We start from the raw sequence: 72,089 nt of genomic DNA on the forward strand, positions 1-72,089 counted from the left end.
TACCACCCACTAGCAGACCTTCAGACCATGGAGGCGTGAAATGTAATCCCAATATATCACCTGGATAGGCATACAATTATGGATCTATGTCGTCAGTTGTAGGCAGATCTGATGTCTGCCATTTGCAATTCGAATAGCATACCTCCCATCGTTCAAGTCATGTCAGTGCTGCACTTCCTGGCCACTGGGTCCTTTCAGAATACAGTGGCCCTAATTGCAGGAATGCCTCAGCCCATGTTTAATTTGGTTTTGAAGGGTGTAATGTCTGCATTGTTAAAACACTTGGACAGCTACATCAGATAACCCCAACCTGAGGATTTGGCCCATGTGAAGACAGATTTCTATGCTTTGGGACACATTCCACATGTGGTTGGAACCATAGATGGCACCCATGTAGCCTTGGTTTCCACAAGTGCTAATGAACAGGTATATAGAAACAGGAAAAACTTCAACTCCATAAACGCCCAAGTGGTCTGTTTGGCTGACCTATACTTTTCCCAAGTTTGTACAAGGTATCCAGGATCAGTCCAAGATTCCTTCATCATGCGGAACAGCAAAATCCCACTACTGATGACATGACTATGCACAGAGAGGGCCTGGCTGGTTGGTAAGTCATATATGCCATGTGTGTCTGTAACTTTGTATCTGCTACCATATCTGTGGATGTCCAAGATTAAAGTTTGGATTGGTGTAACTATACCTTACAGGTGACTCTGGCTACCCACACCGTCCTTGGCTATTGACACCAGTGAGGTACCCAACCATACACGGGGAAGTCCACTTCAATGATGCCCACGGGAGGAAAAGGTGTGTTGTGGAGCGGACCTTTGGGCTCCTGAAGGCAAGATTTCGCAGCATAGACAAATTTGGAGGAGCCCTCCTCTACTCACCCTAAAAGGTATGTCAAATAATTGTTGCCTGCTGCATGGTCCACAACCTTGCCCTAAGACATCAGAGACCATTCATACCAGATGAAGGGGAGGCAGCAGATCCTGTCGGTGGAAATGCAGACTCACCAAGTGAGGATGAGCATGATGAGGATGAAGCTGGAGACATCAGGGCAGATGTCATCAATCAGTACTTCAACTAACTCAAGGTATATGATGTGATGTAACAATAGATATTCCATGGGCTATTGTTGAGGTTATGTCTGCCATGTAATGTTCATTTTACCACCATCAGTGGGGTCTTAAGTGGCTCCAAAGCCCATGTCTCAGATATGCATGCAAAGTGTTACTTGGAGTTGTGTACAGGGCTGGTATGTACATAGTCTATTGTTTAGAAAATGCACAATCAATGTCAGATTTGTAGTTATGTGTAAACAATGTGATGTGTGTGTTCCACTCTGGCCTATACCTTATCTTTGTCAATCACAGACTTGCAGATTGGCTGTTTGGCTCATCCTCATTTGACAATCTCAGACAGTGTCATAGGCAGTTGGGATTTGCAGACTGGCATGAGAAGTGGACATGGATTAAACCAGATACTGTTTAGCATGAGCATTGTGGTGTGTGAGTTTTATGCCAAGACTGTCACAAGAGTGATTTGGAAGTGTCCTTTTGCACAAAAAAGACCTGTTTGGTATTGGAGGTGGCTCGAATGGTGCCATGTGTTTGTCCATATGTGTCTAACACATGTCATAATGTGGTATCCAGAGCCTCTACCTTCATTATGGTTCATGTTGTATGTGACCTAACTTGTGCATAGTTGTCAGTGTGTTTCCTCATTGCACATAAATGCGCATGTGTCTGAAGACAGACATAGGTGAGTGGCATGCCTACAGATACCCGATTGTGGTTAGTGGAAGGTTTTCATGACTGTCTGTTTCATGGGGTATTGTCATTTGGAAGGATAAGGTATGGGTATGGGGTATGTGATAAGGCTTTAGCTTATAATACATTGAACCACTTTGTCTGCCTCCTGGGATGGTGATAAACTGATATGTCCCTAACTTCTGTATTCTGTGGGTTGGTAGTGAATGACACTGAAACTGAAACACTAAAGTCCACAGCATGACTTCACAGTGTGCTGATTGCCATTCTCCAAATAAATATGTGGAGATGTACAATACAGCTGACTTGTGTCTTGTCTATGTTACAATCCCAGTGCAATATGTATCCTGGCTGTCCAGTACATGTGTGATGACCATATAAAAAGGTATAAAATTGTAGAGGAACATTTTAGTATAATAGTTGTCATACATGACAGTTGTATATGGCTGATACATCACACTTACACAGTATCTGTGGTTAAGTGGTATTTACTGGGGAGTGCACAACAAAATGAGTGGTTTGAAACAGAAGTGACAAAACGTTAACAGTGAAGGGTTCAGTCATGGTGGATGAAATCATCAGGGTATCTGCTACATCATTTGGAAACACAAGTCCAGTGTCCTTGCACCATAGGAAAATGGAGTTAGGTATCAGAACAGTCAACAAAGAATATCAGTGACACACAAGGGGAGCCAATTAGGAGAGGCTCACTTCCTGGCAGTGGGTTTAGTCTTGGCATCTGCTCCTCCTGGATGTCTGGGTGAACGTCCACTTTTGTGGGGGGTTCTTCTGCTACAGAGGGTGGGGTGTCTGAGGCATTCCCTTCCCCTGGCAGGGTCTCAATTCTACTAACAGCCACAGATGTTGAGGGGCCTGATGACTCATTACTAGTGGAAGAGGCCTAATGTTGGGTTTCCAAACCTACTCAGGGTAGTGTTCATGTCCCTCAGCACCCATTAATTGAAGCCAGGATGGGATTTTGGGCCTGCCACTGCTGCCTGGCTTGCTGGTGGTTTTTCCTCTGCAGCTGTCTGATCTCCCCCATCATGGTCCGTATCTGGCCCATGATGGTTTGGGAATTTTGGTAGTCTCTCAAGACTTGGGAGATGGTCTCCTGGTCAGTTTTGTCCCTTGAAGCCCCCATCCTCTGGGCCACACCATCCCTCCCACACACCCTGCCCCCACGTACCTATGCCCCTGGCACATTGTGCCCGCTCCCAATGGGGGAAGGACCATCATTGTCAGGGGTAACATTAGGAGACACAGTTACCTGTACTGGGGGCACACGATGAAAGAAACTGCCCTCTGGGACAGACGTTTGGGGGCAAATGGTTGCCTGTGATGTAGTTGCAAAAGGGTTGGGAGGAGTCGTTGTGGGCATCATGAGGCTGACAGTTGTTGACTGACCAGGTGTCCCTGATGGGCCAGCTTTGTCTTCAGTGTCCAGACATCCAGGGGTGTTTTCCTCACTGGGGCCTTCATTCAGAGGGGTAGTGTCAATTTTGGGTGTCCTCTCCATGATGGGAATGGAAAGGTTTCCTGAGAAGAACTGGAATACACAGTTGGTTTAAGTGATGTAACAAGTGATGTATAAATTATGGTATGTGAGATGCACACACAGCCTTTACATGATCCCCTGAAATGACAACGACAGCTGCTACTTAATCTGGGTTAGTGTAATCAGGGACAGAGAGATTTGCAATTTCATACAGCATGCTCTTGGAGTATGTTGGTGTTTAAATGGCTGCTAATACCCTCATATCTTGTCGGAGTGGCATGGCAATGTACATTTCTCTCCTAGTAAAGTGTATGGCATCATTGAGTAAACTAGAAGCTGAACAATGCACAATGGGGTCAGAGCTGGCACATCAATATAGGTGTTACAATTTGACCTGGGCCACTGTCTAGATGTACTGAACATGCGTGTAGTTTACCATTTAGGTGGACCCCCCAGGCGAGTATATGACATTATTAGGGAGCTTTTCTCAAAGTCAAGATTTGCTTGTAATGATAATGGTAGTGGGCCATTGCATAGTTGTCATTGCCATGAAATATTAAATGGTGGATTATTCAGGATGGATCACTTTGTTATTTTCACATGCAAGGCATTTCCAATTTAGTGCACTGTTCTGGTTTTGTTAACGGTAGTTCTGGAATTTGTAGTGCTGTCAGTTCCTAGGACTTCACTTGCCCTTCACTATGGCCCAAGGTGGGTTTACGTGACATTTACTTGACATGTGGTATGATAGTGAGGGGTATTTGGAGATCCAGACAGAGGGGTGGGTGGGACAGATGGTGGGTGGTTTGGTCATTAGGGTAAGGAAAGGTGATGAGTGGGCATCCAAGAGAAAACAGTTTATTGACATTAATGTTGTTGTGACTTTCCCAACCCCACTCCCTCAGGTATTCCTGTCAGGCCCTCAGGATGCACGATGTCCAAGACCTTCTCCCATGATCTGAACTGTGGGGGAAAGGAGGTGGGGGTCCATGACCAGTCTTGAGGACCAACTGCTGTAGCCTGGATGCGTGGAACTTACCTTCACTCTAAAGTCATTCTGCCTACTGCATTCACCCTGTCAACTATCCATGACCACAACTCAATTTACCTGGCTATTGATGTTTGCTGGACCTGTGCTCCGAATAGATATGGCTCGACCCTGACAATTTCGTCCACCATGACCCTCAACTCATCATCAGTGAAACGTGGATGTTTTTGTGGGGACATGGTAGTGGTGATAAAGATGGTGAGGTAGTGAAAAAGGGATGAAAAATGTTTGTGATGAGGTGTGGGTGCTGTGATGTGAGAGGGTGACGGTTGTGTATTGGGTGTTTTTGAAAATTGTGTGTTGTGTATGTTGAGCAAGTGTGAGATGTGTGCTGAGTTTAATGTGTAGGGGTGCCTATGGTTAAGCTAGATATAAATTTATTTGCTAGTGTCTGGCTGTGCGTGGCGTTCTGGTTGCAAGGGATTGTGGGTTGTGTAGGTGTGGGTTTTATAGTGTAGTGTGTAGGTGTGTCAGGTGTGTGAATGCATGTCAGGTGTGGGGTATTCGAACTATCCAATGTGGTGTTGTTCTGGCTGATGTGAGTTCAGACTGCCGCGGTTCACACCCCCAGTGGTTTTCCGCCATGGAAAAACTGCTCTCATAATTTGTTGATCTTAATTTGATTGGTTGATTTTTGTCAGGCTGGTGGTGCTAGTGGTGAAACCACCTTTTTTCTGTCTGCCAGTGTCCTGTCGGTTTCGGGTAATTGCCTGTTTTTAGGTGGTCTTTGTGCCTCTTAATATGGGGGTCAGATGACAACCAACAGCGGCCGCCAACAGGCCATCAAACTCGTAATGAGGCCTTCAGTGTAGGTGGCTGCGTATTCTCTTCTGGAGCGTTTTCGCCAGTTTTTGCATTGCTGTAGGTTCCAGCAAGGGAGGACCACATACCAAAACCCCCTTAGTAGTAGTTTCCATGTCATCTTCCCTCCCTTTGTGCAAATATTGACTGATATCCTTAAGATCTGTAGTTAGATATTTTATTGTATTGTATTGTAGTGTATTCACATCTACATAGCACTTTTTCAAATCTCTGAGAATGTAGCTAGAAACTACTTCCTTCACATTGAATTGTGTTTACAAGGGGGCAAAAACCTTAATTCTTTTAAATACAGCTTGTAATCTAGGTACTTTTGACTTGCCCTACTCAAATCAATTCTACAGCTCAGATTTACTAAGCCTTTGTGTCGCCTTTGTGCTGTGCAAGGCAATGAAGGGCAATGTGAAGGCTTATTTGGGAATCCTCAAAGCCATGTAAGGTCTGATTTGCATGATCCTAATTGGTTTTGTAAAGAAATGTAACACAACACAGATACTTGTGCTGTATTGCATTACAATTCCTAGTGGTAGATGTTCCATTGGTGCTGCATGGTTATTCCAGTGCATCCACCCATGGAGTTCCTGAAATTGTAAATTTAATAAGGTTGTCTGAAAGCCTGCCACAGCGCAGTGTAACAAGGGGGAATATATTTATTTTTCTTCTTGTTAAATCCTATTTCTATGCAGGATGAATGCTGCATCACACTCACAAAAAGGAATATGCCTCTAAAGATTGTTTTTGTGCAGAAAGGTATTCCTTCCTGCACAATAACAATCCTGTCCAAACATGAATGCACCTTTGAAGCATGGCTCAAGCGTGCCTGCGTTGGAGCTAGGCAGCAGACAGTGCACAAGTGCACAAATGCTAGGAGGCACACAAATATTGTGATGCAGTAATATCGTAGACAAGAATATACTTTTTTGAGGTAAGTTATAGAGTTTTAAATAATATTGACATTTTAATAACATTTTCACTAATATAGTGGTAAAAATATTGTTTATTAATTATTTTCATATATTTTAGTTGATATATTAATTTTATGTGTTACTAATGTTTATATATGTTATTAATTATTTTAAAACATAGCTTATAAATTTAAGAGATTTAGAATTTTTTATTACATTTTAATTGTAATTTATAGTGTCATAGTGGGTTGTTGGGTTTGCATTGGAATAGGGTTGGATGCTAATTAGGTAATAATTATTAAGAATTATTGAATACATTTTATTTAATTATATGATTGACATTTATTATGTAATTTATGTAAAACTGATTTATTTTGATATGTTATTTGCGTCTGTTAGGTTTGTAGAGCTATAGTGTGGGAAGTTAAGTAATAATTAACACCTCATCATTAATTGTTAATAATTATTACATAGATTTTTGATTATGCAAAATATTGAATACTAATTTATTTTACTTTTTCTTCAGTTGGCATACTAAAGTTGTAAGGGTATAGGTCAGGAATTAAATTAATTCATTAAATAATAATTATTTATAAAGCAATTATTTATTTGAATTTTAAATATGTAAATTGTGGAATACTCATTTACTTGTATTTTGTTTTAGTTGCGGTATGCTAGGTTTGTAGGGGTCTAGAGTGGTGACTTAATTGAATATAAATGAAAAAAAATATTAATTATTAACCCCTTCACTGCCAGGTCTTTTCCCCCTCAGGTGCCAAGCCTTTGTTTGGCTGTTTGCGGCAGTTCGTGTTTAGGCTCTCATAACTAAGCTATTCATGCCAAATTTGTGTCCTTTTTTCCAACATTCTAGGGATTCTAGAGGTACCCAGACTTTGTGGGTTCCCCTGAAGGAGTACAATAAATTAGCCAAAATACAGCAAAAATTTCGTTTTTTTTCAAAAAAATTGGAAAAAAGGGCTACAGAAGTCTTGTCGTTTTTTTCTCTGAAAATGGCATCAACAAAGGGTTTGCCGTGCTAAAATCACCATCTTCCCAGCTTTCAGGAACAGGCCGACTTGAATCAGAAAGCCACATTTTTCAACACAATTTTGGCATTTTACTGGGACATACCCCATTTTTACTATTTTTTGTGCTTTCAGCCTCCTTCCAGTTAGTGACAGAAAGGGGTGTGAAACCAATGCTGGATCCCAGACAGCTAAACATTTCTGAAAAGTAGACAAAATTCTGAATTCAGCAAGGGGTAATTTGTGTAGATCATACAAGGTTTTCCAACAGAAAATAACAGCTGAAATAACAAAATATTGAAATTGAGGTTAAAAATACAGCCAGTTTTCTCAATGTTTTACTCTGTAACATTTTCTTGCAATGTCATATTTTTGAAAGCAATACACTGTTACGTCTGCTGGACTCTTTTGGTTGCAGGGATCAATAGGGCTTGTAGGTTCATCAAGAACCTTAGGTACCCAGAGCCAATAAATGAGCTGCACCTTGCAATGGGTTTTCATTCTATACCGGGTACACAGCAATTCATGTGCTGAAATATAAAGAGTGAAAAATAAGTATCAAGAAAACCTTTGTATTCCCAAAATGGGCACAAGATAAGGTGTTGAGAAGCAGTAGTTATTTGCACATCTCTGAATTCCAGGGTGCCCATACTAGCATATGAATTACAGGGCATTTCTCAAATAGATGTCTTTTTTACACACTGGGGGTTATTCTAACTTTGGAGGAGGTGTTAATCCGTCCCAAAAGTGACGGATTTACCACCAGCCGTATTACGAGTCCATTATATCCTATGGAACTCGTAATACGGCTGGTGGTATATCCGTCACTTTACCGTCACTTTTGGGACGGATTAACACTCCTCCAAAGTTAGAATAACCCCCACTGTCTTGCATTTGGAAGAAAAAATTTAGAGAAAGACAAGGGGCAGTAACACTTGTTTTGCTATTCTGTGTTCCCCCAAGTCTCCCGATAAAAATGGTACCTCACTTGCGTTGGTAGGCCTTATGCTCGCAACAGGAAATACAACACGGACTCATCACATTTTTACATTGAAATCTGACATGTTTTTTTGCAAAGTACCTAGCTGTAGATTTTGGCCTCTAACTCAGCCGGCACCTAGGGAAACCTACCAAACCTACACATTTTCAAAACCTAGACACCTAGGGGAATCCAAGGTGTGGTGACTTGTGGGGCTCGCACCAGGTTCTGTTACCCAGAATCCTTTGCAATCCTCAAAATTTGGCCAAAAAAACACTTTTACTCACATTTCGGTGACAGAAAGTTCTGGAATCTGAGAGGAGGCACAAATTTCCTTCCACCCAGCATTCCTCCAAGTCTCCCGATAAAAATGGTACCTCACTTGTGTGGGTAGGCCTAGCGCCCACGACAGGAAATGCCCCAAAACACAGCATGGACACATCACATTTTCCCAAAGAAAACAGAGCTGTTTTTTGCAAAGTGCCTAGCTGTGGATTTTGGCCTCTAGCTCAGCCGGCACCTAGGTAAACCTACCAAACCTATTCATTTTTTAAAATTAGACACCAGGGGAAATCCAAGATGGGGTGACTTGTTGGCCTCTCACCAGGTTCTGTTACCCAGAATCCTTTGCAAACCTCAAAATCTGCCCAAAAAAGCACTTTTTCCTAACATTTCGGTGACAAAAAGTTCTGGAATCTGAGAGGAGCCACACATTTCCTTCCACCCAGTGTTCCCCCAAGTCTCTCGATAAAAGTGGTACCTCACTTGTGTGGGTAGGCCTAGCGCTTGCCACAGGAAATGCCCCAAAACACTATCTGGACACATCAAAACTATCAAATACAAAACCAACTGTTTTTGCGGGGTGGGCACCTGCGTTTTTGGTTCTGGGCTCAGCAGCCATCTAGGGAAACCTACCAAACCCAGACATTTCTGAAAACTAGACACCTGAGGGAGTCCAGGGAGGTGTGCCTTGCGTGGATCCCCCAATGTTTTCCTACCCAGAATCCTCAACAAACCTCAAATTTAGCTAAAAAAATCAGATTTTTCCTACATTTCTGTGTGGGATCACCACACCGGGACAAATTTCCTACCACCCAACGTTCCCCTCTGTCTCCCGGTAAAAATGATACCTCACTTGTGTAGGTGGGCCAAGTGCCTGTGACAAGGAAGAGCCAAAAACACGTCGAAATTGAGGTGGAACCAAAGCGGGTCCAAAAGGACAGTTTGAAAAAAAAACATTTGTAGGCTGACAAGTACAGCAGAATTGTTATTGGTATAGATGTGACTGTGTTGGGTGGTAGGAATCTTGTGGATTCCTGCAGATTCCAGAAGGTTCCATCACAAAAATGTGGGAAAAATGTGTGATTTCCAGCAAAGTTGGAGGTTTGCAGGGCATTGTGGGTAAGAAAATGGTGCAGGGTGCATGTGAAGCACACCACCCTCGAATCAACCAGATGTTTAGTTTTCAGATGTGTCTAGGTCTTGTGGATTTTTCTACATGGCAGCTTCCCAAAGTCAGCCCTCACCATTCCAAGTGGGACGATTTTCAGAGTTAGCCAAGCTCTCATTGCCCAAATGTAAAACCAAAGCTCAAAATAATCAAATGTCCTCCTGCTTGCCATGGGATAAGATGTTTTAGTGTGAGGGGGAAGGGCTGAAAGACTGTTACCCCCTTCAGTTTGGGTGGAGGCATAACCAGGCCCATACTGGTTGGTAGCAACGACCCCACTATTTTTTATTTTTTTTACTTTCCTGGCATCTAGTAGACTTTCTGCCCCCGCGGGGTGTGGATCGGGGGTAATTGCCCAATCTGCCCAATGGTGTGCAGAACAACTTTGGCCCATTTTATTTGGGGTGGGGGTATGGCCATACCCCCACCCTCTTATTTTGAAAAAAAAAAATCCCTGGTCTCTGGTGGGCTTTCTGCTCCCCTTAGAGGCAGATGGGACTTCAGAAAATAGGCCTATCTGCCTGGGGTTAGATATGGCCAACAGTAATGTGCCCCCATGGGGAGCGACCCTTGCCCCAGGGGCTGCCGCCCAAACAAAACACACACAAACACACACCCCAATCCCTGTTGTCTAGTGGTTTCTGCCCCCCTTGGGGCCAGATTGGCCTAACAAAAATAGGCCGATCTGCCCCCAAGGGGGGCAGAAATGGCCTAAATACAATTTGCCCTCCAGGGGAGCGACCCTTGCCTAAGGGGTCACTCCCCATACATAAAAACAAAAAGTAAATAAAAATATATATATATCCCTGGTGCCTAGAGGTTTCTGCCCCCCCTGGGGACAGATCGGCCTAATTATAGTAGGCCGATCTGCCTCCGGGGGGGGGCAGAAATGGCCTAAAAATATTTTGTCCCCCCAGGTAGTGGCCCTTGACCAAGGGGCCGCTCCCCTTATGCGTAAGTATATAAAAAAAAAAAACCCTGGTGTCTAGTTTTTTCTGCCCCCCCTGAGGTCAGATCGGCCTAATTATATTAGGCCGATCTGCCTCCAGGGGGGGCAGAAATGACCTTAAAATAATTTCCACCCCCCCCCCGGGGAGCGACCCTTGCCTAAGGGGTCGCTCCCCACATATAAAAAATATAAAAAATATATCCCTGGTGTCTAGGGGTTTTCTGCTCCAGGGAGGGGGCAGAAAGGGCCTAAAAATTATTTAGCCCAGCCGGGAGAGACCCTTGCCTAAGGGGTTGCTCCCCACACATAAAAAAATAAAAATAAACAAAAACAAATGTATCCCTGGTGTCTAGGGGCTTTCTGGCCCCCCTAGGGGGCAGATCATACTGCCCCCAGGGGGGTCAGAAATGGCCTAAAAAAAATTGGCCCCCTGGGGAGGGCCCTTGCCCAAGGGGCCACTCCCCTCATGACAATTACAATACAAAAAAAATGTCCCTGGTGTCTAGTGCTGAGAGAGACATGAAAGGAGAGGAAAGGCCTTTCCTCTCCTTTCATACCTTTCTCAGACCCTCCAGTGATCAGAAGAGAAATGCAAAATCATTTCGCTTCGACAGCGCAGAGGATCAGGCCTCTGATGAGCTCAGTGTGCGCGATCGCGCACTGGCGTCATCAGACGCCATGGGGCAGGGCAGGGGAGGAAGGGGAAGCCATTCCCCTTCCAACCCTGACCTGGGGGAGCCTTGTGCGGCCCCCTGGGGGAGCGCTAGCGCTTACCCCGAGGGCCGGTACACGGACGTAATGGTTACTTTTGTGGCGCCTGAGAGGTGCAGCCACGGATGTAACCATTACGACCGGGGCGAACAAGGGTTTAATTGTAAACCAATTATTTAATTTATTTTAAATATTTAAGTTATGGAGTAGTTAATTTTTAGTTATATTTTAGATGCATGCTGCTAGATTTACTTAATAATTGAATGACAACTATTTATTATTTTATAATATTTTATTGAATAGTGAATATGCAAATTGATTAATTCTATATAGTATAGTTTAGTATATATACAAACATACCCACACACACACATATATATATAATAAAATAATGAGAATATTATTTTTTATTAAGAGTTTAGTATTTTTTCTGCATTCATGGGGTTACTCATTTATGTAATGTGTTTTGAGTGCTTAGACTGCAGTAGGAGTAGTAAAATTAACCTCTTTGCAGTTCAACACTTTCTCTACTGTTGCGCTACTTGGAGTGAGAATAGTACATTTCACCCCTCCAAAGTCCAACCCTTTCCCTTCTGTTGCATTGACTAGAGTGGGAATAGTAAAATTCACTCCTCCGAAATTCAACTCTTTCCATACTGCTGCACAGACTGGAGTAGCAAAAGCAAATTTTACCCCTCCAAAGCCCACCACGTTCTCTAGTGTTGCGCTGACTGGAGTGGGAAATGTACGTTTTACCCCCTTTGAGGTTTAACACTTTCCCTAGTACTGCACTGTTTGGTTTGGGAATAATATATTTAACCGATTCGAATTTCATCGCTTTCCCTACTGTTGTAAAGTCTGGATTGGGAATAGGAAATTTTACTCCACTCAAGTCCAAAGTTTTTTCTTCTGTTGTACACACTGGACTGTGAATAGTAAATGTCACATCCCCAAAGTTAATCTCTTTCCCTCCTGTTGCACTGACTGGAGTAGGAATGGCAAATCAAACCTCTCCAAAGTCCAACACTTTCCCTAAAGTTGCATAAACTAGAGTGGAAGTAGTATATTTAATGTCCTTTGACTCCAATAGTTTTCATAATATTGATTAAATAGATTTTTTAGCATTGTTTGTTTATATTGTATACTATTTGTTTTTTTAATTTATTTTAATGTTTATAGTATTTTTAGTAAGTGAGTTTTGGGAGTTTTCAATTTTTAATATGTTATTTATTTTCTAAATTAATTGATACATTTTTGTTATTAAATTGTATAGATTTATGTCACATTAATTTGTTGTTATTAAATTGAATAGATTTATGTGACATTATATACACACACACAAACACACATACATATACATATGCGTTTGTGGGTTCATAGATGTACAGATTTATATAGCGTATTACATTTTGGTGGAACTTGTTAATTTTATTCATTAAATATATCTATTAAAATGTTTAACATTTACTACCGTAAGATCTATTTATATAAGAAAATCAATACTTTTCTATATTTTTGAATGATATTAATGTCAACGATATTTTTTTTATATTTTTGTACTGACCATTATAAGTATGGGATCATGATATTGTATTGAATGATGTTATTGACACAATATGTTTGTCAATAACATTGGTTACCACGAGTATTGCTCACTTCGTTTCATGAATTTTTGTTCCTTATTTATTTTGGTTTTTATAAAGCATGGGCATTAAGAGGTAAAAATTTTTACACAAAATGAAACAATATTCTTGTATAAACATACACTGCTCCAGAAGCATTGGTCGTAAGGCAGGAAAAGAAATTAAACAAATAGGAAAGTTAAACTGTAAAAAATGTACTCACGCAAGCCAATATAAGGGTACAACAAACAAAACGTTCGATAGATAACAGGTGAATGTACCTCCAGAATGGAACGAAGCATCTCTTCACAAATATTATTTAAACTTGATGGCACTGCTAATGGATAGAAAACTGTTCAAACGGGCATTATGTGTTGTGATAACTTCGTGACAAAAATATGCTGTGTCGTGTTATTGGCTGAGCAAAATACATTTTTCATTCTCCTTCACTGTATGGTTTTGCTATGAGCAGAGTATGCCGGCAGCAAGCAAACGCCAGGTGTTGACCATAACTAGAGCTCTGGGGAAATTATTAGACAAATAAAGTGTATGAGACAGTTGAGGACACAGGGTCAAGCCAAGAGCTAAGTGATATAGGAGCCACCTGCTGATGAGCAAACCCATTAACCTGACACCTGTGGGGGCACAGGTGGCGCAGAACTCAGTCTGCAATATAACATCCCGTAAAACAATGTGTTCTGCCTTAAATCATTGTGTGCTATGCTGTATGTACACCACGCGACAAATCCCATGTGTCCTTTTTTTGAACAATAATAAATGTTGTGTCATTAGTGTACCTTGTGCAGACATAAATTGATGGTGCAGACATGTCACAAGAAAAACGTATATTAGTACATAGTGAGTAACAGAGTAAAATTAAAATATGAAAGCATAGCAAGTATTACCAATTTCAACCATGCCTAAAAATCCCTATCTAGTTGATAAAATAGTGTCACGAATTGTACTTTCAGGCATTTATTGGAACTAAGATGTGATAAACAATAAAAAATATATATTTTTAATTAGAGAGCATTGCCGGCAGTCTCAATATACTTATAAAAATTGTGGCACACACACACACCTGAGTAGTCATAGTTAGATCTGCATTTCCATAGGAAATCTTTTTTTGGTTTGCTAATAACTTTGGCGTCATTTGACAAATCTTCACAAAACTTTCCTAACAAAATGCTCTTTTTTGCATAGCTGCTTAATGCTAAGTTTCGCAAAGCTGCTCCCACCCGGACGGGAGAAAAGTAATGGACAGGCTTCCTCCAGCACCATAAAAGATACTGACTGGGAAGGCACCTGGGCTGTGAAGGCCACAGCCCCCCCACACTTCCCAGTGCATTGGCCAGATGTGAGTCCCCAGGTGAGCACAGAGGCACCTACTTTCCTACTTTAAAAAATTGTCCAGCTCCCACCACAGTGCTGGCTGTCTAATGTTCTTGGGAAAATTTAATGGGGAAAGGTGTTTTGGGAAGCTCCTTATTTGCAGGCTTCCCTTGAGGGATCACCCCAAAAATGTCCTTTGCTGAGGAAAATGAGTCTTTTTTTATAAGTTTTGTAAAGATTCCTTAAACTGCAGCAAAGTTACAAGCCCCCAAAAATTTTCCTATGGAAATTTGGTATGACCCATTGACGATCACCACTGAGTACTATATATGTGAGTGTGTGCGTGTGTGTGTGTGTGAGATGCCCATCCCCTTCCTCCTGAATGCTAATGAATAGCATGTTATACTCTCTGCATCTGCATATATGGTTTATGCCATATCATTCTTTTTAATGTCCATTTGTTTTAACACATGTATTTACTGCAAGAGGTTATTTTGTGCAGAATGGTGAATTTACAGGGAAGCGACCTCCTTAATGGTTTGAGATTTGGGCCAAATTTCTTTACTGCCATTGCTTTAACATATTTAATTAATGACTGCCCGTTACTATAAAATGCCAGATTGTAAATTCCTTTCGGCTGTACTCTACCTATTGCACTTTTGGTGAAATTAGGATTCATGAATCCCTTTCAGAGAGTTTCTAGAAATTAAAGTATTTTTATTATTTCACATGGAAAGAGACAATATTCTCTCTTTCTAACGCTGTTTACAATAAATTGACTCAAAATTTATAAATATTTACCAAATTTAAGAATATTTCCCTATTTCATAGTAGTTGCTAGATTATCCTTGACAAAATAAAAATTCGAATGTATAATTATATTTTCGAAAGGTAAGAGTGCCAGGTTCCCCATGTGAGCTTTCTATTGATCTGGTTTAAGGTGCCATCCAACAATTCAATGAAGGAATGGTACTGCTGTCAGAGAACATAAATGTCATCTTTGATCAAAGAACCTGACAATCTTACAGCTACTGCCTTCATCGCACCTTCAAAGTGTATGATGCATCTTTCCTTACTTGGAGGACAATAAGCTTCACAGTGTTACGGTACATCCATCATCATCTTCTTATGAGCTCACGTGATCTTTACCATTGCAGAAATAGAAGGATCTTGCCTGCTTTCTCCTTCGTGTGAATTTGAAAAATATTTAAGCTTTTAGCAACGTCACACTTTGGAAAAAAGCAAATACAGAATTTTAAAAAAGATACTGAGATTCGGACAATGTGCGTCCACAATAACCGAAAAGCGTTGAGGCATTCTTCAGGACAGGGCAAATTAGGAAGTAGGTAAACACAAGTCTTTAAGGAACGTCAGCTTATGGCACAGTAACAGTACACTTCCGCTCCTTGAAATAAACCACCTCTCCGTTCATTCGTTGACTCTCTCCTTGCTTTTGGTCCTGTAGCGCATTCTGTTGCCTTTTGGCATTGTACAAATCCATCATACATACATGTATGCACGCATACATACAGTCATCGTTGAGTGTGGTCAGGCCATAGCTATGTTTATTTATGTTTGTATGTTATGTTAATATGTGAAACAACATTAATAGTGAAAATAATAAGGGCAGAGCTGGGAGACTCTGGGCTTCAGTGCCCAAGTTGATGGGAGAAGATGGAGCTGATCAGCAATTAATAATCATACATCCTCCATGTCCATGTCTTAAGTTGTTCCCTACACAATCAATTCTTGCTCTCTAATGCACCACGTATCCACCCAATGTGCAGTGCTCCCTTCTTAAAGTTGGGACCTTGTTGTCTTGTGAAGCTTGGTATGTCCATGGCCTTCCTTGACTGTTGTGGTGTGCACTATTCCTGAGCAGTGCAGTCCATAGCCTTACCCTATACGTCTTGCTGCCCTTTGGAATCCAACTGGTCCCCTCTTAGCCTGGTCCACCCCATTCTATTCTCTACAGTTAAAGGGTGAAGCTTTTCGTACAATACCAACGAAAGCTCTGAAGCAGTTGTTATTTTGTTGCTATCCTTGAGCCAGTCTGCTCTTCATTCCCACTTCTCCACTTCACCTGCACATGCCACCTCTGCCCTCCTCTCATCCTATTACCCTCATAATGATCTGGTCTGTGTGGACTCTGTCACATGGTGCCATGTGATATGGCCTTGTGGGAATATTTCTGCCTTTCACTTAATGAGGCTGTGCCTCTATCTCACTTTCATTCTCTTAGCCTTGCCCAGTCATTATGTTTCTGCCTGATGGTCCTTTTTGCCTTCCACACTCCCTGGTATATGTTCATGCATTTGCCACCTAATTGCTTGGGGATGCTTCTTGCCCTGCTGTTCCATCCCACACTTGCTCATCCACCATTCACTTCCTTCAATTGTCACTGCATAAAATGGGATGTCTGGTCTTTCAAGGCATCTTGCTGTGGAGATTACAGTTTTAGTCATAAAGGATGAGGGCTGGTGTGGGTTTTTGTGCGTTTATATTTATGTGCATCATTAACAATGTGCAGAATACAGTTTAATACTCAAAGTAAATAAGCTTTATTCAACAGAAGTTTGCCATAGAAGCATACATACAGAAAACAAAATCAATACAATAACCACAAACCAGACATATAAGTAAAGCATTAAGACTCAGCTAGACTGAATGGTGTTGAGACAAAATAAAACTGTAAAATACAGGGTTTTGTAATTAAAAATTGTACAAAAAATATTAAAAGGAAAATAAAATATATATGTATAAATACACTAACTGTTTAGAATATTATCATAAAAAAGCAAGGAATAAAACAGTAAAAATGATTAAGATCACCCAGCAGGTTGCAAGTGGCAAAAGTTATGGAATTTATTTCTCAGTCGCTGGCAAATTTAATTTGTTTCTGTGTCTAAGGATACCCCATAGGAATTTAGAGATGGTGTTACAGATGTATATGGTTGACAAAGACTGTAGGAACACATCAGCTGGTCGACATTGTCTCAAGTTCATGGATCCAAGTAATGACAGCAATAGTATCTTTCTTGGTGAGTTATACAATGAACAGAATAGAATCGTATGGAAAGAACTTTGCTCAGTGGCGGTGTCACATGGGCATTTGGCCATAGGCCTCAACCAGTTGTTTATCTTTGGAAAACTCACCAAGTGGTTGCAAAGATCCAGCCTAACCCTGGTCAAAACAAATCTGTGCTGTTCGTTGCTCACCTCTTTTAAATGTAGTTGCATCCCAGGTGAGGTTAAGAACAGCTAGTTTTTAAGAACACTTGGGTTAAACAGTTCAGTGGTTAGACTTAGTTTCCCTAGATGTGACAAGCAGTCTTTCTTTAGGTTTTTCCTAGTGACAGCTCGTAGTGTTTCTGGTTTATAGTAGTAGTCTGGGTGTCCTAGATCGCTCATAATGTTTTTTACATAGCCCAACCATTTTACTTTTCCTACATTAGAGGCCCTAAGGCAATCCTGTATAATCTCTTGGTTCAGCTTTGTATACTCAGAAGTCCATATCTTGTGCCATAGCAAGATCGGTTGGGTTTTGACTAGTATTAAAATTAGTGGGACCCCTAATTCTGAGTGACATACGTATGATGAACTTCCCTGTGGGAGAGAAAGAAGATACTTCAGGAAGGCGTTCTCTATCAACTGTAGAGAGACATTGTTTGCATGCCCCCAAAGGCCAGCCCTGTACATGGCTGTTAACATACATTTGGCCTTATACACTGTTAGTATCTCCCTTGGGAGTTTCTTACCAACCTAGCAAACAAAATTGCATATAGCTGCATTAGTTTTCTGGAAGTGTAGCCCCCTGGTTCTAATTGCCACTTATCACGTCCCTTTTGCCTCAAATACGATCCTCAAGTAGGAAACGGACCTAACATAATCTATTCTAGTGTCTTTTATCATGAGACTGGGAGCTTTCGGTAACACTTTCCAGCACCTCCTAGCAAATGTCTTGCTTTTGTTAACTAGTAGCCCCAGTTCCTCCGTATAGGATACAAAACATGTTAGTAACTGTTGCAGTGCAAGGGGGGTTTGGGCCATTAGGACCGCATCATCAGCATATAAAAGGGCGGGGACGGGACGGGAACCTATTTGGGGCAGGTTGTTACAATTGGCAGATAATATGTTACCCAGACTATTAACGTATAGGGAGAAGAGGAAGGGTGCCAGAACACAACCCAGCCTTACATCTCTCTCTATACCAAATGGCTGGGTACATTCACCTTGAGTCCGTATCGCACTCTGGCGCTGCATCCATGATATGTTTCTCTGAGAAATTGTATAATCGGTAGTTCCACACCCATGTTCCACATGATAGCCCGCAATTTGTTATAAATTATGCAGTGAAAGGCAGCAGTTAAATCAACAAAAACTAGGTACAATCTCCCTTGTTTGATAGTGATGTATCCACAATGCCTACTCCCTCCCTGAACCCGTACTGACAATCCAATAAAACATTCTTGTGCTGGGTCCATTCCCTGTAGTCTGTTCAAGAAAACGCGGCCTGGCACTTTTAGCTTTGAGTCTAGGAGAGAGATAGGATGGTAGCAGGTTGGACTATGTCTATCTCCCTTTTTGAAGATTGGGACTATAACTGATTCCCTCAAGGATTTCAATAGGCCAACTTGACAACATGCATTCAGGACTTGAGTAAGCAGTGGCCGCCATAGGGTCATGTTGGCTTTAAACAGATCTACAGCGATGAAGTCCAGGCCTGGCGCCTTGCCGGCTTTGCTAGCATTTAAGGCAGCCATGATCTCATCCAAGGTGAATGCCAGCTTGATAAGGAAGGTAATGGGGGAAAGATCACTATCGGACACAGCATCTACTGTCAGCCCTGGCCTGTTAGTAGGATTGGAATAAATATTTAAAAAGTGACTAATCAAGTCTCCCTTACCAATGGCTATTTCAAGGCGTGGACCGGTATCAGGCTGGAGGTAGGGTGAATTAATTGCCCGCCAAAAAGCTGCAGGGTCTTTACTTGTGCTTGCTTCATGGAGTTTCCCCCATAGATCTTCTTTTAAAGCTGTTTTCCTCTGTGTTAAAACATGCTTGTAGTGTTTCCTAGCCGCCCTGACTTCATTTGCACAGTGTGGTCATTTTTGTAGTGCTAGTTTCAGTGTTCTATGGTCCTTGGTACAATGTTCATCAAACCACCCTCTTGTCCTGTTGTTGCTGCTGTCCCTACCTGTAATTACTAGTCCCTCCTTAACGTACCCAGCAATCTTTTGGAAACTCTCAATAATATCCTCGGATCAGATCCCAGGTATAGTTTCCCTAGCGCCAATATTCCCCTATTATTACACCCCAATTGTTCATAACAGATCCCAGGTATAGACAGCTTTCAAAAGCCTGCATACAACCACAGATCTACTCTTTTAGAAGCTCTTGTGAATCAGTCTTTGATCAGTGCAAGGTGTACCTGTTCAGCCTGTTAATGTCCATAGCTCCCACCGTACAATAGTTAGAAAGTGGCGCTTGGGATAAAAAAAATCTCTTGATGCCATATCCAGGTCTATGCTCAGGGGGAAATGGTCATTGCATGCAGTTGTGTGGGTAATTAAATTTCTAACCCTTGCGGCGTGTCTGTTTGTGACCAATATGTAATCTATCACTGAGTTTTTCCCATGCCCATTGAACATAGGTGTGAATGGGATTGGGGGGCAGAAAATCTTGTTACAGAAAGCAGGGTCAATATTGAATGTAAAATCATTCAGTTGTTCCCCACAGGTAGAGTGTGTGGAGTGGGAGTGCCCAGCGTTCCCCCTTAACCTGCAGGCCCTTTCTAAAGCCGTAGTGCAAACTTCCGTATTGAAATTTCTCCCATAGAAATACCAAATCCTGCAATGTTTTGTTCCTGAGAGCTTCAATGTCTCTTTTTAGTAGAGTCAAGACGGTTTTTAACTCAGCTTTCAGGATGTTGTTGGAGAAGTTGATTAAGGCCAGCGCCCGTTTTGGTGATATTTCAACAACAACAATGTGATGGTAGGGTTGCGGATCCAGCATAGTTATACTAGCTGCTCTCAGGGTGTTTGAAATGTAAGTACAAATCCCCCCTTTGCTCTCCCAGAGTTGTATGGTTCCGCCGGGGTATGATAGATTCTGAAACCATTTAGGTGAATTGGGTTTATTGCCCATGTTTCTTGTACACAGATTACGGTGAAGCTATTAACAAAATCACACCAGTCTGATATAACAACCCTGGATAGTAGACCTGCCATGTTCGATAATGCTATCCTTGTGTCCCTCTCAGGAGCAGTACGTTCAGAATTAACCAAGTGGTCCTGAATCAGTGGATTGGGTATTTCCAGGACGAGGGGGGGTATTTTTAGAGTCAGCAGTAGGAGAAGCAGTCGAACCAGTAGTAGTTATGATACATGGAAGGAGTAGTAGGCCAGCAGGGATGTCGGGTGGAGCGCTTAGTCAAATGTTCTTATCTAGATTGGAAGACGTGCCTACTAAGAGGTTGTGGAACCTGGTCCTGTCATGCGAAGGGAGACTGGGATACTTAAACTGAATGTGCGAGTACCCTGGGGCACTTGTCATTGCATCTAAAGCCACCAAATTATCAGCCAACCTCCTATCCTTAATTGTCAGTTCAATACTGTCAAGACAGGTAACCGGATCTGGCCTTCTAACTGCATCAATTCTGTCCTCATGTATTATGGAGTAACAGCCCCTCACATGACAAATCCAGTGGATCGCCTTGTTTCTTACAGAATCACCCCCTTCCCTGTGGGCTGGTAGGCGTAGTTTGGGGACATTAACCATTAGGACAGTGTTGTTAGAATTACCCCGATTGGGAGAAGGCTGTCCAACGTAAATTGGAACTTTATCTTTCATTAATCTAGGCAATTGATGATGAAAGCTTGGTTTGTCACCCCTGTTTAGGTATTTGTACGTCGGGCCTGGCTAGAATTCATGATCCCACCGGCAGATGTAGGGTGATCAGTGCCGGGCACCGGGTTTACAGCAACGGGGGAGGAGCGCAACTGCAAGTCTTTTTACTGGTGTTGGAGGGCAATTTGGTCAGAAATGTTAAGGACCCTCGGGGATTCAGCGTGGTGCTACCATTGTGATCCCTTCTGGGTGTCACTTCTACAGATGTTACCTGTTTGACCATTATAATTAGGGATTTAGCCATGTATTTGAGCTCAGATACCTCATCTTGTAGGTCTTTTACACATGAGATGTACTGAGCATTAGGCAGGTCTTGGCTTGTGTCTGTTTCTCCTGTGTCTGCTGTCCCACCCATTAAAACACTAAGATCAGGATTGTCATGTGATGTGTCAATTAAGGGACTGAAGCTGTGGTGCAATGAAGGGTCTCACTTCTGGAAGGTGAAGGCGCACTCACTAGTGACAATGGTAAATTAATATTAGCCTTACTCGCTTTGCCCTGCCCTGTTGGAGTTAAAACTGGGGCCCCACATTTTGTGAACATCTCTGGAATTTTTCTGTGGCCCTCCCTTGGTCCTACTGGGGAACTTTCACTCTGAAAACATTTAGGAGCTCTGTCCTGAGAGGAGGTCAAAATATCCTCACAGTAAACTAGGAGGTCATCTATCCTATCTATTACAGTTACTTGCTGCATGCTTCTACCGTTTATGTTTGTTACTGTGTGCCACCCCAACCCCGCCCTTGTTCACTTTCCTTTTGCCCATTGCAGCACTTACACCAGAGAATGATCCCTTAGGATAGGATAAGGCAATATAGCCGGACCCAGAGTCTAGAAAAATGCAAAAGCACTTACAAAGTCTGCTTAAAAAGTAAATGTCACGGACTCCGACGGGCGTGGACGGGCCCGCCCTTGGCCCGGGCACATCCCGTGCTGCGGTGATCCCCCACACGCTATATAGCGCTCGTTGGTCTGGTCAAGTGGGTGCAGGTGCAGAGGAAAATGCCCGCCTCCTAAGTCCAGAAAGCAGGCTGCGACATGAAGTCCTACTTGGAAGTTTCTAGCGCGTCCCGCGCTGCGGTGTTCCCTCACGTGCTATATAGCGCTCATTGGTCTGGTCAAGTGGGTGCAGGTGCAGAGGAAAATGCCCACCTCCTGGGTCCAGAAAGAGGTCTGGGATATGTAGTCCCACTTGGAAGTCTACAGCGCGTCCCGCGGTGCGGTGTGCCGCACGCACTATATAGCGCTTGTTGGTCTGGTCAAGTGGGTGCAGGTGCAGAGGAAAATGGCCACCTCCTGGGCCCACAAAGCAGTCTGGGATATGTGGTCCCACTTGGAAGTCTCTAGCACGTCCCGTGCTGCAGTGTGCCCCACGCACTATATAGCACTCGTTGGTCTGGTAAAGAGGGTGCAGGTGCAGAGGAAAATGGTCGCCTCCTGGGGCCACAAAGCAGCCTGGGATATGTAGTCCCACTTCTGATATGTAGTCCCACTTTGAAGTTTCTAGCGCGTCCCACACTGCGGTGTGCCCCCACGTGCTATATAGCGCTCGTTGGTCTGGTCAAGTGGGTGCAGGTGCAGAGGAAAATGGCAGCCTCCTGGGGCCACAAAGTAGTCTGGGATATGTAGTCCCACTTGGAAGTCTCTAGTGCGTCCCGTTTAACACTCAATTACACATGTATACATGGATATTGAAGTATTGCAAACTTTCTATGATGTACACAAATCTATTGTCCTGACTCTTGTCAACTAGACCTCAATTTGGGGCTAGCACCCATGTTTTGTAAAATGGACGGTAACTTTGTCACTCTTGTCCTTGTCCTGCACATTTCATTGCCTGCCATTTCAGCAGTGCATAGTCAAGAAGAATATTATTTGTTTATTTCCACTGTCATTGTTCATGTTGTCTACAATCAACTTTTCAATGCTCAGTCACAAAACTGCAACTATTTATACAAGAGCATTCCCCTAGATCACCATACCCTATTCATTCATATAGAATGTTTTTGTTTTTGCATTTAGTTTGTTCTTCCATTTTAGCATACCAGGGGCATAATAGTTATTCATTTAGTGAGGTAGCCTTTAGGTGCTAAGGCAATATAACGCTTTATGGGACTGTGTTCTGATTTGCTAAGAATGTAACATTTTTACCCACATCACAATGCTTTTGCAGTTCTGTTAATTTCAGATGCAAACATAATTTATGAAAACCCATGATTTTGGAGGCTAGCCAGAGACTTTCTTGTTCTACCAGGGATACTGTCCATTTATCTCCCAGTTTTACTGCCCACTTGGGACTTGGACACATTTTTGATTCCACAATCCTCTGTATTGCCCTATTTACAGAGAGCCTTCATAACTCTGAGTTTGTATTGCCTTACTTTTGAATTTCATTATAAAACCTTTTAACTATTCAACTGATCTAAAACTCACTTTTTGAGTGGGCCCTTTGTCTTAATTGACAGTATTTATGATATTTTTGATTTTTGAGGTGCCTTACCTCAGAGACACATTGCCTCTTGAAATTGGGGTTTAAAACCATCTCCGGTTCATCAAAATTGTGGGCACTTTTGAGTTGTCAATATTGTGAGGTTCCCCGCACCAACAAAATCACTCTTGGTCTATCTATAGTATAGGGTAGACAGCATCCAAGTTCTTTTGCAAAGCTGACCGAGCCTTTGTGGCAGTACCTTTGGGACTTAATCTTGTGTACCGTTAAATACGTGGGGGGTAAGGTAAAATATTGTTTTTATTATCCACATGTTGAGTATTTCTTCTACACATTTGTACAGAGGCTTCAGTAGCCTGTGCCTCTCCTTCACCAATTATTTGAAAAAAAGCAGGACCCTGGTGCACCCCTGCACTCTTTTATATTAGAAAGGGGCCGTTGCTAACCCCTGTATCCATTTTACTGCTTGTGCTGAAAAACATGTATGCCCTGCAAAGCAGCCATCCCTTTCCACCTACTATTGTATAACATAAATACTATCAGTTGAAATATATGCTCTCTGTCTCTACCCTGCACACTGTTGTGTGTCCCCGATGTTGTGTAGGCATTGGATGAGGATGAGGTGGTAGACTGTGTCAAATGCTGTGGAGATGTCCAGGAGGATGAGGACCTTTCTGTTTCCTCTGTCAAGAATCATGCGGAAGTCATCCACGGCAGCAGTGAGGGCAGTTTCTATGATATGGTTGGGTCTGAAACCAGACTGAGTGGGGCAGAGGAGTTGGTGGTTGCTGATGTATTCAGTGAGGTGTCTATTGATGATTTTTTCCTCGACCCTGACAGGGAATGGTAGCAGGGAGGTTGGTCTGTAGTTGGTGAGTGTTGAAGGGTCCACAGAGGGTTTCTTTAGCAATGAGAGGACAGTTGCATATTTTCAGACATCAAGAAAATTCTCCTAAGAGATGGAGTCATTCAAAATGGATGTGAGAATTGTGCTGATTGGTTGGTTGCAGTCCTCTGAAATAGGCATTGTGGTGTTCAGGGGTGCGATGGGACCTCTGAGTGGACAAATTTTATGTTGGCAGCATTTTTTTTTAAGGTGATGACAGGTTAGGTGGTTATCATTGTTTTTTTAGATAAGATCCGGAGGCTTTAGTGAGCTCTGTCAAGTCCGGTTCTAGGCTGAGGATACTGTGAATTACTGTGATTTTGTTGCTGAGGAATTGAGAGAGATTGTGGCAGAGGTTCTGCTAGGGAGGGATTGAGTTGGAGGGGGCCGAGTGTGAGGTAAAATCTTTCACAATGGTGAAAATTTCATTCCTTCTCTTGGTGCAGACATCAAAGCTGTTTCTTTGTTTGTGTCGGTGGGTGTTGAGAGCAGTCCTTGTCAGTAATGCTGTTCCAGTTTGACTAGCTGGTCTGGTGATGGTGAGTATGCATTGGACAAGGACGGGGATGCTGAACCTGATGAGGGCATGGTCTATGCAGGAAACTAATATAGCTTTTTTGAATTGGCTGTTGCTGACATTGCTTAAAATAGGGCTCAGGAGGTGTCCAGCAATGAGGGTAGGTTCCTTTAATTGTTGGATGTGGACCAGGCTTCCAAGATATTCCACAAGGGCTACTGAGTTGGCGGTTGACATGGTCTTCCAGGTGGAAGTTCAGGTCTGCGCATAGGATGTGGTTGCTAGCCTCAAGGGCAACTGGTGTGAAGAAGTCCTTGATGGTGTTGGTGAAGTTGGTGCGTGGTCCCAGTGGTCTTAAGATGAGAGTGCTGCTTGAGGTGAAGTTGGCTGTGATATGGAGCTTGAATGACAGGTGTTACATGTTGGGTGACTAGATGTCTGTGAAGCTGCTGATGGTGTTCTTGTGGATGATAGTGATGCCACCTCCGAGCTTGGGAAATCTGTCTTGCCTGGCAATCTTGAAGCCAAGGGGAATGGATGCGGTGATGTCAGATGGTGATTAGCGGTGGGTGGCCCTAGCAGAGTTTCTTCTACAGAATTGGGTGAGTTACATGACAACTCTCTGAGATTCAGAGGAGTTCAGGAAATGGGCAGAATTAGGCATGTTGGGCTGCTCATGCTGATTTTTACCACCAGGAGCTTGTTCCAGGCTGCAAAATCAGAGCAAATAGCAGAGATGATTTTGATGCCGCTGTAGTAGATTTTCTACTCGAGTTGCAGCTTTCTCATCATGATGGTCCCTACCATTAATCCTCTGCGCTGGAGAAATCTAACCTGGTGCCTTCCTAGCAACTGAAAATCATGCTAAGGGATGTCACATCTCACTGGCACTCACCAGCTTATCATTGGTAAGCCAGGCGCACGAAAAAACTCTGCCACACAGCAGTTGGCAGAATTTGGCTCGAACTCAATTCCGCCAACCCACCGCTGGTGCTGATGCAAAGTTCAGCCAGGTTTCCGTGAGAAAACGTGGCTGATGGGCATTATCGTGCAGCAGGTCTGTGATCTCTTTGGCGTGTTTGATGAGTGGCAGGATTAAAGAGCATATATTGTCAGGTTCTTCCGTGAACTAACTATTTTTTGTTGTCTTGGTGGGATATTGCATGTTACGCAGCATTGTATATTGCAGTGGTCAGTTCAGATTTCAAACACTTCGTTGGTTCCCATTACAAACTGTCTCCATTCACTGCCAGCTAATTTCCTAGCCAACAGTTCTCGTTCAGGAACAGAGTAGTTTCTTTCAAAATCAGATAGGACGTGTGATAGATTAAGAACAGGATGTTCCAATTCATCATCTTCTTGTTTTTGAAGCAAGATTGCTCCCACTGCCATAACAGAGGCATCTGTTTCAGCTATTCACTTTCTTGAACTGTCGAGATGTCATAGAAAGGGAGTCTTAGTAAAGGCTGTCTTTAGATTTTGAAAAGCATTTTCAGCTGCTTCTGTCCACTGGAATCCATGTCAAAGACTCTTTCTTGAGAGTTTGAGAGATGAAACTAATCTGGCAGGCAAAAGTTTTAATGAACTGCAGTTTAAAAATTCACAAAACCAAGGAAACATAGGGTTTCCTTAATTGAAGAAGGAGAAGACCACTTGAGAATGGCTGATCCTTTTTGTGGATCCATAGTGATTCCTGTCTTATTAAGTCGGTATCACAGATATTCGACTTTGGGCTGATCAAAGTCACATTATTCAGGCTTGCAGAACAGAATATGTAGACGTGATCTAATGAGAACTTGATTGACCTGGATGGGCTGGAAAGCAGGATCTGAAGAATAAGCAAGTATGTCATCCAAATATACCACCACAGTTTGGTTTAATAGGTCTGCAAATACGTTATCCATAAATCCCTGACAGATGGATGGAGCATTACTCACCACAAGATTCGAAGTGCTCTAGAGAGGGTTCTGAAAGCGGTCTCCTTCTTTGATGCAAGGACATGGTTGTCACCCGGAAAATCATGTTTAGTAAAAATGTTTGCTCCTCTGACTGACTCGGAAATATCCTTGATAAGAGGAAGGTGATACTGGTCTTTTATGGTCACCTTATTAAATCCTCTGAAGTCTATACATGGCCATAGGTCCTTAGGCCCTCATTACAACCCTGGCGGTTGGTGATAAAGCGGCGATAACACCGTCAACAGGGCAGCATTAAAAAAAATGGAATCATGACCACGGCGGAAACCACCAACGCAAACAGCCACTTTAACACTCCGACCGCCACGGCGGTAGCAACCAACACTGTGGCGGTAACCGCCAACAGCCAGGTGGAAGACAATGTACTGCCCACTGCATTACAACACGCCTATCCGCCACCTTTTCCACGACGGTACCAACATCGTCAAAAGCACGGCAGAAACAGAACACTGAAGGGAAACAACTCACCTCTCAACACTCAAGGAAGAGCCATGACGCCATGGAGCCCGAGCTGCACGTTTTTCCAATGCTGTTGTACCTTCTCATACACCAGGAACACGAACGCCGGTGAAGACGACCACGGTGAGTACTGCACCAAGCACACAAGGGAGGGGAGGAGGAAAAAGAGAGTGACACACACACACGCAACACCCCCAACACCATACACACAAACAGATGCAATAACATTACAGATACATCCTGTAACCCTCAGGAATAATGCAAGGACAAAAGGAATGGAGTGAAATAAGTGTAATAGCACAGATTTAGATAGATGCCTCCTCAAACAATAAACAGTATGTACAATATATATAAAAGGAGGGACAATGCCCACTCCAAAATGTCTGTGGTCCACTGGGCCATAACATATAGGCCAAGGCAACACTTAACTCCTGCCTCAATACGGAGCGAACACTGCAGGGGCATCAGGTCAAAAAGACACAGGCACCTCAGGAGGATGGGGAATCGGGGAGCACCTCAGCCGGAAGATGGTGCAATGCCACTGGCCTGGAGGGGGCTCCATGCCCACTGCTTGGTCCTGGGGAGTGCAAGGCCACAGTCTCTCAAGTGGGTGGGATGCCCACAGCTTGGTCCTGGGGAGTGCAAAGCCACAGTCTCTCAAGTGGGTGGTTTGCCCACTGCTTGGTCCTAAAGAGTGCAAGGCCACAGTCTCTCAAGTGGGTGGTTTGCCCACTGCTTGGTCCTGGGGAGTGTAAAGCCACAGTCTCTCAAGTAGGTGGCCTCTCCACTGCTTGCTCTTGGGGAGTGCAAAGCCACAGTCTCTCAAGTGGGTGGTTTGCCCACTGCTTGGTCCTGGGGAGTGCAAGGCCACAGTCTCTCAAGTGGGTGGTTTGGCCACTGCTTGGTCCTGGGGAGTGCAGAGCCACAGTCTCTCAAGTGGATGGCTTCTCCACTGGTTGGTCCTGGGGAGTGCAAAGCCACAGTCTCTCAAGTGGGTGGTTTGTCCACTGCTTGGTCCTGGGGAGTGCAAGGCCACAGTCTCTCAAGTGGGTGGTTTGCCCACTCCTTGGTCCTGGGGAGTGCAAAGCCACGGTATTTCGTGCCCACTGGTTCTGGAGGGGTCCTTGTGCCCAGTGTGCTTCATCCTGCCAAGGAGGGGCTGAGTGGATGCCTTCTTCCACTGGTTCTGGAGGAGGCCTTGTGCCCAGTGTGCTTCATGCTGGATGGGGCAAGGTCACAGTCTCTCATCTGGGTGTCACACCGACAGGTGTTGCAGGGGCCAGGATGCACTGCAGCCCATGTAGTCATCACTACACACTGCTCGCCGCCGGTGACGGCTGCTCAGTGGATGCCAGTTGCGCTGCAGGTGGTGGTGCTTTCAGTGGTGGTGATAGCATCCAGGCCTTCACCTGCAGCCTCGGACGGCTGCCCACTGGGGCTGCTGCTGCTGGCAGTGGCGCTGCTGGCGGCGGTGCAGGTGGCAGTGCTGGCCATGGTGCAAGTGGCAGAGCTGTCAGTAATGGTGGTAGCCTCCAGGCCTTCCCCTGCAGCCTCGGACGGCTGCCCACTGGGGCTGCTGCTGCTGGCAGTGGTTCTGCTGGTGGCGGTGCAGGTGGCGGTGCTGGCCATGGTGCAGGTGGTGCTGCTGTCAGTGGTGGTGGCAGCCTCCAGGACTTCCCCTGCAGCCTCGGACGGCTGCCCACTGGAGCTGCTGCTGCTGGCAGTGGTGCTGCTGGTGGCGGTGCAGGGGGCGGTGCTGGCGGAGGTGCTGTTTGCGGTGCTGCCCGCAGTGCAGGTGGCGGTATTTTAAGTGGTGGTGGTAGCCTCCAGGCCTTCACCTGCAGCCTCGGATGGCTGAAGTGACATGGCTGGTGTTGTGTGCCCCTTCGTGCCCTTGGCAGATGGTGGTGCCTCCTTGCTTCTGCTAGTTGGTGTCTTTTTCTGGCCCTTGCTGGCTGGTGGTGCCTCCTTCCCCTTGCTGGCTGGTGTCTCCTTCTTGCCCTTGCTAGGTGGAGGACCCTTCTTGGGCTTGGCAGGTGTTGCTGGCACACTGGCTGTGCTGACGGGTGCATCCTTGTAGCCTCTCACACCTGCAGTTGCCTCAGAAACCATAGTGGCCGTGGACTGAGTGGCTGAGGTGCTGGGCTGGGTTCTGGCCACCCTGGCCCGAGGTGAAGGACGGGGGAGGGGTAGGGAATAGGTCAATGTTGGTGAGCAAAAGCTTCTTAGGGACACGGGGGGAAGAGGGTGAAGGTTTGGGTGTGGAGGAAGAGGGAGTGGTTGTAGGAGGTGTTTGTCCGTTGTGTTCGGGTGCAGGTGCATGGGCTGGATGCTCTTGTGAGGTGGATGGCTGTTGGGTGTCTGAGTGCTTGCGTTTGTGTACTTTGGGAGGAGGGGTCACAGACACAGTGGGAGAGGACACAGGGGACGTGTACATGGATGTGGGGGTGGTGACTGCCAGTGAGGGGCGTGTAGGGATAGGCGTGCTGGTGATGGAGGTAGTGGATGAGAATGTAGTGCATGCAGGTGTAAGTGGAGACGCTACTGGGAGGGAGGTGGGCGAGGAGGGGGACACGGTGGAGGCAGTGGATGTTGGTGTGTCTGCATGTGGATGGTGCTTGCGTGAGTGCCTGTGAGATGAAGTGTGGTGCTTGTGTGTGCCTGAGCCTCTTCTGTGTGTTGATTTGGGTGATTACTGGTCTGAAGGTGTGCTTGGGATAGGCTGGGTTTGAGGGGATGGGGACTGGGTAGAGGAAGTTGGAGGGGGAGGCTGGAGACAGGGACAATGGCTGCCATCAGTGAGTTGGCCAGAGCCTGTAATGCTCTCCGTTGGGCCGCCACGCTGGAGTGAATGCCCTCCAGGTATGCATTTGTTTGTTGCAAATACCCTGCTAGACCCTGGATGGCATTCAGTATGGTTGACTGCCCAACAGAGAGGGATCTCAGAGGTCAATAGCCTCCTCACTGAGGGCAGCAGGACTGACTGGGGCAGGGCCTGAGGTGCCTGGGGCGAAGGAGATGCCCACCCTCCTGGGTGAGCGGGCACGGGAAACACGCTGATGGGTGCTGGGAGGGTGGTGCTGGTACAAGGGGTGGCGGCTGTACCTGTAGTTGGGGTGGCCACAGAGGTGTCCGCCACCGCCAGGAAGCTGCCATCGGAGAAAGTGTCGCTGTTGGTATTATCCCCTCCTGTCTCTGTCGTGGTGCTCCCCTCACCCTCCGTCCCACTGGTGCCCTCACCGTCTGTGGATTCGGCCTCCAGGCCCATGTGAGATGCAGCTCCCTCTGTTGCTGGTGCCTCTGCTCCTCCTCCAGATGATGCTAATGCACACAAGGACAGGGTGACAAAACAAAAAGGGAGGGGAGAGACAGAGGATACACTTGGTAAATGTAAGCAACAGCACCTCAGTTGGCGTACACAACTCACAGGGAACAGCCCTATCCACTAGGCCATGCAATAGCAGTTACAATGCTAGCCACCAGCCCATGGGGTACAATGCCTAACGCCATTAGCTGCACACCTGCAACCCACAGGACCCTGCCCAGTAGTAGATGGCCACTAACATTATTGTGGTTGGAGTGCATCTGAGCTTGCCTATCATTGAAAATACCTTGCATGTTCACCCTGGCCTAGGGGCACCCACAGCCCACATCCCCCACCCAGGTAATACCTTAACGCGCGCAAAGTCATGATTCTAAATCTGTACTCACCCCCTTGTGGCTGCTGTGATGCCTTCAAGCACCCATCCAACTTCGGATAGGCCACCGTCAGGATGCGAAACATCAGGGGGGTCAGTGTACGACGGGCACCCCTTCCTCATTGGGAGGCCAGCCCCAGATGGGCCTCCGCCATCTTCCTTGCCCAGTGGCACAGGTCCTCCCACCGTTTGTGGCAGTGGGTGCTCCGCCGGTCAAAGACCCCCTGGGTCCGCACCTCCTTGGTGCTAGCACGCCAAATACCCTTTTTCTGATGAGCGCTGACTTGCAGAATAAAAACAGCAGAAAAGGTATTAGTCATTCCGTCCGGACTGTAATACTCATGGTCCCCTATATCCCCACATCCTCTTACGCACATACATTGACCACCATACATGCAGCACCCTGCCCAGGACCCCTCAGACCCCCCCTACACGAGGCTTACACACACACCAATCCATACATTCATGTCCTACTCATCTTGCTCACCGTGTACTCACCTGTTTGTCTGGAGGACCATAGAGTAAAGGGTACTGGGGTGGGACCCAATCCACCAGTCTCTCCAACTCCTCCGAAGTGAAGGCAGGGCCCTTTCCCCAGACACTTGAGCCATTGTCGCCTCCAGACACAGGTCACTGCAGCAGTTGCAGTGTAGGTCCTCTCCTGTTGAAGGTCAGGTAGCAAGTGAGTGAACAGATAGAAAATTGCAGTCAAGTCCACGGTGGTGCGTACCGTCACCACCGCCGTACATCGCCATTGGCTCCTGGAACCCATAGGCTCCAATGATAACCAATGCGGTGTTGCACGGCGGTCATCTACCGCTGACCGCAACAGCGCACAATGCCAGCAGAATTACCTCATTTCCACTTGTCCCTCCTCACAGGTCAGGCAGCCGCCATTTCAGGTGGGCACAGGCCATGGCACCTAACTGCGTCACAGCAGACATTGGCACTTCAACTGACTTACGAGTTTACATACTGTTTCTGTAAAACAAACATTGCATTTTTATTTTGAAATATGTGTAAATATGACCTTCTGCTCACTGTTTTCCACCCTAGAGTTCAACCACTGAGCATGAATAGGAGATGGAGACATCCCCCCGTGTACAGACCCCTGGTGGACCTGGCGACAATGAAGGACAGGCACATTATCCTGACCTACAGACTTGATAGGGCCACATACAAGAACTGTGTGCCCAATGGGAGCCAGACTTGTTATCTGCTATCTGCCACCCCACAGGTATCCCCCTCTAGTACAGGTCCTGTCAGTGCTCCATTTCCTGGCAAGTGGTTCCTTCCATGCGACAGTGGCCATGGCATCAGGGATGTCACAGCCTATGTTCTCAAACATGCTGGTCAGAGCATTGTCTGCCCTGCTGAAACACATGTGCAGCTACACCGTATTCCCCAGGTGGAGGATTTGGCCACAGTGAAGGCTGACTTCTATGCACTGGGACATATCCCCAATATCATTGGTGCGATTGATGGTACACATATTTCATTTCACTCTCTGAATGTGCAGATGGTGTGTTTGGCGGACCATTACACCTCCCATGTCAATGCAAAGTATCCTGGCTCTGTGCCTTTATCTTTAGGAATAGCAGCATCCCATATGTGATGTCTCAACTCCAGAGGCACCTGGTGTGGCTAATAGGTGAGCCCATGGTCCCCACCCAGTTGATGTAGGTATATGGGTGTGGGTTTGGCCCTACGGGTGAGTGTGTGGTATCCCTCAATATTTGCAGATGACTCTGGTTACCCCAACCTCTCATGGCTACTGACCCCAGTGAGGAATGCCAGGACAAGGGTAGAGGAATGTTACAATGAGGCACATGGGCGAACAAGGAGGATAACTGAGCGAACCTTTGGCCTCCGGTTCCGGTGCCTCCATCTGACAGGTGGATCCCTGTACTACTCACCCAAGAAGGTGTGCCAGATCATCGTTGCATGTTGCATGTTGCACAACCTAGCCTTGGGATGCCAGGTGCCTTTTCTGCAGGAGGATGAGCCTGGGGATGGTCGTGTGGCAGCAGTGGAGCCCGTGGACAGTGACGAAGAGGAGGCAGAGGAAGAAGATATGGACAACAGAACTACACTAATTCAACAGTACTTCCAGTGACACACAGGTAAGACACTGTAACTTCACCTTCCATTGCAGTTTGGTGTTTGACATTGAACATGGCAGCATGATTTACCTATTTCAATGGCCACTTACTGTACCCTTTGGCATCTCTATTTTCAGATCTCTGTGCCCCACTCTGGCTCCTGGTGTGTTTACTGCTGCCCATTACAGGTCATACCTATGTAAATATTACAGTGCATTAGAATTGCAATGTTTACAGTTTGTGAAACTAATACATATGTCAAACAATTGACAGACTCCATACTAGATTTTGTTCAAAGGGTGTTTAGCAATGGACTGGGTTGCTGATGGAGGAAAGTCCATGGTATAGTCCAGTCTATTTGTATCACAGGTGCTTAGTCCAAGGGGGCATAGGAAGTGGAGCAATGGCAGTTGAAGGTGAACAGGATGACAAAGTGGGACACAAGGGTGACAATCAGGAGAGTCTTATTTCCGAGCAGGGTCTTGGCAATGTTCTCTGGCTTCTGCCTGGATCGCAGGGACCAGTTGCAGGGTGGTTCTCCTTCTGCAGGGGGTGGGATGCTGGTGGCCCGTTGTTCCTGTGGTGGGGCCTCCTGTCGACTAGTGTCAGCAGAGGTGGAGGACTCTTCTTCAGTGTGGCCAGTGTCAGGTGCCCATTGGTGTGCCACTGCCTCCCTCATGGAGTTGGCCATGTCACCCAGCACCCCTGCAATGGTGACCAGGGTGGTGTAGATGTCCCTCAGGTCCTCCCTGATCCCCAGGTTCTGTCCCTCCTCCAGCCGCTGGGTCTCCTGCAGCTTGGCCAGTATCTGGCCCATGGTCTCCTGGGAATGGTGGTATGCTCCCAGGATGTTGGTGAGTGCCTCGTGGAGAGTCGGTTCCCTGGGCCTGTCCTGCCCCTGTCGCACAGCAGTCCTCCTGGCTTCCCTGTTGTTCTGTGCCTCTGTCCCCTGAACCGTGTGCCCACTGCCACTGACCCCAGGTCCCTGATTGTCCTGTGTTTGTGAAGTTGCCTGGTGTCCCTGTAGTGTTGGACACACTGCTGATTGACGTGTCCTGGGGATAGAAGGATGGGCCTGCTGGATGGGTGCTGTGCTGGTGTTTCCTGAGGAGTAAGGCTCTGTGGTAGGTTGGGACTGTGCCTGGGCAACCGACTGTCCAGAGGTCCCTGATGGGCCAGGTTGGTCATCTTGATCCAGGCATGCAGAGCTGCTGTCATCACTGTGGGCCTCTTCGGGGTTGAGTGGGGGTCCTGTGGGGATGTAAATGCACTGTTATTGTTTCTGCGTGTGGAATCCTCTGCATGGGTATGTTTCCCTCTATGGTTGTTATCAGCAAGGCAGCTTTTGCTTGTGTGAGTTGTGATTGGTTTGGCTAAGTGATTGTCACTAGTGTGCATGCTGTGATTGTCACTAGTGATGGGTGTCCATACAGGTCTGTGATGGGGGTCCATGCATTGTTGTTGCATGCAGGGCTTGGTATTGGGATGGGTGGGTTGTGATGGTGGGGTATATAGGAGGTGGTGGGGTGATGGGGGTGAGGGTAGGGGTTGTTGTTTGTGATGGCATGCAGGTAGGGTGGGGGATAAAGTAGTAAGGATTTGACTTACCAGAGTACAGTCCTCCTGCTACTCCTGCGAGGCCCTCTGGATGCATGATCGCCAAGACTTGCTCCTCCCATGTTGTTAGTTGTGGGGGAGGAGGTGGGGGTCCACCGCCAGTTCTCTGTACAGCCATCTGGTGTCTTGCAACCACAGAACAGAACCTAGCCCCGTAGGTCGTTCCACCTCTTCCTGATGTAATCCCTTGTTCTTGGGTACTGTCCCATGGCGTTGACCCTGTCCACGACTCTCTGCCATAGCACCATCTTCCTAGCAATAGATGCCAGCACCTGTGATCCGAATAGCTGTGGCTCTACCCGGATGATTTCCTCCACCATGACCCTTATCTCCTCCTCTGAGAACGTGGGGTGTCTTTGTGGTGCCATGGGTGTAGTGTTAGTGGTATGTGTGAGGGTGTGTGGGGTGATGTGTTGAGGTGTGTGCTGTGAGGTGTATGGGTGATGGTGTTTTGTGGCTCAGATTCAGTGGGTGCTCCTGGCTTGTCTCTCTCTCTCAGTTGGCAATATGTTTTTCATTGTAAGGGGTTGTGGGTATTGTGGGTGTATGTTTTATAGTGTTGTGGGTGTGTGGGTGTGGTGTGTGTATGTGTGTCAGGTGTGTGTAGTTTGAATTGTCCAATGTGGTGTAGTTTTGTTAGTGTGTGTGTATTTTGAGCACGGCGGTGTGTACCGCCAATGGTTTTCCGTGGTTGAATATCTGCCGCAGTGATTCATGGGTCATGATGCTGTGGGCGTGCTTCTGTTGGCGTAACGGTGTGGGTTTTGGTACTGCCATTTTATCACTGACTTTTGGGCTGGAGGACTTGTGTGGGTGTCTGTATAGTGGTGGATTTGTATGTGCGGGTCATAATACGGGTAGCGGTATACCGCCACGGTCGCGATATGTTGGCGGCAGTCAGCATGGCGGTAAGCGGCACTTACCCCCAATGTTGTAATGAGGGCCTTAGTCTTCTTAGGTACAATGAAGAACGATACTCCTGGAGGAGATGAGGACCAGGTGATCAGACCATTCTGTAGATTCTCCAAAAGATACTACATCAGTGTTTCTTTTTCAGTTTCAGAAAGCAAAAATTCTCTGCCAACAGGTATTGTGGCACCAGGTTCAAGGGAAGAGAGCAGTCAGACTTATGGCTCGGGGGTAAGGTCACTTCTTTATGCTTTTGGAATATGTCTGCATACATCTGGTAGTGATCTGGAACCCCATGTATTATATTAATGATGCCACACTCAGTTCCTTGGTTATGGATGTTTCCTTAGGTGTCCAATAGTCTTCTGTAGCATAACAAAAATTCAGACAAAAGTGAGAGGATAAAGTTATTGTTCTTGTCTCTCAATTGACATATAGATTATGACTAACCAGACAAGGAATTCACAATATTATTACATGATTTAAAGAAGCAATAAGGTTAAATGGTAAGAACTCTTGATGTCGTCCAAAGGATAACCGTAAGGAAGTGGTCATCTCTTTCGCTGGTCAGAAAACCAATGGGGTTCCGTCAACTGTGTGAATCTGTTCAGAGGAGGCCTTTTGTACTCTGAGGAGTTGTTACTCTTGAGCCCAGTCTTCATCCATGTAGATTCCACTTGCCCCACAATCTAATAAGGCTAACACCTTCTTATCCTATTGGACAGCTCCAGATGCATGGGCAAGTAAAATAGTAAACTTCACAATTTTTTTGATGAACAAACAGAAGGATTTCAGGCCATCGCATCCTCTACCTTCTTACAGAGGACGGGATCTGGCATTTACCGGAATCTTCTGTGGGTGTGTTGGACATCTACAAATCAAATGCCTAGAAGAACTACACTATAGACATAATTCTTGCTTTCTTCTATGTTCTTGTTCAGCCTCTGAAAGTGTTCCCTGGGCTATCCCTATCTGCATAGGTTCTTCTCCTGAAGAGTAAAAGAGCAAGGACTCCCAGGAATTGATGTCTCAGCCTTACAGCTATTAAGACGAGTCATTCCTGGGTGTTGTTGAGCACAAGACTTACGTCTTTCAAATCTGCGTTTATTGAGATGGTTTTCAACAGAAAGGGTAAGATCCATTAACGCTGCCATGGTATCTATGTGGGGTGAATGTACCAATTCATCCTTTATTTCCTCAAAAAGGCCCGGCGAAAGAGGGCGACCAATGTACTTTCCACCCATGTAGTCCTAGCTGCTAACTGGTAGAAGCGGGTTATGAATTGTAGAACTTCTTGATCACCCTGCTGAATGTCGCACAGTGCTTCTTTCACAGAAGTTTCTGGGAACTGGCCATTCAAACATCTGCTTGAAGGCAGTAGGAAAGGTGGCATAGTTATTAAGACGCTGATCTTTTGTGGCTACCAGAGGCGTCGCCCATGCTAATGCTGGGCCAGACAAGACGCTGATCATATACCCCACCTTAGTTATATTCAGGGTCAATTGAGCAGAATGGAATGTGAAGAAAAGCGTCAAAGAGTCTAAAAGCTCTTTTAAAATGTGGATCCCCAGAGAAACAAGGAGTTGTTGAAGTTATACACTGAATGTGAGATGCTCTGGTGGTAAGGGTTTGACATAAGGCCAAATGTTCATCCCGCAACTGTTGTAAATTTTGGACTTGTTGGGTAGTCTGGACTAGGGCTTTTGCTGGATCCACTTGATTTCCTTAAGATAATGCTTGAGCGACATCCATGTCTTCGTGACCCAAACCTGGAATTGGTCATTGCAATCTGTCAGGTTCTTCCGTGCACAGAGTCTATCGTGGTCTTGATGCAAAGGGAAGGTTCACGGTTTTGAATCTTGAAGGTTCTTATCTGTCCGAGGTAGGAGTGATCCTTTCTGGTAGCAACAGTGCTGCTGACAATGGCACACCTAAGCAGATGATGCCTTCCAGAAGGAGTCCCCAAGAAGAAAAACCCTGAAGGGAAAAAACCTCAGATGGTAACTGATGACTCCAGGAGGTGGAGGATGGCCAGAACAGATAAGGAATCCAAGACTAGAACAGGACTAAAAAATAGGAGACAAGGAAGGCCCAAGGAAGGATCAGGACAGGACCCAGGATTTAGAACCATCAATAAACGGAGGCAACAGGAACGAAGTGTCAGCAAAGTAACCAGAAAAAGAGTGAAGACACACGAGCGGGAACAGAGAGTGCTTCAATGCAAAGAGAAAGGACAGTTCTGACCCTTAAATACCCAAAGACAGGAAGTGATGACAGTGGAAGTTTAAGCAGCCATTTTGGATAGGCAAAAGAGTGAAAAGAGCATCCCACGGTACGACCCAGGATGCTATGGAGACAATTGCACTTCACTGCACGGCCCTGTGAACTGCACAGGAATAAGAGGGGCAAGCTGCAAGTCAATTAACAGCCCAAGGTGTAACATGCATACGAGTGTAGATTGTTGTGTGGGTGGTTGGAGTACTGTGTGAGTGTCAAAGAGAGTGGGGTTTGGTGTTGTCGATGCAGTGAGTGGTGGCTACGGGTAAGTATCTGAAAACTTGCAGAAAGTGCAGGCGGATGCTACTTTTTTGCTGTGTGATGCAGCAAGGCAGCAGCACGTGGAGCAGTGTCTGGGGATGCAGACATGCAGGGTCACAGCACTGTAGAGGTGGGAGGGGAGAGGACCCAGGTTTGTGATATTGGGCATGTTCAGGGCAGGACAGGCTTGCCTTTGGCGCATCCATGATGTGCCAGCCATTAAATAGGATCTGAGAGGGGAAGGGAATAATGTCACTTCCTGTGAAGATGGATGATGGGAAATCCAACAATATCACTTCCTGTGCAGATGGATGACTCTTTTTGGTTGGCTTCTTCTTTTAACGACAGTTTTGGTGGGAAACCAGTGATGTCACTTCCTGAGCAGGTAAATGATGGGAAATCCAGTGATGTCATGCCCTATGCAGATAGATGATGAAAATGTATATAAACCCATTGTCAATACACCATTGCTTTTCTGAGTTTCTTCACACTAGTTATATTGCTTGATGTCAGTGATGTTGCCCCTGCAGCCATGTACACACAACACTTTGCTTCATCAGTTGTCTGTATTATATGTCACTATTGCCCTATTTCATGATCAGTATCTTCATATCTGCATCCCCTATCGGAACTTATGGTCTCTTGGCTGTGTTGGTGCTGTGTCAATGTCATGAGTCCTGTGTCTAAACATTAGGTGAGCTAGTAACCTTCACACTTGTTTACTCTTGCCATGTGTGCTCCTGCAATAATTGACATCCCTGATTTTCAGATAGTATGTCACATGACCCACAGCTCAACAGCTGAGACAGAGACTTAAATTGCCTTTACTTTTATTTTTTGCCACTTCCCAATACTCATACTGCTTTATGTGCATGAGTGTGCCTTTTATTTCTTCTGTAAACTGCTGACTTGATTAACTTTCTGCCTTGTAGCCAGCACAACGCATGACAGGCACTTGCATCCCAGGAGGCACCGACCCCAGATCATTTGGCATTGTCAAGCTCCTATGTGCCTGAGCACAGGGCTTAAGGAGCAAAGGGCAACAGCTCTAGGTGAACAAAGTTAGTCCCTGTAAGGACCAGGCGCCTAGTGCCCAGCTTCTCTTCCGTAGAATACCACCATTTCACTTTCCTCCAATAATCATTCCATCCAAGCCCAAATATTTCCCCCAATATCACCTTTAAAGGATGGCCTCATCACAAACCAAAGAAACGTGGAAGAAGATGGTAAAGCATGTCCTATGCACAGAAGAACCATGAAAGTGAATCATGGGGGCAGGAGACTTTGGCTTCCCTGCACAAATATAATAAAAAACCTAAGAACAGGAATAGGATACATGAGCTCTGAATGGGAAATAACCACTGAAATCAAAGGTTCATAACCACTCAGACTTGGCATACTTGAAGTGTAGCAAATGAAGTAACATCAAATAAGACATACTACAGATAAAATGAGGTGAACCAGTCCAGAGATAGGCGAGGCCCTTTTGTGACCATATGCAATTGGTGAATAATTGTCTAGCTGTGTTTCTAGGTTTCTGTGGTTCTGCTGACCCAGCGATTACTAATTGACAACTTCACTCTTTGAAGCCTGGGGGGGGGGTGGATTTATAGCATGGGGCAAAAGCCTGGGTCACTTGTAAAAACATTATACCCCGAATAAGTACCACATCCAGATGGTAACAGACAGGAGCAATTAATTGCCCTTGTCATTTCACTGCCTCAATTTAACCTGTGTTTTTCTTTTCTTATGCTGACATTGTGTGCTACCTGTATGAAATTGGGTTATTGCTTGGTGGAGGGGTTGGGGGGGTAAAATCTTGACTCAGGCAACTAATGCATTCCTTGTCAAGGGGCACAATAAAAGTCATTAAATTAACCAATAGTTAGCCCACTGGTAGCATGGCACCAAGCAGTCAGGCTTAACTTTATAGCAATGTGTAAAGTATGTATGCAGCACACAAACAATATTAAAGTGAAAAACAACTCAAGAAAACCCCAAATCAATTTAGAAAAAAGAGATTCAATTTTAATAAATAAAATGAAACCAACCAGAGCGACAAAATCCAATCAGTGGCACCAGAGATATTCAATTTTAATTTGTTTAGTGAAAAGAGCACCTAAAAGTACAAAGTTCTACTCAAGGTCATCTGTTCGTGCTAGACTGGAGTAAATTCACAAGTACAAGACAACTACAATGGAGCATTGGTTAGATACAGGGACTGGGTTATTCTTTCTTAAAATATACCTTCACAGTCCGCTGAGAAGAGTTCAGTTTGTGGTGGAGGAGGCTGCGAGGAGGAAGCTGAGCATTGCGGATGCAACAAAAAGGTTGGGTTTTGCTGACATTCATAATTGTAGTGAGAAGTGTGAGTTTTGCAGTGCTGGTCATCACGGGTGATCATTGTTGACACAAAGAGCAGGTCCCACTGGAGCTTAAAATGCACCATGCCCTTTGACCCTTAAGGACCTATCTCAGGTATGACATAAAAGTATAAAGAAGGAAGGTTTAGGCCTGGCAAAAGGTTTATTTTGCTGTTTAAAACTACACTACAGGTTTCAGTAGTTGGCCCGAGACATGTTTAAAAGGCTACTTTAGTAGGATGCACAATGAGTGCTTCAGGCCCTGGATATGTGTAGCACCATTTACTAAGGACTTACAATACATTACGGGGCATATTTATGAGAAAGTGGTGCATCCGTCCTGATGCACCACTTCTCTTGGGTCGCCCTTGCCCCATCTAATGACATCATGGTTGCGCCGTATTTACAATTCGGTGCCCAATGGCAGTCGTTACCACAACAGTATCACAATTTTTGATGCTGTTGTGGTGCTCTGCTGCACTAGCGTCAAACATTTTGACGCTAGTGCACCAAAGCACTGGGAGGCTTTTAACCCATTTTAACGGATGCCTCGAGCAGACATTAAAAGTGAGAAAAAAAATGGCACAGTGAAATCTAGGAAACTTCACTGTGCCATTTTTTCAGCCCCCCCCCCTGCTTTGAAACACCCCCTTGCATACATTATGGCTATCACAGGCCTTTGTGTGGTGCAAGGGTTTGCAAAGTGGCACAATGCAAGGATTGCACTACTCTGTTAATCTGGCACAGGGAAAGGCCACCTTATTGACGCCTAATCGTCAAAACAATTATTCTAAGGTGGTGCAAGGGGCATGTAAATATACCCCTAAATGTGCCAATTATATGTAGTCTAATTTTACAATATTTATAGGAGAGAGCATAAGCACTTTAGCAATGTTAAGCAAGGGTAAAGCACACAGAGGCCTTATGTAAATAAAAACGGATCCAGCAAAAGAAAGCAAACATTTGGGGGGAGCCCATGCAAAAAGGGCCAGGTCCAACACTAATTATTAGTGCTTTTCTTCTTGTGCACACAGTTGTGCCACACAGTTCTGACACATCTTCTCTGTTACACGCCTGTGACCTCAGTTTTCTTTGAAGGCCCCAGCTGGATGGGACTCTGAACCTCTGTTTGTCGGTATTTCAGTCAATGTCATTGTGCTTGTCTTTTTCTTCTCTGTGTCCAGTCTATCTGCTGCCTCCCCCCTGTTTCAGTTTCTTCACAATCTCTCTGCCTGTCTCCTTGCCTCCTCCACTCTCTCCAGTAGTCTTTGCCACCTCTACTCTTTCTATTGCACTTTTCACCATCTCCACTCTCTCTCTTGTGTATATCTCACCTCCTCTCCACTTCATGTTGTGTTCTTCTCATCCTCAACTCCCTCCTTCACTCAACTCTCCACCTCTAATCACTCTGGGGCTCTCCTCACCATCTCCACTCTCTCCTTTGTATTCTTAATATCTCCTCTTTTTCCAGAACTCTCTGCTCTTCCTTAATTATTCTTTGCTTTTCCTATCACCTCTACTTAAAGCTGTAGCTTCCCAACTTCCACTGAGCTATTTACAATTGGCAAACCAGTGAATATCTGGGTATTGGTCCTCACCATGATATTGTTGGTTTAGATTGTTCAGATTTGCACCATTTTTGACCACATACTTTTTGGTCAGCCAGGGAAGAATTCATAAGGACTATGCTTGGCGGACAGCCATGAGGCTATCTTAAAGAAGGGGGGTTTGCCATTCTCTCAGCTAAGAGCAAGCCTGTCACAGAGTACTTGATGAAAGAAGAAATAGAATAAAGCTCAAAAAGGCCCGAAAGCAATGCAAAAGGCATTTAGGATCTGGATCGAATGCCAGGTTGGTGTCTTTTAGTGTCCCAGGAATGAACCAACTATGTGCCCTGTAATGGGGTGGAAATTGAAAAAATAAGATATACAGAAGGAGGAATTAGTTGACACACTGTGGAATTTGCAGAAGAAAAAAAATGATCTTCCTATCAAAGGTGTGACATTAAAAATGATGCATTTTGTATTGGCACCCCCAAATGTCTGGATAAAGGGGATCATCTTCACCATTATCATAACTTTTCATTCAGGATGTTCAGCTGAAAAACTGAAAAAGATAACCAGGAATAACCACTAAGAATCCTTCCCAGCGATTCCTCAAACTGACTGATAGTGTCTTTTTACGCCTGAGTTGGCTAAGTAAGTGCTTCCTCATTTTAATCTGTGTCCTATTGTGATTGACTCAATTGATAACTTTTCGGGTATAAAATGCATATTGATGAATGGATGAAAAGGTTGTAACCGAGAGAGTGTTCTGAATTACACACAAGATGGTACCAATCTCCAAGCCTGGTAAAAGGGCAGTAGGAAAATAGGCACTCGTTACTGAGGGAGGGAGTACATATTGGGTGAAACCGGAGTCCATCTCCTCAAGGAGTTAAACAAAATATGTTATATATTCATCAAGCGATAGCCACAGAGATAGATGATGATGAATTCATTGATGGAAAAGCTATAGAGGGGGTCTGAAATGCAAACCATTTAAGGGATACAACTCCCTTAGTAATGGGGCAACTTTTGACCTATTATACTTTTGTCCGGTACTTGGTAGAAGTGCCTCCAGGGAGGATGAGCTTCCGAAGATAGATGCTATTGAATTGGTTGGGGTTTGGGATTTCCTAAATGGGGGTCTTGTTACGGCAGGGAGGGTCTTTAGAACAGGTGGATAGTTCATGTTTGTGTTGCTGTGAGCTGACACATGGAAGTTGCAGTGGCTTGTTTCAACTTTGAGTTTCTAGGAGGTGAGGAGTGGGGAAAGTTAAACAGACGTTAAACATTAAAATCCCTTTCTTGTTTAGGCTGTGTGCTCTCAGTCTAAGCAAACAGATGAGCAATATGTGAATGCCTCCTTTTGTAAGCACTAATTAGTCATCCTATTTAACTATTTCTGTCAACACCAAACTAAATAATTTTTATTTCTTTCAATTACGAAGAATGGGTGCAACTGTAACTAGAATTTTCAATTGAAGGTCAATTTTAGGGCATACCCTGCTAAACCCAAGGCCTACCTCAAACCAAGGCAGCACAGGGCCTGCTACTAAAGCAATGGTTCAAGTCATTTTTGGAGGAAACTGTATCTGTACTGTAATGGTTACCATTTGTTTTCAGCAGACAAGATCATATAAAGAATGTGGCGTCAACACTTGCAAATTTACTAACTGTTTCTAATACTGGGCTACGATGATCATTGTTATTATTATGGCTCTGAGTACAGCTCTAGCATGTTCTGAAAGAAGTCACCATAAGAGCAATGTAGCTGTGCCAGTGGTACAGCCGGCTCGTGAACAGGGCAGTCGCCAGTGTATAGCGGTCTGTGTATACGAATGGGATGGATGCAGCTGTGTGAAGTGAAAGCATCCGAAGGTGCATAACAACGAGGCAAGTAACAGAAAGCACTAATGTTGTTGTCTGGATCCAACGGGAGTGGTGTATTCTTCAAAACTGAACCCTGTCCACTGCCAACCAAGCACAATTGCAATATGTTAGTAAGCAGAAGAGCCAGCGAAATGGGAGTGGAAGAAGACAGAGAAAACAAAGATAATGGAGATCACCTCTCTGACTCATCAGTTCTGCTTTGGATGAACTTGAACTGGTCACAGCAGTTATATAAAATAAATTAGACTATGGCTTCCCATCACCTCTATTACATCTAATTCTAAATATACACATAGGCAAATATATATACTCAGATTAAGTCTACATCTCTTGTGAAATTGAATATCTAATTTATTTTTTAAACTGATAACTTAGTTAAGAGTTTAATGTCCTCAGTATGTTGTAGCCTGTCCTTGGGTCAATTCTAATATACCAATGGCTACCTTTAACTGCTATTACGCTTTCAACCCTTGATGTGTGTATATTGCTTTTCTGGTTAGGGCGTTTGAGAAATGTGATATATAGAAGATGAATAAGTAATAAGTTACCTTGCTGATAACAGTAATGGACTCCTTGAATTTTGAATATCTCAAACAGAGTAGGTGTGTTATGAACATTATAAACGTCTTGAGCTTTAAGACTCATATTAATTACCTTCACATAATAGTAATCCAAATGTACTGAGAAACAATAGTTCAGAAATCTCTTTATGTAGTCAGTTGTTTGGGTCTAGTTCCCAAATGATCTAGTGGAATGGCCTTTGAATAGAAAAACTGACTTTCTTAAAACTATTGCATCATTAGACTTCTTCTCTGAACGTAAGGACGAGTTTCAGAATGCAAGGTGTCTGTGGAAACAACTCTCTTCAAGTTGTTGTAGGTTTTAAATAGTGACCTCTCGTAGATACTAAGCATTTATCAGGAATGGGTCCCTTCTACTTAGTAATTTTGTGGGTCCATAAGATTCCCTACATCTATTCTCTGTCATCATGGGTCTGTCAAGTAGTCTGCAAAAAATACAAAAAATCTTGTTTTTTTCTACTTTTTTCCTTAGATTTCAATTAGAAACCAAATGATCTAAAGAGGAAAAATCATAAAATTAGACAGCTTCATATATTTCAGCCATATTGCCATTAGGATTTTCTCCTAACGCCATTAAGAAAAGCACCCAACACATGTGATCATAGCAAATACGTTCTATTGTGGTACCAACACAAAGCAAACAACATACTGCTAGGAGCTCACACTGATAGTGAAAGAAACGGTCCAAATCTATCTAATGGACTCTCTCATCAGGGTCACCAGGAAAGCCACCCTGCAGGACTGTATCAGCACCACCACTCACAACACCACAGAGCTCTTCACTGAGGTCAAAGAGTTTGCCAAATCCCAGTCAGAAACGGCAAGCATCCCCCCATCTCAAGACCACTGCAAGAGGCTAACCAACTTCTTCCACCGGAAAATCAAAGACATATTTGACAGCTTCAGATCCCAAAGCCCTCTGAGCCCTCCAACAACTCCTCAGATCTGGACCATCAACCCACCACAGACCCTGCACCTCTGGACCACCCTCAGCACAGAAGAGACCCGCACCATCATGAGCAGCATCCACTCCGGAGCCCCTACGGACCCCTGTCCTCACCACATTTTAAACAAGGCCAACACCTCCATCGTACCCGAGCTCCAACACACCCTCAACTGTTCCATTGAGACAGCGACCTACCCAGAGGACTGGAAGCACGCTGAGATCCACCCGCTCTTGAAGAAACTCACGGCTGACCCCCGGACTTTAAGAAAAGTCACTGCCCCATCTCTCTGCTGCCTTTCCCAGTCAAGTTCATTGAAAAAGGCTGTCAACGCTCAGCTCCGTAAGCACATCAAGGACAACAACTTCCTGGACACCTCTCAATCAGACTTCACGAGCAACCGCAGCATAGAGACCACCCTCCTCGCAGACACAGATAACATCTGCTCGAACCTCGACCGTGGCCATACAGCAGCCCTCATCCTACTGGACCTATCGGCTGCCTTTGACACGGTCTCACACCCCACCCTCTGCTCCAGGCTCCATGCAGTTGGCATCTGCAGAAAGGCCCTACAATGGATACACTCCTTACTGTCTGGAAGAAAACAGAGAGTCAGACTCCCGCCTTACCTGTTAGAACCTACAGAGATCAGCTTCAGAGTTCCACAGGGCTCTTCCCTGAGCCCCACACTCTTCAACATCTACATGGTCCTGCTCGCATCCATCATCAGGAACCATGGGCTAAACATCGTCTCCTACACCGACTATACCCAGCTGATCATCTCATTGACTGAAAACCCCACAACTAACAAGAAGAATTTCCACAATGGGATGGAAGCCTGGATGAAGGACAGCTGCCTCAAGCTCAACTCTGACAAGACCGAGATCCTCATCCTGGGACCATCCACATCAGCCTGGGGCTACTTCTGGTGGCCATCGACCCTCAGCACCCCTCCACCCCAACAAACCACGTACGCAACCTCAGCTTCATCCTGGTCTCATCGCTCACCATGACCCGTCAAGTCAACTCAGTCTCATCCTCCTGCTTACACACACTCCAACTTCTCCAGAAAATCTACAAATAGATCCCGAAGGACTACTGCAAAACCGTAACCCATGTCATGGTTACCAGCAGGCTTGACTATGGCAATGCCCTCTATGCCGGTTCCACCCAGAAGAACCTGAAGAAACTACAGCACATCCAAAACACTTCCCCCAGACTCATCCTGGACATTCCCAGCTGTGAACATATCTCCAATCACCTAAGAGACCGCCACTGGCTTCCTACCCAGAAAAGAATTAACTTCAAGCTTCTTGTCCACGCTTACAAGGCCCTCCATGACCTAGGACCTGCCTACCTCAACTACTGCATTGTCCCCTACTCCCCCACCAGACCTCTCCGCTCAACAAGCACTAGCCACCGTGCACTGCATATGGAAGACCTTGGCTGGTGGAAGATCCTTTTCCTACCTTGCAGCAAAGAGCTAGAACACCCTGCCCCTGAGGCATTCACGATCTTTACCTCAATTCAGGAAGGACCTTAAAACCTGGCTGTTCAACAGAAGCTCAGAGGACTAACCCCCTTAGCACCTTGAGACCCTTACCGGTGAGTAGTTGTGCTTTATAAACCCTGATTTGATTTGATTTGCTCACCTATGAAAGTGTGTCATTGTGCCACTTGGCTCAAGTCAGACACTGGTTGGGCATCTAGGGCCAGATGTATCAAGATTCCAGTTAGTGATTCTCAAATTGCGATTTTTAAGACATCGCAATTTAAGAAATGCAAAAAGTGATGTATCAAATTTGAAAATCACTAACAGCGATTTCTTAAAATTCACAAACGCAATTTGCGAGATGCAAATACCGAATCACAAAAAAATCTGCGATTTGGTAATTGAAAATCGCAAATAGCGAAAACGGCAAACCGGAACAGCCTGATGACATCACAACCAGGAAGTGAGTCAGCCCATGCTGTTTCCAGGAGCCACACCCACAGGAGCAGGGAGAAAGACACAGGCCAGCACCAGGGAGTCAGCATTGTGAGTAAGCCAGGACCAAACAGCAACATGGCCAATGCTGGAAATGGGAAGGAGAAGGGAGACAGGAAGAGGAAGCTCAAATTCAGTGAGCCAGAATTGGAGGTGCTCATTGAGGAGGTTGTTAGGAACCATGATAGACTATTTGGCAAAAACTCACTCCAAGTACCTGGGAGTGAGAAGCGGAAACTGTAGTCTGACATCCAGATCAAAATATGCCCAGTGGGTGTTGCACAGCGCTCTGTGGAGGAGATACGCAAGCAATGGTATGACTTGCAGTCCCATGCCAAAGAGAGGGTGGAAAGCAGGCTAAAGGAGGCAAGGAGCACAGGAGGCGGACCATCCACCTAGACACCAACCACCCATATGGAAGACCTGGTGGAGTCCACATTGCTTCCAGAAGCTGTCAGTGGTGTTTCTGACATTGACACCTCAGGGACACCAAGCACCAGCAAAAGAAAGGCCAGTAATTATGTGTTTTCCCACAGGTGCATGTACAAAAGCCCCTTAGGAAATAGATAATAGCTTGATGCACAGTGAAAAGTAGTCCATGTCACATCTTACATACAACACAACTGTGCCTTATGGGAGTGGTAGTACACAACCCTAAGGTAAATACACAACATAAATAGCAAGATAGTGGTCAGCCACAAAGAGAAACACCACAAACAACTTATGGTGACACAATTTAATTGTAAATTTAAAGCAACACTGCGGAAATCTGTGAAAAATGCTAGAACTGATATGCTGCACATTGTCCTTGCAGATGACACGGTCCCTGCTGCTGCAGGAACTAAAAAAGTGGGGGAAACAGAAACACAGCCACAGTGTGACTCAAATACCAGTGAGTCCTACAGTATTATTCCGACTAGATGCAGGGCAAAGGTGTTACCACTGCAAGAGAATAACCTGTACTCAGATGAGATGCCAGAACACGAACCCACACCACCACCAGAGGCTAGTCCCACAGGAAGACAGCAGTCCCAGCGCCAGCGCCATCAACTCCCCTCAGGAGGCACCACGATGCAGGCAGACAGTGCACAGATGAAGGAGTGAACCTATCAATCTTTGGCGGCCTTGAAGCTTCCATGCTGAAGGTGCAGCGCCTGCAATACAAACAATTGAAGCCACTGCACAGACAGTTTGTGTCTCACAATTGCAATATGAGGTTACTACATAAGCAGTTGGAGACTCTGATTGAGGGACAGCAAACAGCAGCTGAATACACCAAGGAGTTTGACACAGGCCATTGGGGAACTCTGCACTGGGATACGGCAGGAGCGTGTCAGTCAGCGCAGGCGCCATCACCAATATTTGGGAAGGTTTGATAGCTTCTGTAGATCCGTCAATCGGCTCGCAAGTTCAACAGCCCTGATATCATGGCATGCCGTTGCCACACAGGTGGAGATAGCACAATGCAGTTGGGACATTGCACAGGGATTGGTGCAAATAACCAACGTACTAGATGCAATGCAAACAGCACGCAGTGCCACAACCAGCGAACTGGGTGTTGGGGACAGTGAGGAGTCCTCTAGCCTCAGCAGTCTGACAGTCCCTGTGATTGATCCGAGGCATCACAGTGCCAGACACAGTGCTGCATGTGAACCTGCTACAAGAGGTGTCAGTCAGGGCACTGAGCACTCAAGTGGAGTGCGTGGATGTAAGAAGTGATGTTGAGGGCTACAGGGGACTACCTAAACATGTAGCAATACAGTTATACTATGATGCTAATAGCGTGACACTGTTAATTGTTCATGTCTGCCTATTGTAAATAGCCATGTCCTATTGACACATTGGTTACCTGAAGTCAAGGTAATAAAGAGGCTAACTACAGAAATACATTTAATTTGAGTGGAGTTGTCATTACTTACATCAAAAATGGTTGCGCTTGATGTCAGCACGTCTTTGCCTGCCCTCTGCTGCACTGGTCCTGTCTGCTGGTTGAAGGGGTGGTAAGGGATCATCATCCTCATCTGAGTCCAGCTCTGTGAGTTCCACTGGTATGCCCCTAGTAGTTGCTATGTTGTGCAAGATAGCACATGTGGCCACAATTTTGTATGTTGTCCCTGGGCTGTACTGTAGTGCATCTCCACTGTTATGGATGCACCTGAAGTGGCTCTTCAGCAGCCCAAAAGTGAGCTCCACCACGTTGCGGGTTGCCCTATGTGCAGCATTGTACCTCCTCTCTGCTGGAGTTGCAGGGCTCAGGTAGGGTGTAAGCATATAGGTGTGCACAGCGGAGGCACTGTCTGCTGAATGCACAGAGAGTAAAATGAGTACATGTGATGTCTGACGTCACGCTTACATCAATGCATTATTCTAAACCATCAAATTACCTAGTAGATATCCTTCACCAAACTCCCCAGCTAGCAGTCTCGTGTGTATCCCGCTGTGGCAAAAGATGTAGGAGTCATGTGTGCTCCCTGGATATTTGGCCACGAGATCGGTAATGATGTAGGAGGCATTGCTTAAAACCTGTATGTTAATAGAATGATTGTTTTTACAGCTGCGATACACTTACTCGCTGGCCGATGGTGGACAGATTGCTACATGTGCCCCATCGATGGTACCTAGGACATGTGGGAACTGTGCTATGTAGTAGGAATTAATTTTAGTTTGTTGTAATGCCTGTGGGGTGTTGGGGAATCTTATGTACAGTTGGATTCTGCTCAGCATGGCATTGAGAAATACGCTGAAAAATCTAGAGAGGGTACTCTGTGATACCCCTCCAGCTGCTGATATGACCCCTTGATAGCTCCCTGAGGCTAGTAGGTGCAGGGAGCATAATACCTGCACATGGGTGGGTATGCTATTGGTCCTGTGTGTTGTGCTCTGCAGCATGGGTTGTAGCTCAGCTATCAGGTCAAGTATCATGGATGAGCTTAACCTGAACTTCTCATAAATTTCTCCTCAGTCTGGTCAGGGTAATGTGCACTCTAAATATGCACTTCTTTCTCCTCCTCCCTCTCCTCAAACCTGCCAAGATCCTCATTCTCCTCGCCATGTGGAAGAGGAACTGCGGCATTCTGGGCCTCTTTATATAGGTTGCACCTGTTTACCACCTGGTTTCAGTGCTGGTAAATTACATGTGCAAACGGCCAGTCTGCGAATAATCACAAATTGCCATTTTTTGATGCATCACATTGCGAATCCGTTTTTGCGTGTCACAACATGATTATCGCAAATAGCATCACGATTTAGCAGTTCGCTATCTGCGATTCGCTAATCGGTGTCTCAATTTGCGTTTCGCAAATAGCGATTCAGTAATTCATATCGCTATGATTAGTTGGAGCGAGACCTTGCTTAGTAATAGTCAGTAATTTACCTATGGTCCTAAAACAACCTCTTCATTTCTGTTATTAAAATTAACTCTGTGGGGAGACTGCAGGCTTACTCTGATCTGCTGAACAGTGCCCACCCCGAAGAGAGCACCAGCATTTGTGGGAATTGAGACTGTCATTGCGTCTACATTCATTGTCATTTGTGCATGTCATGCATGCTCGTCTCTGTAGTGATACATATTCTGAAGTGGTGCTGGTTGTGTTTTTTTAACTGGGTAAATAAGGAAGCCATATTAGATGTAATATTCCATCGTGAGGCCCTGCCATATAAATGTGTAATGTGTGTGTAATTAGCCTTGTTACAAATGTTAAGGTACATCATGGAAGGTACAGTTTTTGACTATTGTAATAACTTAGGCTATATCAATGAGTAATAGGGCGTACCAGGGCTGTGTCCTACAAGTATTGATTTAAGATGGTTGCTAAGCAATGTACAATATAAATAAACGATACTAACGTTAAAACTGATAATAAAAACCATTACGGATTTCCGTTGATGAAGATACCTTTTCATCCTTCTCAGGGGTGATTTGATGGGAAACTACAGATGTGAATACATTCTATGGAAAATAAATAGAGATTACAGTTAGAGTTGACCCCATTCAATGTATGAATGTGAGAGCCAGTGTAAGGGTACCTATCTGAATCCCCTCTCCCGTTCAAATCTGTTGAAGAAGTGTTTATTAGACTGAGGGGACTTTTCAATTATTGCCCATTCAATTTTATCCAGTGTGTGTCCTGCCTGCGTATAGTGTGAGGCAAACTTCATATAGCTTGCCTGACTTCATATTACGACAATGCTCAATGATCCGAGTCTACATTTTGCGACTTGTCATCCTTATGCATCATAACGTGCAGGCATTGTTATCTTGTAAATCACTGCTTCAGTATTGCAGTTTGAGATCGTTGTTGCCAAGGGTATGTAAGTTGTAAGCTCCATGGTTGAGTAGTAATTTTGCAAACATTGCAGTTTCTGCAAGTGAAATGGCTAATAACGCAAGATATGGACCATAATGCCCCCTGTTTCTGTTTTGAGGGTTCATTATTCTCTGCTTAACTCTAACTTAAAAGTATATATTGTACATTTCTTGCTATATGAAAAAAGTGTCTTCTTTAGTTCTATGCCTATTACATTGAGGATCTTTCAATGTTTTGTAATGACTGTTCAGGTATGTGTGAGTCTGTGATTAGGTTTTCGTGTCTTTGCTTCTAATAAAGCAACTCAGTTGTTTTTTATTTCATGTTTTTAAGGATTTGTTATGTCTGGTTTTATCTGTGCAGTTTCTGTGAGTTCTGAGGAATTGTCCAGAAGGCAATTTTTCTCTTAGTGCTCTATAATGATGGCGGTCTAATTAGATCAATGAGCTTTCGTATTTTGGTTTGTTGTAGACTTTCCTTCTAAAGGATCTGGTACTTTATTGTGTTTGCTGTTACGATAGAAGATGTATCATGATCACTTTACCCCGTTTTCGCTCACACTCCTCTTTGTAGGTTGTTTACTTTTGAAAATCACCACAAATCCACGCACCAGTGAGTGATCACTGGACACAGTGCAAGAGACAAGCTAAACATAATAACATTTTATGAAAGACACTGCACATGTCTGGGAGTTTATGTTGTTCCACAGAGTCTTTCTCCATAGCACACGCCCCATAACACCTCTGACATGCCTTGTACTTAATAATTGCAACAACCCAGGAACAGTTTGTAAAGTGAATTGCAGATGTTAAATAAATATTGGATTTCAATTGACTGGTAAAAGGCATATGCTATATCATTTATGAGACTTTCAGATATTTGTCTCTTCTAGGAATATCTAATAAAATACTGAAAACAAAAGTGTTATCTGACCAGATTGCAACACATGCTTTATATGCTTAAGCGTATTGTACACATATGTCACAGAACAACCTTTATCCAAAATTATATTACAATGCGTAAAGTAAAAGTGAGTTCGTTTTTTTAAACCAAGTAATGCAGTAAATTACTATAGCCTTGTATTTCACAGACATATTTATATGCGCAATATTTGTAAAGGGGTGGAAGATCACCAACGTAGCTAAACAGCTACTAGTAATTCTGTATTAATTAGGCGGATCTGTGCTTAACTGACATTCGAGTATAGTAAGAATTTCACGGTAAATGTAAAAATTCTCAAAAGCAAAGTCACATAAAACTTAGCCTGTTCTACTGACAGTTTTGCATTGTTAAGTCTTATCTACAGTTAGCTTTATCTGTCTGTTGGTAAAGACCTATTGTCTTATATACGCTATGAAAAAGTGGGATAATGGTCAGACCCTTGCTAATGATTACCCAGCTGTCTCCTCTCGTTCCATAATTCTTTCCTTATTTAATGGCTTTTCTCCCTATTCACGCATTTGTTCCGACCCAGAGCATTTTGCTTATCTTTGGATGGGCTGTATTCTTCCACTGATGACTTCAAGGGGCTCTTTTTACTTTTTCATTCTGCAATCTATAGATGTGCCTCTTTTTTCTTGCTCTCTCCATTTCTACTACTTCCTTTTTCCTTCCTACTGCCACACACTCTCTGCTATCTCCTGCCTTCTGCTTTAACCTCCTCCATTGCTCACCAGTTCCTGTCCCTTTTTTTAAAAACGCACTTATTTCTTACAGATGCATTTTTTATGTACTGCTATGATCTATCTATTTGCTACCCTGTCCTACTAATCAGTTGCTTCCCCGTGCACCTTTCACTCTGTTACCGCTCGCCCTCCCTATTAGACCTGGGTAGTCTTCCCTCAAACTTTTTGCCTTCCTCCTCCACGTTTTGCTGATTTCATTTTTTTGGCCTTAGGACTCAGTGCACTTTTCCACTGCTAGCCAGTTCTAACGTGCATGTGTTCACTCCTTAAAACATTGCAACATTGGCCTATCCCCCACTGGCATCTTACTTTACTTATAAGTACCTAGTAAAGGAGTGTTGCATGTACCCAAGGACTCTAAATTAAATGCTACTGGTGGGCCTGCAGCACTGGTTGTGCCACGACCTAAGTACTCTCTTAAAAATGTCTCAGGCCTGCCGTTGCAAACTGTGTGCCCAGAATTAAAACTGCCATTTGGACCTTGTAAAATAAACATGTTACCAGACCCAAACCTTCCTTTTTAATAGATATAGATCACTATTAGGGTAGGCCCTAAACAGCCTATAGGGCAGAGTACATTGTATTTAAAAAGTTGGACACATACTTTTATGTTTTAGATGTCATAATAGTGACATTTTGTTTTTCACTACTACAAGGCCTACCTCTCCCACAGACTAACATTGCAATTACCTTATTACATTTAATAAGCTGGAAACAGATGCCCATTCATGTTTGGTGTCTGTGGAATTGTAATGAAAAGCTCTAACTTATGGTGAAGTTGATTTTAAATTACAGTCTTGAAAATGCCACTTTTAAAAGGTCATTGATGTATCCTGGGGAGTGCAAAGCCACAGTCTCTCAAGTCTCTACAGTGGGTGGTTTGCCCACTGTTCAATCCTGGGGAGTGCAAAGCCACAGTCTCTCAAGTCTCTACAGTGGGCGGTTTGCCCACTGCCATATCCTGGGGAGTGCAAAGCCACAGTCTCTCAAGTCTCTACAGTGGGTGGTTTGCCCACTGTTCAATCCTGGGGAGTGCAAAGCCACAGTCTCTCAAGTCTCTACAGTGGGTGGTTTGCCCACTGTTCAATACTGGGGAGTGCAAAGCCACAGTCTCTCAAGTCTCTACAGTGGGTGGTTTGCCCATTGCCATATCCTGGGGAGTGCAAAGCCACAGTCTCTCAAGTCTCTACAGTGGGTGGTTTGCCCACTGCCATATCCTGGGGAGTACAAAGCCACAGTCTCTCAAGTCTCTACAGTGGGTGGTTTGCCCACTGCCATATCCTGGGGAGTGCAAAGCCACAGTCTCTCAAGTCTCTACAGTGGGTGGTTTGCCCATTGTTCAATCCTGGGGAGTGCAAAGCCACAGTCTCTCAAGTGGAAAACAGTCTCCACTGGTTCTGGAGGGGGACTGGTGCCCAAAGTGATTCATCCTGACAAGGACAGACGGAGTGGATGCTGTTCTCCACTGGTTCTGGAGGGGGACTGGTGCCCAGAGTGCTTCATCCTGGTAAGAACAGATGGAGTGGATGCTGTTCTCCACTGGTTCTGGAGGGGGACTGGTGCCCAGAGTGCATCACTCTCCCCGTGACGGTCCCAGTTCCGTCACTGCCCCTGCCGCACATGGGCTGGCGGTGCTTGAGTTGGCAGTGCTTGGCCTGTTCAGCGGTGCTTGCCATGGCGGTCTGTGCCCTGTTCAGCGGTGCTTGGCCTGTTCAGCGGTGCTTGCCATGGCGGTCTGTGCTCTGTTCAGCGGTGCTTACCCTGTTCAGCGGTGCTTGCCATGGCGGTCTGTGCCCTGTTCAGCGGTGCTTGGCCTGTTCAGCGGTGCTTGCCATGGCGGTCTGTGCCCTGTTCAGCGGTGCTTGGCCTGTGCAGCGGTGCTTGCCATGGCGGTCTGTGCCCTGTTCAGCGGTGCTTGGCCTGTTCAGCGGTGCTTGCCATGGCGGTCTGTGCCCTGTTCAGCGGTGCTTGGCCTGTTCAGCGGTGCTTGCCATGGCGGTCTGTGCCCTGTTCAGCGGTGCTTGGCCTGTTCAGCGGTGCTTGCCATGGCGGTCCTTCATTGCCCAGCGGGGCTGTGGCTGCCGGGGCCCTCCTGGGCACTGACTCTGGCTGTGGCCTCCTGGCCACTGACGATCGGGCTGCCCTCCTGGGCACTGACTCTGGCGGTGGCCTCCAGGCCACTGACGATCGGGCTGCCCTCCTGGGCACTGACTCTGGCGGTGGCCTCCTGGCCACTGACGATTGGGCTGCCCTCCTGGGCACTGACTCTGGCGGTGGCCTCCTGGCCACTGATGATCGGGCTGGCGGTGGCCTCCTGGGCAGTGGGGATGATGGCGGTCTTCTCCGCCGTGCTGCTCTTCCCAGACATTGGCAATTTCTTCTGCCCCTTCACCACCTTGGGCGGAGTCACAGCTGAGTGGACACTCCCCCGGGACCCTTGTGAGCGGCTTTGTCTGCTGGAGTCTTCACCCTCTCCCGCCGGGCACTGTCCAACTTCTGGTGCTTCACAGGGGGGGACTGGCTGTGCTGTGGCTCCGTGTCACACTGGCTGCCCTGGTGCACTCCACATACCTCTAACAGGCACCACTGGTACCGGTGATATTTTGGCTGAGGTGCTAGTATGGGACCTATGAATTGGAGGGGTGGGGGTGGGAAAGAGGTCAAGCTTGCTCAGGAAAAGTTTCTTAGGAACACTGGGACGGGTAGCTGGAGGGGGTCTGGGAGTGGAGGAAGAGGGAGGTGGTTGTAGGAGGTGTAATTTTTGTGGCTTTGGGTGCAGGTGCATGCGCTGGAGGCTGTTGTGAGGTGGATGGCTTTTGGGTGGGTGTGTGCCTGCGTTTGTGTACTTTGGGAGTGGGCGTCACAGACACACTGGGAGAGGACACAGGGGACGTGTAAATGGTAGTGGGGGTGGTGAGTGCAGGTGAGCGGGGTGTGGTGGTGGGTGTGCTGGTGCGGGACCTAGTGGCTGTTGTGGTAGTGCATGCAGGTGAGAGTGTAGACGACACTGGGAGGGAGGAGGGAGATGACGAGGAGGGGGACACAGTGGAGGCAGTGGATGTTCCTGTGTCTGTATGTGTGTGATGCTTGTGTGATTGCTTGTGGGATGTGTGGTGCTTATGTTTGCCTGAGCTTTCCTTGTGTGTTGATGTGTGTGCAGGCTGGTCTGATGGTGTGCTTGGGAAAGGCTGGGGTACAGGGGATTGGGTCTGGGTGGAGGAAGTTGGAGGGGGGAGGCTAGAGACAGGGACAATGGCTGCCATCAGTGCTGAGGCAAGAGATTGCAGGGTTCAATGAAGGGCAGCCTGGAAAGAATGAATGCCCTCCAGGAATGCATTTGTGTGTTGCAATTCCCTTTCTACACCCTGGATGGCATTCAAAATGGTAGACTGTCCAACAGTGAGTGACCTGAGGAGGTCAATGGCCTCCTCACTGAGGGCAGCAGAGGTGACAGGGGCAGGGGCTGAGGTGCCTGGGGCGAAGGTGATGCCCACCCTCCTGGTTGAGCGGGCACGGGTCAAAGGCTGAGGGGCTGCTGGGAGGGGGGTGCTGGTAGGGGGGGGTGGCGGCTGTACCTGTAGAAGTGGGGGGCACAGATTTTGCCGCCACCACAAGGGAGCTCCCATTAGAGGACGAGTCCGTGTCGCTGGTTGCTGATTCTGTCCCCGCCGTGAAGCTCCCCTCGCCCTCCGTCCCACTGGTGTATTCTGAGTCCGTGGTGTGGCCCTCCATGGCCATGTGGGATGCAGCTCCCTCATGCTCCGGTGCCACTGTACGTCCGCCTGATGATGCTGATGCACACAGGAACAGGGAGAGCACAAAAAGGGGGGACGGATGACAGACGACAGAAGAAAGACAGGTTGAGTGCATGGCTTACCGCTACCGTTGGCGGACAAGACAGACATAGCAGCCCCCTGCACTACGCCGCGCTGTTGGGCTCTACAGATGTAGTTCCTGGGATATGGCCTACATGGCTATGGTGGACATCAGCACACATAGATGACACAGGGGCATGTATACCTGTACTTGGCACTCTACAGAGGTGTGTTGGAGTGCCACATGACCTGCATTACGGAGGGGCCTAGCCTACGGAACACGCCCTGGCCTAGGGAAACCCACAGCCTTCCTCCCCCACCCAGACACCAACACTGGGCGCAAAGTCCGCAGAACGATGTTGTACTCACCCCCTTGTGTCTGCTGTGATGCCCTCAAGCACCCATCCAACTCAGGGTAGGCCACCGCCAGGATTCGGAACATCAGGGGGGTCATGGTTCGACGGGCACCCCTCCCACGTTGGGAGGCCATTGTCAACACCAGGACAGTGCGCGCTCTACGGGCATCTAGAATGCAAAAACCCAACACCTGCAAGATAAAGTAATTTATGCATTGTGATGATATGTTATTGTTTAACCTTTTGCATTACAGAATTCCATCCAAAAGATTCATTTTTAAGGTGCTTATAAATACTGTAGATTTACAATGTATTTCTGCAGACATTCAGAGTGTGTTAGGGTGGGGTCCCTTTCCAGGGCCTTCTGGAGACTTTCCCTGCAACATGCCTGGGCGTGGTTCTAGGCTGGGCCAAGACTCTATAAAAGAGAGTCAGCCCAACTTCCAGTGCTCACTATTCAGAGGTCCCGGTGCAGAGCAGCAGCTTCTTCCTGAGCTCCTGTCCCGGCGGCCTATTTGGATTTTCCAGTCTTCTGCACTCATCTCTCATTGGTGATCACTGTTTCCAGGCGGTAAGACGGTGTTTGGACATTTCCCAACACCGTAATTGAGAATCTTCATATTCTTGCTTTTAATTCTTAAATGAATGTGCGCTGCCATTTTTTGACATTTGTATGGTGGTTTGCAAATAGGGAGGACGCACAATTTATTCCATAAAGATTTGACTTCGTTATTACATTATTGTTCATTGTGCGCTGATATTTCTTGACATTTACATGATGTTTTACGAGTTGGCAAGACGTGCAACTCGTTTCATGAGCATTTAACTTTGTTGTTCATTGCACACTATCTTTTCTTGACATTTACATGGTGGCATTCGAATCGGCGAAACGCGCGATTTACTTCTCGTGTGTAATTCATGCTGTTCATTGTGCGCTATCATTTTCTGGCATTTACATGGTGGCATTCGAATCGGCAACACGCGCGATTCTTTCCTTGAGTGTTTTTTCATGTTGTTCATTGTGTGTTACTATTTCTTGGCATTTGTATGGTGGCATTTGAATCGCCAAGGCGCGCGATTCTTTCCCCGAGTGCTTTTCATGTTGTTCATTGTGTGCTACTATTTCTTGGCATTTGTATGGTGGCATTTGAATCGGCAAGACGCGCAATTCTTTCCTCGTGTATAAATAATGTAAGTTACTGTGCGCTACCATTCTAAGACATTTTCTTGGTAGCATTTCAAGTTGACACGTCGCGTGATTTATTCCTTGAATCTACGTTGTGTGATTTCATGGTGCACAAACCTTTATGGTGTTTAATACTCATATAAAAATCTGCAATGTGCGCAATTTACTTCCAAATGTTTTTTCTGAGATGAACACAACAATACCAGAATTGTAGATGTAATGCTGTGTGTTCCTGATATGTATTCAAAAAAGGAGATTCATATGGTTGTTTAGAAATTGCTCAGAGTGTTTCCTGATTCTCATGCTAAAGAAAGTACTTGAATCTGAAAGTCCTATTTAACTTTTCCTGTTTCCTCCTCAGGTATTCGGTCATCTAAAGCCTAGTCAGTTTTAGGATTATTCCAGGGTTGTATATGTTTTTTCGGAAAAGACGAAGCTTAGAGTTGTAGCATGGTACTGATTTCATGAGATGTAATTTTGATCTTGAATTTTAACCTTTTGCTTCCTACAGGTCTCCTTCCCAGCTGTTCCCGTCCTAATCCCCTTTTCCCCACTTGGACTCTCTTAGACTCTGTGATAAATCTAATCAGAGTATTGGAGCTCTCTTGTGGTGGAAGTGTTGGGAACGTGCACGGACCCCGAGGATCTGGTGACTCTGACAGAATAGTGAGCCCACGAATTATTATCCTCCTGGTTTGTGTATGTTCTCAGCATGGCCACACTGGACGAGCTAGTCAAGGCTATCACCCAGCTCCGGTCAGAAGTGGTATCATCAAAGGATTTGACAAATAGTCTAGCTGAGAGGGTGAGTCAGTTACAGAAAAAGGTTGAGAAGAAAGAACAAAGTCCCACAGGTGTGTCTGGGCCAGGTACTTCTTCTCAGACTTCTGGAGGTAGTCCGACTAACATTTCCCTCAATGTTCCTTCAGCCATTCCTTTACCTCCCCCAGAACGCTTCTCAGGTGATCCCTTGAAAGCGCAATCGTTTCTGGTTCAAGTGGAACTTCACTTCACCTGCAGACCACATACTTTCCCCGATGCCCAGTCTAAAGTAGCTTTCTTGTTGTCATATCTGTCTGGAGATGCAGCTTCTTGGGCTATTCCTCTTGTGCGTAAAAATAGCCCCCTGTTGTACAACTGGAAAAATGTTGTTTGTGAATTTGAGAGAGTTTTCGATCGTAGAACTGTAACACAGTCAGCAGATCGTGAATTATTAGATTTACGCCAAGGGAATCCCGTCCTAATCCTCTTTTCCCCACTTGGACTCTCTTAGACTCTGTGATATATCTAATCAGAGTATTGGAGCTGTCTTGTGGTGGAAGTGTTGGGAACGTGCACGGACCCCGAGGATCTAGTGACTCTGACAGCCATCCCCAGCTGAGCCCCCGCCGTCTTCTTGCTCCAGCGGCGAATGTCCTCCCATCTTTTACGGCAGTGGGTGCTCCATCTCTGGTGGACCCCCAGGGTCCGGACGTCCTTGGCGATGGCACGCCAAATATCCTTCTTCTGGTGGGCGCTGACCTACATGACATGTACAGAGGAAGAAGAGAAGTCATTCGCAACTGCACCGTCGAAGTGAGTGGCCCACATCCCTACCCTTGCCATGTGGCACATGCATTCACAGTCCTTCATGCACGCAGAACTCTGCCCCCTTCCTACTTACAACCAGCCCTCTCCACACAGGCATAGCCCATACAACGTGCTCCCTGTGTACTCACCTGTTGGTCTGGAGGACCGTAGAGTAGCGTGTACTGGGGGAGGATCCGTCCACGAGCTTCTCCAACTCCTTTGCAGTGAAGGCAGGGGCCCTTTCCCCAGACGCACGAGCCATTGTCTCTTCCAGACCGAGGTCACAGCAGCACTTGCAGTGTAGGTCCTCTCCTGTCGAAGATCAGGTATCGAGTGATTGAACATATAGAAAATGGAGGTCACATCCGAGGCGGTCACGTCCGCGGCGGTGCGTATCATCACCGCCGGCGCACTTCCTCATTGGCTCCTGGGACCCATAGGGTCCAATGTTAACCAATGCAGCATTGTGCAGCGGTCTTCGACAGCCTACCGCGACGGTGTACAACGCCAGCGCAGTTACCTCACATCCCATTGTCCCAGTTTAGAGGTCAGGCAGCCGCCATTTCAGGAGCCCACATGGCTTCATTTTCAACTGCGTCACACATACCTAGGCCAGGACTCAACACACATACAGACAACTTTTTGGATTTTGTTTCGTGTTCTGTGTACACTGTGGGTACATACCTCTGAGTTGTTTGACTCTGTGGTCGCTGTTGTCCTTCCTAGGCACCATCAGCTGGGACATGTGAGGAGATGGCGGAATCCTCCGGTGTACCGACCGCTGGTGGCCCTGTTGACAATGGAGGAGCGACATTTAATAATCACCTACAGGTTTGACCGTGCCACAATCCAGGAACTGTGTACCCAGTTGGAGCCTGACCTGATGTCAGCTATCCGCCATCCCACAGGGATCCCCCCTCAAGTGCAAGTGCTATCAGTGCTCCATTTCCTTGCAAGTGGGTCATTTCAAACAACAGTGGCCATGGCATCAGGGATGTCCCAACCTATGTTTTCCAACGTGTTGTCCAGAGTGTTGTCTGCCCTGCTGAAACACATGAGGAGCCACATCGTTTTCCCTCAGGTGGAGGATTTGGCTACAGTTAAAGGTGACTTCTATGCCCTTGGACATATCCCCAACATCATAGGTGCCATTGGTGGGACCCATGTAGCTCTGGTCCCCCCCCACAGGAGTGAACAGGTGTACAGGAACCGGAAGAGTTATCATTCGATGAATGTATAGATGGTATGTTTGGTAGACCAGTACATCTCCCAGGTAAATGCTATGTTCCCTGGCTCAGTGCATGACGCCTACATCCTGCGGAATAGCAGCATCCCTTATGTGATGGGTCAACTCCAGAGGCACCGTGTGTGGCTATTAGGGGACTCTGGTTACCCCAACCTGTCATGGCTACTGACCCGAGTGAGGAATCCCAGGACCAGGGCAGAGGAACCCTACCATGAGGCCCATGGGCAGACTAGGAGGGTGATTGAACGCACCTTCGGCCTCCTGAAGGCCAGGTTCAGGTGCCTCCATATGACAGGTGGTTCCCTATTCTACTCACCAAGAAAGGTGTGCCAGATCATCATCGCCTGCTGTATGCTTCACAATCTGGCTTTGCGACGCCAGGTGCCTTTTCTGCAGGAGGATGGTCCAGATGACGGTGTTGTGGCAGCTGTGCAGCCTGTGGACAGTGAGGAGGAGGAAGCAGAGGAAGAAGACATTGACAACAGGGACTCAGTTTTCCAGCAATATTTCCAGTGACACACAGGTGAGAACACATTCCTGCCTACTACAAGTACTTTCACACTTCTAACTCTATCCTGTCTGTCAATTTCAACCAGTATATGGTAACTGAGTTGTATATTTCCCTTACGGTTTCACAGGTGTGGTTACCAACGTGTGTCATCTGCTTAGATTCCTCATTGACTTGTGATGTGTGACATAGGTATGTTGACATTACATTTGAGAACGCATTTTGTCACTGTCATTGCTAATACACATTTTCAAAATCACAGAAAGACTCCAGATTGTTTTGTTGTTCAAGGGTGTTTATTGAAGTGCTAAATATTGGAGGGGGGTTGTAAAATGGTGAGGGGTGATGGTGGAGGAATGTCCATGGCAGAGTCCAGTCTATTAGTCTCACAGGTGCACTGCCCATATGGGCATAGGAAGTGGAGCTGGGGCAGTTCCAATATGGACAGGGTTACAAAGTGGGACAGTGGGATGACAATCAGGGTGATCTCATTTCTTGGCTGGGGTCTTGCCATCGTGCTCTGTCCTGTTCCTGGATCTCAGGGACCGCTTGCGGGGTGGTTCTCTGTCTGCAGGGGGTGGGGTGCTGGTGTGGTGGTCCTGTGGCGGTGCCTCCTGTCCACTAGCACCTGCGGATGTGGTGGGCAGTTCATCGTCCATGCTAGTGTCAGGGGCCCCTTGGAGTGCCACGGTGTCCCTCCTGGTGTTAAGTATCTCCTTCAGCACCCCTACAATGGTGCCCAGGGCGGAGCTGATGGTTCTGAGTTCCTCCCTGATGCCCAAACACTGTTCCTCCTGCAGGCGCTGGGTCTCCTGAAACCTGGCCAGGACCGTAGCCATCGTCTCCTGGGAGTGGTGCTAGGCTCCCATGATGGAGGAGAGGGCCTCGTGGAGAGTGGGTTCCCTTGGCCTGTCCGCCCCCTGTCGCACGGCAGCCCTCCCAGTTCCCCTGTGTTCCTGTGCCTCCGTCCCCTGGACCGTGTGCCCACTGCCCCAGGTCCCTGTTGTTGTTGGGGTGGTGGGTTATCCTGGGTTCCCTGTAGTGGTGCACACACAGCTGATTGACGTGTCCTGGGGACGGAGGTATGGGCCCGCTGGGTGGGTGCTGTGCTGGTGTTACCAGATGGAGGAAGGTCTGTGGTGGGCTGTGCCTGTACGAGGGGAACCGACTGTCCCGAGGCCCACAATGGTCCGGGCTGGTCATCTGGATCCAGTTGGCCAGAGCTGCTGTTATCACTGTGGGCCTCTTCTGTGGGTGGGGTAGAGATGTCTGGACCCTCCTGTCTGGTGACGTTGGGTAGTGGTCCTGCAGGGGTGTAAAAGCATGATTATTGCATGTGTGTGTGTCATGGTATGCAATGGGTGGGTGACCGTGTACCCCGGTGCTAGCATTCCTGTGTGGGGGCTTGTGTGATGATGGTTGGGGGGGTGTTATGGGTATGTGCAGTGGGCATGCTTTAGTGATGGGTGTCCATGCTTTGTTGTGTCATGCAGGGCTTGGTGTTGGGATGGGTGGTTTGTGTTAGTAGTACATATGTGAGGAGTTGGAGTGATAGGGGAGGGGGTGAGGGTGGGGGTCTGTGATAGCATGCAGGTAGGGTGGGGGATATGATAGTTAAGATTTGACTTACCAGAGTCCATTCCTCCACCGACTCCTCCGAGGCCCTCAGGATGCATAATGGTCAAGACCTGCTCCTCCCATGTTGTTAGTTGTGGGGGAGGAGGTGGGGGGTCCGCTGCCAGTCCGTTGTACCGTGATGTTGTGCCTGGAGACCAGAGAACGCACCTTCCCCCGTAGGTCGTTCCACCTCTTCCTGATGTCCTCCTGATTTCTTGGGTCTTGTCCCACTGCGTTGACCCTGTCGACTATTCTTCGCCATAGCTCCATCTTCCTAGCTATAGAGGTGTGCTGCACCTGTGCTCCAAATAGCTGTGGCTCTACCCGTACAATTTCCTCCACCATGACCCTGAGCTCCTCCTCCGAGAAACTGGGGTGTCTTTGCCGTGCCATGGGGTGGTGTAGGTGATGTGTGGGGTGGTGTATGTGGTGATGAGTGTGGTGATGTGTAGTGGTGTGTGGTGTTTTGTGCGTGGATGTTGTGTGGGTGATGGTGTTGTGTGCCTCTGTGTGGTGGCGTTGTCTATGCTGTGCAGTCTCTCTGGCCTTCGTTAAAATATTTGGTCGTAGGGGTTTGTGAGTGATGTGGGTATGTGTTTTATATAGTATTGATTTTGTGGGAGTGGTGTTTGTATGTGTATCTGGCGGTGTTTTGGAGATGTGTGTGTATTTTGAGCGCGGCGGTGTGTACCGCCAATGGAATACCGCGGTTGAAAGACCGCCGCGTGGATTCGTGAGTCGTGATAGCATGGGCGTGTTTCTGTTGGCGTGACGGTGGAGCATTTGTTTTCGCCAGTTTATCACTAACCTTTGGTGTGGCGGACTTTTGTGGGTGTCTGAATTTTGTCGGATTCCGAGCTGTGGGTCATAATAGCTGTGGCGGATTTCCGCGGCCGCGGCGGTGTGTTGGCGGTCTTCTGCACGACGGTTAGGCTTTGTGTGTTCCTTCTAGACAGCCATGCACAATAGAAAGCTTAGGTGTGGCTGGATGGATCATCAGTGGGAGGATGGGAGGGTGGAGCTGAGTACAGCCCAACTTACACATGAATAGGCTGTGTCCTGCCTCAACACAAAGAGCTGCACACCCCCTGTAGTTGATCTGGAGCCAGGACAGAGAAGGCAGGATGCCTGAACACTTCAAAGGGAAACTTCTAGGAGCTCCCCTCCTCTTTAAAGGCAGAACTGGGTATGAATACTGGACCTCATGATGGTGGTGGGAGACGTCTGGGAGGGCACACGCATGATGTCTTTTTAACAACTCCAAGAAACATACGCACTGACCCAGACACAATTCCACAAGCTTTTACAACTGATACATGCATTGTGGGCCTATGTTAGCAATGACACCCACATACCTGCATTCAGCCCTATGGAGGCAAAGGTAATGATGGGGGCTCTGGAGGTTTGGGGGGATCTCGCAGATTTATTGCTCCCTTGTACTGAATGCTTCACCACCTCTCCAGCCCCTACGGACCTTCTGGGAAACTTGGGTTGGCCCTTTAGACAATGAGGACTGGCAGGACGCACTGATGGTGCAGCATGTCCTTTCAATTTCAGCCAGACTGCGTATGGTGCGGATGTACTACCTACACTGTGCCCACCTGACCCCGGTCTGACTTTTCAGTGCTGGGATCAAACGCTCAATGCATGGTCCTGCCCCAAGATTCAGCGATACGGGACACACATCCTAAATGAACTGTCTACATTGTTGAACCTCACCCTGGATCCCTCCCCCACAATGGCACTGCTGGGGGTGATGGAGGGCACTGGGAGCTCCCAAGTGACCTGAACACTTGTGGGCCCTACTTATTGTAACAAGAGACATTGCCGGGCCCAGGGCGTCCAAGGTCGCCCCCTCGACACAGCAATGGAGGAGGGGGGTGGACTGGTGTGCCCAAATGGTGAGGCCCATCTACCAGGCAAGGGGGTGTGAGAGCAAATATCATAAGACCTGGGATGCATGGATGGACCCTACCTGAACACGACCACTATTCGACCCATGTATCAAATGGGTCTGTTAACCTATGAATCTGTACCAAAATGCGATAATGAGATAATGAAATGTGTCTTCCTGCACATGACAAGTTGTTACATATCTAAATTAATAAAAGTTGGTTATTAAAAAAAAATACGTACACTTCTGGACCTGTGGAGACTCTGCCATGAAGAAGGACTGTTGTGTTTCTGAAGCACTCTGCTGGACTTGTGTCCTCCAGGACAACTGCGTTGCTGGACTGCTGCCTTGCTGTGTTGATCTGCTGCCTGTTGCCCCCTTACTGGGTGACAAGAACGGGGCCTGCATCTCTTGAACCGAGGACCCTAGAGTGGCTCCAATGGCTAGTTAGCTAGTATTCCGATCTGAAGCCTCACGGACACAATAGGCTTCCAATAACCTTGCACCTACACCTGGATTCTGTCATCTATGTGTCGACCCTGCCAAATTGTGCCACCCCAAACCTGGAGCCTTGAAAGTGGGGCTAAGGTGCTCTGCCAGCCTCTGTGAAACCAGTGAAGCCGACACATCTCCTCTGGTGTGTGATGCAAGCCCAAGGAGAAATGATGCATTACCTCTGCTGCATGGATCGGAACAGTTGCAGAGCAGCACTGCATTGCAGCCAGTCGTCAACAGCAGCCTCGACAATGACTCCGAATTCCACATCACAGCCTCGCATCTCCTTGGAAAAGATACATCGCCGATTGTGCAATGCATCCTCGATGCAAGATTTCGCATCACAAGCCCTCATTGGCAGGACTTTGACAATGCTTCAGGGCCCTACACACACGCCATGCCACATCTCAGAACTAAAGCATCACTTTGGTTGTGCAACAAATCTTCCATTCGGATCCTTACAAATCTCTGCAAACCAGGATTTAGGGAACTTTGTTCAGTGGGCGTAAATGGATACCAGTAGCCTGTCCATACTCCATCGTGGTTGGCCTGAACTTGTGATTTGGTCCTGGTCTGGTGCAACCAGATATCCACAGTTGGTGCTTTACACCTTTTGGTGCTATTTTTACTAAAATCTTGAAAATTGAACATCTTCAATTCTACTGATTGAATTTGTTGTCATTTTGGTCTTGTTTTTTTTTAATACTCTACTTTTCTAACCCTTTCGTGGGATCCTTTCTGGTGTGTTTTCTGTGTTACTGTTTAAAGTGTTGCACAAGTACTTTGCACTTTGCCTCAGAGTTAAGCCTGTCTGCTGTGTGCCCAGCTACCCAAGGGTGAAGACATGTTAACTTAGGGTTTGCTTATGACTTCACCCTGAGAAGAATTGTGGTTTCTGGTTCAGAGGAGTTCACCCCCCCTCAACCAATAACTCATTTTCTTACACTCCCAATGTTTGCATTGTATTAACTTTTCAATTACTTTTTTTCTTCTGATGGCCTGCAGGTGCAAAGTTCAACAAGGCTGTTAAATTTCTTTTTCCGCTTTTGCACATTATTTATTTTTCTTTTTTAATGTATTTTTTAATTGATTGTTCTCAAGTGGAAGTCAGCAAATGTCAAATAGTAAATTAAAATTCCACAATGACCACCAAAGTGTCATGAAACATGCATGTGCACATAAAGCATCTGCTTTTTTTTTATTAGAAACCCCATTCCAAGATGATAGTCTATGCATTTGAAAGCATATGCATGCATCGTCACAAATTAGTGACTTTTTTAGAAATGGTTTATGTCCATGCAAACAAGCACTGGGAAGATCTATGACTCTGCCTTTAAAAGGAAAAACGTATTGGTTTTGCCAATGCTTGTTTTTCATTGACACTACTGAAATCAAGTATGACTAACCTCTTAACTCGTTATACAGTCTTTTACAAATTAAACAAAAATGCTAAAGGAAAGAACTTAAAAACACACCTCTGTTAAAATGCATGCCATGCAAAATATAACTAATAATAATTTTCTTCTTAGTCTCCTCATAGCAGTTCCTTTCTCTCTTCTCCAAAATAAAATGTATTCATGTTTCACGAGAATTATGTAAATGTAATGGTGTGCTCTCTGTAACCACATCTGCCTAAAAGATATTTATAAAAATATTACTGGCCCTGTCTATAGGTTCACATTCTTTGAAAAACCTCAAAGAACATAAAAAGAAATGGCACCTCTGTGTCCGTGCCTAGTTTGAGGCGGTGGTTGTGGTGGGGAGCAACATAACTTAATTTTGAGGGCCGGCACTTATTTTTCTGCATCAGGCAATTATTGCAAGCAAAAGACAAATATGGGAAAGACAGAGGAAGAGAAAGACAGAAAAGCGTCACAAAGGGAGAAAGCAGAAGGCTGCAAGAGTGAGTTGCAGGGGCAGGGAGTGGCTGTAAATGGATTCCAGAGACCTGAGAGGGCTTTGGGATTACAGTACCTCAGTATTCGGTGCTCACACATTTAAATGCAGCAGTCAGGTTGTTTAGAGAAGATCTTTGGGCACCGGCACATTTTTATTTACAAATTTAAAAATGTGTGCTCGGCGACAGACAGATTGAGGCGTGTGCTGGGGCTGAAGCTGGTCAGAGGCACTTCAGGGCATCAATGTGCCAATCAGTGACCTGTCCATGACCAACCAGCCTGATCCAACAAACAATGAGAAGTGTAACTATCCACTCACATTCTCACAGAGTCTTCACGTCATGGAGAACAAGTGTTTTGTGACCCTTCCATCCATCTCTTTATATTTCTTTGTAATTTGATAGACACTGAATGGTCATCCTAAGACCTGAGGACTGGCAACATGGGGCTGCGATCACCTCGTCAAGAATGTAATGTGTTTTCCTTTTTCCGAAAATTCATAAGCCTACCAAATGAGAACAAAGAAATTCTGAGCTCACATACCCATGGACTCCTATGCTAGAAACAGCCAGGATGCTGAATGCTCCATAATGGAAGAAGAAGGTAATGCCATTTGAGCTTCATTGGGTGCTAAGGCTGTGGAGCAGGAGTAGTCTAGAAAAGCTTGCATGTGACCTGCTGCAACAGGAAAGGACGTTCTATAAAATTTTGCACCCATTATTATCATATCTCATAATTAATGGGCAGTGTGCCGAAATAATGCTGTAAACCTAACCAGGGCTTCGTTTTGGGGCATTTAGTGGTTATGGTGGGTCAGGGGGTGAGCCTTTCATATGTTGTCAAACAAACCATCCTGAGAAAATGGGAGGGAGAGCTGGGCACCTTTTGGTGGATGTTGTGTTTATACTTTGGTTCTGAATTGCAAGAATGACTTAGGATTTATTTGTTCACTATAATGCTGCTTTAGACCTAAGGTGTTCATTATGACATTGGCAGTGATTGTTAAAGTGCCGGTAACAGGCTGGCGGTAATTACCACCAAATGAAGATCATGGCGATGAGAACTCTCATAGACAGCCAATATACCACACCATCCACCAGGGCTTTAACACCACGCACCACGGCGGTAGCCACCAACAGCCAGGAGGAAGACAAGGTACCGCCCACCATATCATGACACTGCAATCCACCATGATTTCTGGGGCGGTACCAACGCCATCAAAAGCCTGGTGGAAACACATCACAGAAGACCAAAGACTCACCAACAGAGACACAGAGAAGATCAACGCTGCCATGGAACCTGAACTTCAAGTCTTCCCGATGCTCTTCTATGCCATGCTCTACCTGGAACACCAACGGCGACGAAGACGATGACGGTGAGTACAGCCGCCTAGCACACCAGGCAGGAAGGGTGGAGGAAAAAAGAGTGACACACACACGCATGACACACACCGTTCACACACACATATACACACAACCAGCTGCAGACGTAAAAGAATGGCACAGGACACATGTCATAATAATGCAAGGACTACAGTAAGGCAGTACTGATAATGTATTGAATGGGAACAGCCACCATATGAACCAATTGGATAACAAAGAGATATGTGCAATTGTAAAGAAAGGGCCAATGCCCAGTCCAAAGTACAGGGGGCCCACATGGCCACAGGGCACAGTCCAAGGCCCAACTTGGTTCCTGACAACATCTGCACAGAACTGTGCAGGGGCATCTTTTTTGAAGTAGGCATGCACCTCAGAGAGAAGGGGGTGGGGGACACCTCAGCTGAAGTAGGGAACTTGCACATTGGTTCTGGAGGGGGCTCCACTCCCATTATCCTTTGATGGGGACAGCAAGGTCACAGTCTCTCAGGTGGGGTATTTGCCCACTGGTTCTGGAGGGGGCTCCATTCCCATTATCCTTTGCTGGGGATGCAAGGTCACAGTCACTCAGGTGGAGAACTTGCCCACTGGTTCTGGAGGGGTCTCCTTGTACAGCAGTCCCTGCAGGGTGGCCTACATGCCCTCTTCTGGAGGTGAGGGCTGCATTGTCTCAGCTGGAGGTGAGGGCTCCGTGACCACTGGTGGTGGTGGTGTTGGTACCCTGCCAGCCTCTGCTGGAGGTGAGGGCTGCTGTGTCTCATCTGGGGAAGGTGCCTCATGGGCAGCCTCTGCAGGAGGTGAGGGCTGCTGTGTCTCAGGAGGGGAAGGGGCCTCCTGGGCAGCCTCTGTTGGAGGTGAAGGCTGCTGTGTCTCAGCTGGAGGTGAGGGCTTCTTCCCTTTCCTGCCAGGAGGTGAGGGCTTCTTCCTTTTCCTGGCTGGTAGAGTGGGATCCTTCCCCTTCCTGACTGGTGGAGTGGGATCCTTCACTGTCTTGCCTTCAACGACTAGGAGGTGCCTCCACTGTCCCCGTGGACTGTTTGGCTGAGATGCTGGGTCATTGGGACCCTGCTCTTAAGGGCAGGACAGGGGGGGGGGGGAGGGAAGAGGTCAAGTTGTGCAAGAAAAAGCTTCTTAGGGACAGTGGGGTGGGATGAGGAAGGAGGGATGGGAGTGGAGGTTGAGGGAGGAGGAGTACGTCTGCTGGACTTGGGGGCAGGTGCATGGGCAGTGTGCTGATGTGAGGTGGATGTCTATTGGGTGTCTGAGTGCCTGTGTTTGTGTCCTTTAGGAGGGTGGGACAGACAGCGTGGGGGACGACGTGTGAATGGATGTTGTGGAGGTGTCTGACAGTGAGGTGTGTGTGCTGCTTGGCATCATGATGCTGGTGGTGGATGTTGAAGCAATGCATGCAGGTGTGAGTGTGTACGTGACTGCGAGGGAGATGGAGGAGGAGAAGGGGGAGACAGTGGAGGCAGTGGATGTGGTTGTGTGTGCAACTGTCTGGTTTTGCGTGAGTGCTTGTGGATGGATGTGTGCTGCCTGTGTTTGACTGTGCCACTCTTGTGTGATGTCTTGTGTGCATGCCCTTTTGTATGTGTGTATGGGATGGGTTGGGGTTGAGGAGACTGGTACTGGAAAATGGTATTTGGAGGTAGGACAGAGGAAGAGGTACAATGGCTGCTATAAGAGAGGAGGCCAGAACCTGAATCGATCTCTGTTGGGCCGCCAATCAACCCTGGATGCCCTCCAGGAATGCATTACATTGCATTGCTGCATCCTGGAAGCCAGCCCCTGCCCTACAGAGATGGTTCTCAGGGGGTCAATAGCTTCCTCACTCAGGGCAGCAGGGCTCACTGGGGCAGGGCTTGAGGTGTCTGGGGTGAAGGAGATGCCCACCCTCCTGGGTGAGCGGGCACAGGCAACTCGCTGAGGGGCTACTGGGAGTGCGGTGCTGGTACAGGGGGTGATGGCTGTACCTGCAGCTGGGTTGGAAACAGAAGTGTCCACCACCACCAGGGAGCTCCCCTCAGAGGAGGAATCAGAGTCTGTGTTGTCACCTCCTGTCTTCGCTGTGGTGCTCCCCTCGCCCTCTGCCCCACTGGTTCCCTCAGAATTGGTGGATGCTGCCTCTGTCTCCGGTCACCCTTGTCCTCTGCCAGATGATGCTAATGCACACATGAACAGGATGACAGAAGGAGAAAGTGGGGGGAGGGAGAGATAGGGGGCACTGGGTCAATTACAGCGCTAACACCACAGTTAGCATACACAGTACCATCACACACAGGGATCAGGTTTGAGCACTATGAATTGCACTGGCAGTCAATTGGCTAAATGCCATAGCAAGATGAAGGCCAACCACCGCAACTACACCCCTCCTGGGACCCACTAAGCCCTGTCTGACATGGAATGCAACCTAGCTGGGTTACCTGGATTTGCTATACACCCATTACCCTTGAGCTAGATCATGCTGCAGTGTCTGACCTGGCATTAAGGGGCACCCACTAACTCACACCCACCACCCGGATTCCAAGCCATCTACCAATGATTGTTGTTATGACCACTGTGCTCGCCCCCTTGTGGCTGCTGTGATGCTCTCAATCGCTCATCCAGATAAGGGTAGGCCACAGCCAGTATGCGGGCCATCATGGGGGTGAGGTT

Source organism: Pleurodeles waltl, chromosome 2_1, assembly GCF_031143425.1.
Source record: "Pleurodeles waltl isolate 20211129_DDA chromosome 2_1, aPleWal1.hap1.20221129, whole genome shotgun sequence".
NCBI lineage: Eukaryota > Metazoa > Chordata > Amphibia > Caudata > Salamandridae > Pleurodeles > Pleurodeles waltl.